We start from the raw sequence: 72,089 nt of genomic DNA, 5'->3' as shown, positions 1-72,089 counted from the left end.
CGTATGTAGAAAAATAAAAAAGATTTCGATGTCTCAATTTTGTCTTTCGTTGTTGCCGTGACTGTGAAAGCAGTTACACATAGGTGGCTAACTTATTTTTTGTGTGTTCTTTTCTGCGGAATTTGTTGCTCACTGCGCAAAAAAACAGGCGAAAAAAGTATTAGGCCTGGGGAAAAATAAACAAAAAACAATGTTTGAACTGTGGACAAAAAGTTCATCCGATTGGAGTATTTGAGTCGATCAACCGTTCGTCTGGCAAGGTGCAACTGTAAGGACTGATGGTTGCCCGGTATAGTGCAATTGTGGGGATTAACAGTCGCTCTATAAGGTGCAAATGTCAGGACTAAAAGTTAGTCCTTTCAGTTGAATTGTGGGACTAACAGTTACTCACTAAGGTGTAATTGTGGGGGTTAAATGTTAGTCGCTAGAGCTCTTCTGTGGGGACTAACGGATAGACCTGGTGCCGTTAGTCCTTAAAGAGATTAATGGTTGGGGCAGCCCCATTAGTCTCCAAAAGGACGAACCACACACCCTTTTAACACCCTTTTGCCTTAGAGTGTAGCGGCATGTCTTGCAGCAGTTTCCGTGTTATGAAGACGCAAACTTTAATTAAAAAATTAATGGCATGTGAAATCAAGCTGCAACGCGCGAAGCGCAATGACGTGTTTCCTTTTTACCAGTATTTTTACAGCGCGCAACGAACATGGTGTAACTAGCCGTAGTCATATACTCACCTGATCACGGGTAGTTGGTGAGTTCGAATTCCGCTTGGTTAAGTTTTTTTTATTTTTCGTTAGCCATATTTTTTTTACTAATGTGAATTCTCGACTTTATTCTAGGCGCAATTTATTTGTGGTGTGAACTAGTTTTTGAAGACGCGTTATCAGTTGCCGCAGTTCTTTGCTTGGACCGTGTTTCTTTTGGTGCTTCACGAACGAACCATTCATGATCACAAAGCATCATGTTATCTCTTAAAGCCATATTATTTTTTGACGCATGCAACACACATCTGCGGTGTGTACGTTTCGAAGCGCATGGTTACGAGACAGTTATACTGCCTCGCGGCGTCGGTGGATAAATGCTTGATTGATTGATTGATTGATTGATTGATTCTTGAAGATGACGACTCAAAACCACAATATGATTATAAGAGACGCCGTAATCGAGAGCGCCGGAAATTTCGACCACCTGGGGTTCTTTAATGTGAACCCAATTCTGAGCACACGGGCCTACAACATTTCCGCCTCCACCGGAAATTGGTTAATATAAGCGTGTGCTAGATTGTACTCTTTCAGCAAGGACGGAGTGCCAGACCCCATCGACGCCTCATCGGCATGGAAATTGCATAGATAGGGAACTCTGCCTGAGTAGCAGACCCTTCGCAGTCTCTTTTACTCTGCCTTCAAGGAATGAGTAAGCTCAGCGGCTAACTCTGCCCAACTCCTCACGGAGGCAAAGAAATCAGGGCAGAGTAAAACAGTTCTGCTCTTTCAGTACTCCCTCGAATTCTGTGAGTGCGCTACGCATTGCCAAAAAATATGCAAAATATCAAGAAAAAAAGCGTAGTTGAGAGCGAACGCATACATTCGCAGCGAAAGCAAACGCTATTTAACAAAAACGTAAAGCAAGCTGGGGTCTCGATAATTTTTAGCAATAACGAGAATCGGACACACGCCCTCCCGTTGGCAAAATCAGACAAGTCTTGTTTGAAAGTCATCGTGCTGATGAGGCTTGCGCACACACCCAGCGGTTTCATTTTGTGTACACGGGGCACTGTTTTCTGCTCTCTTCCCTTCGACGAACAGTGCAATTTGCGAATGAGCCTCCTGGGTGCCATAGCTTGTTACAAAATAAAAGAACTTTCAGGTTTCATCGAAGAGTAAACGCGCGTCAGAGTCTTGCAGTGGCTGCAAATCTGCAATGTCATATTTAATGTTTGAGTTCATTCCCTGCAGTGGTGCTACAATATTGACTTTGGTAATGAGATCCATTGTACTTAAACTGACATTTTTTTGAAATTCTGCGGCAGTGTGGCCATTGAAGCTTGTTTTGAACAACAAAGCTTATAGTGAAAAAGAAGCTACTTACAAAGAAAGCGTCATTCAAAGGAGTATCTTAAGCAAAGAAAGCGTCATTCAAAGGGGTAACCTAAGCCGAAGTACATGAAGTGTGGATCAGGAACTCTACTTCTGGAGCACTTTGATGAAGTCTCACACAGTTCCTAAATGACCACATATCTCACGCTACCCATCAAAGCGGCACAAGCGGCGTTACCCTGCTTTAGTGTCTCTTTGTGAAACTCCTCCCGAGCACTCCCCCCTGCTTCCGGTACACTGCACAAGGAGATATAAATCTTGTGTAGATGAATGTGTATTATCATATTATGTGTGTAGCATCGCACATTAAGAAAAACATGGAGGACGCCAGAGCCCTAACACGAAGAGTTAAACGTGATAGCGTAACTAGACAGTATTCGCAATGCCTCGCCTTCTCAATCGCTAGCCTAGCCTTGCTCCTCAGGGGGCCTCCTAAATATTTTGTAACAAATGGAAAGCGCGAGGTGACAGGGGCGACATGGTTACCCAAACGATCACTATATTTCTTCCTTTGTTTTATATCCAGTTAATCTTGCTGCAGAGAAAGTAACATTCGTGCGCCTTTAAAGCGGCCATTTCAAGCAATCGTAGAATGCCTACGACAATAAAGTTCCAAAGGGATAACTACGGCATACTTTTTCCTTTTGCGAGTTGGTGGGGCAACCACTATTCGTCCTTTAAGAAACACGCACTCTCGAGAAGCTGCATGCATCGCTCATAATGTTGTCGATAATGGCAGTTATTACGAGTGGTGTACCAAAAGAAATGTACCCAATGGGCTGGAGCCTAGACGAAAGATGCTAGTCAGAGAAGCTGTAAATCTGCTAACAGTGCCGTGCGCAGTGGCTCCTTCTTTCTCGATACCACCTGTCAGCGATTCATTACGTCGCACAGTGGTCGCTAGGCAGCCGTCAGAGATGGAAGTGTTGATTGCCGCTACTGCCATGTGCGGGGTTCGAACAGTGATCCGTTTGCTCAACGTAACCCCCCATGGTTATTTATCGGCAACTCACTGGGGTTTATGTTGAGGAGTGCATGTCCATTAGACCCATTCTCAAGTGTTGCAGGGCTTCTTTGTTGCAGAAAGGCAAGCACTTCTTATTTCAGAGAGGCGACAACCAGAAATGTGGGTGGTTCATTACACCCCGAAACAAAACAAAAATTTTGTCAGTGGTGTCACTCTGGTTCACCGCTACTGCTCTTCGACAGCAATGATGAAGTCTAAGCAGAGCTTCCACGCTATATGAATAGGTTGGCGGGAGGATACTTCGACTTAGGAAAAAAAGCTGGAGAACCATGCTCAAAAGTTTGATAAAAAATGGAGGCTATGTTGAAATAAAGGTAAAAGGGTAAGCTCTTTGACGTTCTATAAATAATAACAGCGAGCAATGTTTTCAATTCGTAAATATTATAGGAATCCTACTTTTAGTACAACTCTCGTATGTCTCTATGCTGTGCAAATGACGGCCTTATAAATGAGCCACGCGTCGAGTCACCAAATTCACATGTTGTCATGCCTGGTGTTATTATAGGCCTATAGCACGAAATGATGCACGTAATAATACAACACCCCTTGCACTACACAACGCTCAAAGAGTGTTTTTTTAAAGTACTTTCAAGTGCGCTGTTGGCTCTGCGGAAGAACAACTACTTGCCACGGGTAAGTTTGAATAACTTCTTAATTCACAGAAATATAGCTGGCAACATAGAGGAATACTATAGCATTAATTGAAGGGTGGTAGGTATTGGAATTAAACTGAATAAAAGATACAAGATGAAGGTAGTACAGGCTTACGCGCCTACATCCAGCCATGATGACGCTTCAGTTGAAAGCTTCTATGAAGACGTGGAATCGGCAATGAGTAAGATAAAAACACAGTGTACTATAGTGATGGGCGACTTTAATGCAAAGGTAGGGAAGAAGCAGGCTGGAGACCAGGCAGTAGGAGATTATGGCATCGGCACTAGAAACGCCAGAGGAGAGCTACTAGTAGAATTCGCAGAACGCAATAATTTGCGGATTTTGAATACCTTTTACCGAAAACGAGAAAACCGCAAGTGGACATGGAGGAGCCCTAATGGCGAAAATAAGAACGAAATAGACTTTATAATGACTGCACACCCAGGAATCGTGAAGGATGTGGAAGTGGTTGGCAAGGTACGATGCAGTGACCATAGAATGGTACGGTCCCGAATTCGCCTAGACTTGAAGAAGGAACGACAAAAACTGATACGCAAGAAGCCAATCAATGAGCTAGCACTGAGAGGGAAAGTACAGGTATTCAGAGATTCGCTGCAAAACAGGTACTCGGCTCTTAGTGAGGAAACCAACCTTAGCGTGGATACAATGAATGATAATCTGACGAGTATCATTACGGATTGTGCAGTGGAAGTTGGAGGCAGGGTAAATAGACAGGGCACTGTCAAGCTTTCCCAGGAAACGAAGAACCTAATTAAGAAGCGTCAAATCATGAAAGTCTCAAGTACAACAGACAAAATAGAACTGGCAGAGCTTTCGAAGTTGATTAATAGGCGTAAGATATGCGATGTAAGAAGGTATGACATGGAGCGAATTGAACACGCTCTGAAAAACGGATTAAGCGTCAAAGCAGTGAAGAGGAAACTTGGGATAGGCAAAAGTCGGATGTATGCACTAAGGGACAAAGAAGGCAAAATAACTACCAATATGGATAGGATAGTTAAAATAGCGGAGGAGTTTTGCAGAGATGTGTACAGTAGCCGAGTCAACCATGACCTTAATACTATAAGAACTAGCAGTAACCCAGATGACACCCACCAGTAATGATAGAAGAAGTCAGAAAAGCTTTGGAGAGCATGCAAAGAGGCAAAGCTGCTGGTGAGGATCAGGTAACATCAGACCTGCTGAAAGATGGAGGACAGATTGTGTAAGAAAAACTAGCCAGCCTGTTTACGAGGTGTCTCCTGACGGGAAGGGTACCAGAGTCTTGAAAGAACGCTAACATCATCTTAATACATAAGAAAGGAGATGACAAGGACTTGAAGAATTACAGGCCGATCAGCTTGCTCTCTGTAGTATTCAAGCTATTTACAAAGGTATTTGCTAACAGAGTAAAGAAAACGTTAGAATTCAATCAACCAAAGGAACAAGCAGGAATTAGAACAGGCTACTCAACAATTGACCACATTCATACTATCAATCAGGTAATAGAGAAATGCTCAGAGTATAACCAACCACTATACATAGCCTTCATAGATTGCGAGAAGGCGTTTGATTGAATAGAAATATCAGCCGTCATGCAGACACTGCGGAATCAGGGTGTAGATGAAATATATATAAACATTCTGGAAGAAATCTACAGGGAATCAACTGCTACGATAGTGCTTCATAAAGAAAGCAACAGAAGACCAATCAAGAAGGGTGTAAAGCAGGGGGACACAATCTCCCCAATGCTATTTACCGCGTGCTTACAGGAGGTTTTCAGAAACCTAGAATAAGAACAGTTAGGGATAAGAGTTAATGGAGAATACCTAAGTAACTTGCGCTTCGCCGATGACATTGCATTGCTGAGTAACTCAGGGGACGAATTGCAATTCATGATTACGGAGTTAGACAAGGAGAGCAGAAAGGTGGGTCTTAAAATTAATCTGCAGAAAACGAAAGTAATGTACAACAACCTCGGAAAGGAGCAGCGCTTCGAGATAGGTAATAGTGCACTTGAAGTTGTAAAAGACTATGTCTACTTAGGGCAGGTAATAACCGCAGAGCCTAACCACGAGATTAAAGTAACTAGAAGAATAAGAATGGGGTGGAGCACATTCGGCAAGCACTCTCAAATTATGACAGGTAGATTGCCACTATCCCTCAAGAGGAAGGTATATAACAGCTGTATCTTGCCGGTACTTAGGTACAGAGCAGAAACTTGGAGACTTACAATGAGGGTTCAGCTTAAATTGAGGACGACGCAGCGAGCAATGGAAAGAAAAATGGTAGGTGTAACCTTAAGAGACAAGAAGAGAGCAGAGTGGATTAGGGGACAAACGGGGGTTAAGGATATCATAGTTGAAATAAAGAAGAGGAAATGGACATGGGCCGGGCATGTAGCGCGTAGACAGGATAACCGCTGGTCATTAAGGGTAACTAACTGGATTCCCAGAGAAGGGAAGCGGGTTAGGGGGAGACAGAAGGTTAGGTGGGCAGATGAGTTTAAGAAGTTTGCGGGTATAAATTGGCAGCAGCAAGCACAGGACCGGGTTAACTGGCGGAACATGGGAGAGGCCTTTGTCCTGCAGTGGACGTAGTCAGGCTGATGATTATGACGGGTAAGTTCTGGGTTTGAATGCCAACTGACCTAAAAACTTTTGTTATTTATTTATTTGGATCTGTCTCAATTTTTTAGTCATACAAACGCTATTTTTTCTCCAACAATTACTAACACCGAAGCCGACATTGCGATTTCAACAAAATATGCTGTTTATCACTTCAGGCCGTGAGAACGTCCTCATTAACAGTAAATAATTGTATTGTGAATATACAGCTAGGTGGCAGCACAGCCTTTCTATGATGAAATAAAAAATTATGATTGAGAAAAGGAATTAACAATTGCCTGCCTTTGAGTTTAGTTGCTTGGTGTGTCATTTCATTTCAATTTATTTCCTTAAAGACCCGCGAGGGGGTATTACACAAGGGGTTGGTAATTATAAAGACAAATTATAGAAGCCAAATATTTAACATAGAAAGTGCTTATTGATATTTTCTATGAACGATCATTGGCAGGAAATGGTTGCAATTTCACTGGAAAGGCTGTTCCAGTCTGGTGCGGTACGTGGGAAAAACGAGGCAGAAAAAGTAGAAGTCCGGGAACTTGGCCGAGCAACTTGAAGCAACGTGACAGAGCAACTTGTCCGTTTAGCTCCGGTTCCGGCCGCAATGGCAATTTACTTAGGCTAGTAGTCCATATTTGACAAAACTTCTTACTTATTTGTTATTGTAATAAGACTTAAGCTTTACTTCACATCATAAGTCCTTGGATATAAGCTGCACTCTAAGGCAAAATTACCCGAAAAAAGAGTAACGTAGTTCATTCGGCACGCGTAATGAACGGATAGACCATTGAGGAGCAACCACAGAGGGATGCGTGCCGCATGCGAACCACTTATTCTCCAAAGGAACGAACCGCCCGGAAGATGCGGGTCGTGTGGTATGCGTTGTCAAGGGCACTAGTCGTCCTCCTCTCGCCTGGCTCAGTCTTCCTGCCTATTTTGCTATTGACGGTAGAGTTTCATCACACTCGGAGACCTCGACGATCAAGGAGTTAGGCTGCGTGCTTTGTGTTTACGCTCAGATGAGCGTGCGCTGCTGTTTTTACGTTTCGCCGCACGCATGAAGTCTGGAGCCTGCCTCGACACGTCGCCACGATGCGCTGTACATCTCTGGCTTAGTTAAGATGGTCCCGAGCAACTCACGACACTACCTGTTGGGAATGAAGGCCAACATGGCGGCCAAAAAGACAGCAGGTCTATCGGATACAATATTGAAGTCTGACGCAGGGCACAAATTAGCGCTGGATTCTTTCACAACAAGGTGAATACTGTTTATTCTGCCGTACTTGTCGTGTGTGCGATACGGATCGCGCTTGCCGGCAACGGGCTCAGTCGCACCGTATATCGCATGCACGAAATGCACCACGAAGCTAAACTTAGGCGTCTGCAGTTCACCTGTGCATTTGGACCGCCTAGAGCTCAGCCGCCATTGCCGTCAGCCATCCGGACGCTCGCTCATCGAGTGCTCGCTTGTGTTCACCACAATGATGAGCTCCTGGATCACGATATTGGGTCGTTTTGTAGCGTGTCCTCCAAAACCTGTTGCGGTTGCTCATAACGAGCATGGTTGTATAACGTCGCGCACTGTAAGTGCATTGGTACGGGCTGGCGGGGCTTTCGATAGATTTAGAACTCGGTGTAAATAGGTCACCGATACAATTGGCTTCCCCTTCAATCGGTCGCAAGCAGCTCGGCGCCAGCTGCTGGCGGCGGCCGCGCTGGCAGACTCGCGTTTTCTCGCTGCACTCAAGCTTGCTCGAGTTTATGGTGAAGGGGCGCATTACCGTCGATTGCTTGCGCGCTGTTTATGGCGGCGGCCCAGCGTAAGCTGGCTCTTCTGTTGGAGATCCGCTGGCGGCAGACGCTCTGCGTTCGCTTGCTCGAGATGAACGACGTCACTCGGTTAGGAATCTCGCCGACTTGTTAGGGGCATGGTGGCTCGCGGTGCCTCGGAGTTACGGCTGCGGCTACCGCACTTATGCTATTACGCTACAGGGATCGAAATGTGTCTTTGACGATGTGTGGTATCACGGCGAAATTATATGCATGTCATATTTCACACGTAAGTTTTTATTTTACCTTGCTCGTGTTTGCATACTTGTTCATCATCTGTCACGTGTCTCAACTATTTTTACAATCTTACTGTGCAGCTGTGGGCACAGACCATGCAGAAGGCTGTGGCTGTGTGCGATGGCGTCTGCTATTCCTGTCATTTATCGCTTTCGTTGGAACAGCTTCGGAAGGACTGTACAGGATGTGAATATAAAGGTATTGGCGTGTCATAATTTTCACCTATGTGTTTTAACCCACTTGCACGTACTTGTCATATGCGTGCATATTCATCCTCTGTCACGTGTGACTATTTTTTACAATCTTATTGTGCAGCTGTGGGCACATAGAATGCTGAAGTCTGTGTGCCCTTGCGTCGGCGATGCCTGTCGTCTATTGCTTCCACCGGAGGAGCTTCACAAGGACTGTACAAGACGTGAAAACGAGGCTGAACTTATACATTTCATTACGAACTCACCCAATTATTAGAGAAGCTTCATGCGTATATAAAAAAAATAAAAGATTTGAATGGCTCACATTTCTCTTTCGTTGTTGCAGTGACTGCGAAAGCAGTGACACACAGATTGCTAAATTATTTTTTGCCTGTTCCTTTCCGCGCCGTTTGTTGCTCACGGCGCAGAAAAACAGGCGAAGTAAGTGTTAGACCTGGCGGAGAGCAAATTGAAAAATAATAATTGAACTGGATATAGAAAGGCCATCCTATTGGAGTATTTCAGTGGACCAACCGTTTGTCCGGCAAGGTGCAACAGTGAAGACTAACGGTTTCTCGGTAAGGTGCACACTCGGGGAGTAATAATTGCCCTATAATGTGCAAATGCGTGGGCTAACTAAATTATGTTTGTTCACTGAGGCGATTTGTGGGAGTTATTGTTACCCGTGAAAGTGTAAATATGAGAACTAAGTGTTAGTCCCTTGAGCTAGTCTTTGGGACTAGCTGTTAGACCCAATGCCGTTAGTCTGGTTGAATATTGGTTAGATTAGGGGTTGTGGCAGCCCCATTAGTCCTCAAAAGGACGATTGACACATCTTTTTAACGCCATTTCGCCTTAGAGTGTGCTGAGAGCTTCAGTACCACACATGAACTTTTATATATCATACAATAGTGCAACAGACAATACTGGGTATGGAAATGCGGTCACTCAATCTAAAGTTATGTTAGAAGATCATTACCGCTGTCCTTTGTGTAGCTACCACTTTTCAAATAAAATGGTTTTAAGCAGCCTTACTGAACAAAGATGTTTCTTTTCAGGTGACCCTGTAGTCACGGCCTCACCAATAACTACTTCTTTACAGATACAATCAGATATTTTTCATAACTATTTATTATAGAGAAATAATTATGCCCATTCCATGTTTTCTACATGAATGTTGATCGGGCGAAGTGGCCTTAGAATAGAATAAGCCTACGAGGCTGAAAAAAATCCCAGCATATTCACACTGAATGATGATGAGGCGGCGAAGCTTCGTAGGGCTTCATCGGCAAACCATGAATCATGTGCTGTCCGCATCTGTCTGTCTGTCTGTCTGTCCGTCTGTCTGTCCGTCTGTGTGTCTGTCTGTGTGTCTGTCTGTCTGTCTGTCTGTCTGTCTGTCTGTCTGTCTGTCTGTCTGTCTGTCTGTCTGTCTGTCAGCCCGTCTGTACGTCCGCTGCCCACCTGTCTGCCTCTCCGTCAGCACTTCCACCTGTCTGTTTATCTGTTCATCCATTCATCCGTCCGTACGTTCGTCCACCTAGTTAACACTCTAAGTACGGCATCTTTTCATCTTATATTCATCATATACAAGTACTGCCATCCAGCGGACATTCCAAGGACTAATGAAACAAGAGGTGGCTACTACATACAGAAGATGCACAACCCACGCCTTAAGAAGCTTTGCCCCTAAAAAGGTATCACCTATTCCTCCAAACTTGTCACATCCTTACTGATGGATGAGCCGATGATTGAGCGCACACGAAATGATGTGCGTAAGGTAGTCACCATTGCATGCAAGAACCATGTTGGCTTGTTTAAAAATTATGTTAAACAAGTTGTCTAAAATTGGAGAAAGCACCCAATACCTATTTCGAAATTCAGAGCGCTTACAACTATTGAATAACACGGACATTCACTCATATACACTCTGTCTCATAGCGTTGTTACTGCCAGAAAGCACTTAGCCCATTAAAAGCCCCTAGGCACATTTGTAGCATGCTGAAAGATGCGTGTAGTAACGAAGTGAGGTAAAGTTACTTTAGGACATTTAAAAATTCGGCAGATCCCACGTACCTGGAAACTGACTTTATACGAAGCACGCAGAGAGAAGGTGACCATCTTGCAATTTTTTTAATGAGTGGCACGTCATAAAATTACACTGAATATATGTACAAATGTTGAACGCCGAGACATATGCTGAAGAGTTGCAAATGTTTATGTACCCAGTTTTCAACTTGGACAACGAGGTCAGCTGGAAATGTGTTTTAGCAACACCAGAAGCTGATATGAAGCGCCGATGCTCGTGTTGATGCTGGTCCTTGACACTGATACCTAAATCATTTTGAGCACATGGCACCTCACCACAATTGACGTTAACCCAACGTGACGGCTGTATAAAAGGAGTACATATGTAACGTTTATCAAATTTGGTAGGCAGCAATGGGACCACTATTGCCGTTTCATGAAGATTAGCGTCTATTTGGAAAGTAGTTCCGAGACCTGGCGTATAGCTCTGTGGTAGAATGCTTGACTGCCACGCAGATTGCTTGGGTTCGATTCCTTCTGGGACCTGTAATTTATTATTTGCATTCGTTGGGTGGCCATCGCTGCCTATGTCAGTTTTTTCTTAACACTGACATTTACTCTATGCCTTTGTTGGATCGACGCTACCGATGTCGGGTGTTGCTTAACGCTCAGGCGTTAAATTGTCCATGTGTGTTCTCGCCTTTCCTGGGTAGATACTAATGAGCAATCACCTGTGGCACATACCCACTTACCAGCGGCACGTACCTGCCTGTGAGTATGTGCCGCTGTCTGACGGGAAGTGTTTGATGACGTACGCGAAGAGATTGTGACAATATCCATGTCTTGATCGGCGCGTCATATTTGTCAAACCATCTTATCTCTTCATGCTAATTTTGGTTCACGCCAAGTTTAGGGAGTGACCACGAGAGCACCCAAACGTAAGTTTCTAGATATATATATATATATATATATATATATATATATATATATATATACGCTCAAAGTCACAGAAGTTTGCTGAAAAATGCTTCGCATTCAATTTTATTGAGCACGCAAAAGAAAGGTTTTAACGTAATTGGTAGTTTCTCTTACCGAACCATAAATTAGTAACAGACAGATCATTTGAAAGTGCAGTTACAATAAAATAAGATGTTTTCACCAAAATTTCACACAAAGCCAAACAATTTATTGCTGGCTACTACCTTGTGCTGGACAGAGCCAAAAGGAAACGGTTGGTTCAATATATCAGGTAACAATGGCATAATGCATGATGTGTTGATGCTTCATGTGTACTCCTAAATAGTACAATGCCTGAGCCACTCAGCAGAAGAGGTCAAAGTTTCATTCATCACCGGCTTAAGGATGATGATGAACAAGCTTTATTTATTAGCAGAAAGATCCTCCTCTCCTTTCAGGTTCAGAGGAGAAGGGAGCACCAAACCTAGACCACGAAGCAATACTTTTTTCAGACTAGTTGGTTCATACTTGAAAGAATTGAATTGCTGCACAAATTTGAAGGAAAACAATGGAGACAGGAAAGAGCGCAGTGCTCCACTATTTCACTCTTTTCTGCACTCTTTCCTGTCTCCATTGTTTTCCTTCAAGTTTGTGCAGCAATTTAATCTTCCTAGACCACGGCCATGATTCCATGAGCCCTGGTGGCGTCTTCGGCCTGCTGTAATAAGCGGGCTTGTTTTGAGAGTCAGAGCTGAGCAGCGTGGTATCCCAGCCACTCCTGTCTGGAAATTCGCCTCTCATGGGAGCCTGCGGGCATGCCCATAAAATGTGGCTCAAGTCTACCCTATTGAGGCAAAATTTACAATGTTCCGAATGAAGTTCTCGCACGCAGCGGTTCATTGTTACCAGACTAGGAAACGTGTGGGTCTGGAGTGCGCGCCTCGCCACAGCCTTTCCTTTGTTCAATGACGAGTGTGCGGGAGGATAAAGTTTTCTGCTCAGCCTGTAATAATGCGTAATATCTCTGTAAGTGTTCATCCGCTCAAATCTCTCATCGTCCTCCCCATTTCACCAGGGCAGTCCAGAGGCTCTGTCTGTAAGTCCTCGAGCTGTCTGGTGGGCAGCCTCATTGCCGGGTAAGGAGGAGTGAGCGGGTGCCCAGACTATATCTACTGTTCATTGGTCTTTGCATCCAGCGTTTATTCTCAAAGCTATTTGGGATATTCGCCCTCGAGCAAAGTTTCTCACAACTGTCTGCGAGTCGCTAACAATTAGTGAAGTCGAGGTGGATGCTATGGCCATTGCAATAGCTGCTTCCTCTGCCTCTTCTGCAAAGCTCGTTGTCACCGAGCCGCTGACCTTATGATTTCCCTTGTAGTCCACTACTGCTATAGTCATGTTGTCATTTCCTTTGTATTTGGTCGCGTCTACGTATGTTGTTTTCAGCAAATATTTTACGTTGTTATGTAAATTTTTTGCTCTTTCAGCACTCCTTGCTTTGTGATGGTCGGGGTGCATGTTTTTTCGAATCGGTAAGATTACTAAACATTCCCTGATCTCATACGGGATATCCTTTTTGGCGCCTAATTGATTTGCGTAGTTTATACCCAGTTCCTCTAGTATGGCTCTGCCTGTTTCACTTTGCTTTAGTCTTTCATATTTTGCGATTCTTTGAGCTTCTATAAGCTCTTCTGATGTGTTGTGAATCCGTAATTGAAGTAATTTCTTATTAGGGATAGTTGTTGGAAGTCCGATTGCCTGTTTCAAAACTCGTCTCATGATTCTGCCAATCCTTTCTCTCTCGGCCAAGTTTAGTCAGAGGTACGTAATCACATATGCAATACGGCTGATGACAAAAGCCTGACTTATCATTATATTTTCCTTCATACCATAGTGCCGGTTTGCAATTCGTTTAAGTAGACGCATAATTTGCTGTGCACTGGGTTCAAGTAATGTAATCGCTCTCCGTTATGCCCGTTTGAGCTGATTCGGTGCCCCAGAGTTCTTATGTTTTCTACCGTAGATATTTGCGTTTTTTCAACAAAGACTTTAATGTTATGTTTTTCCTGGATAGTTTTCCGACTCCTACATATCGGGTTATAGAAAAGAAGTTCTGATTTGTCCGGTGAACATTGTAATCCTGTATGGGTGGCATAATCTTCTACAACAATCACTGCGGTTTGTAAAGTTTCCTCTAGGTATCCGCCACTACCCTCTGCTACCCATAAGGTAATGTCATCTGCATAGAGGCTATGGTGGATTCTTGAAATTTCCTTCAGTCTGGTAGGGAGACCTATCATGGCCACGTTAAAAAGAAAGGGGGATAGGACTAAGCCTTGCGGCGTACCTCTGCTGCCCAGACTAAACTCTTGGCATTTTGCTTCACCCAGTGTTATTATTGCAGCCTGTTCAGTTAAAAAGTATTTTATATAACCGTATACTCTTTTTTCTACCCCTAACGCTTGAAGATTGGCAAGTATAGCTTTATGTGATGCATTATCGAATGCTTTTTTAAGATATATTCCAACTATCATCTTTGTATCTTGTGTATTGAGACCCGACTTAAGTATTTCACGTTTAATCTTAAGCATAATGTCCTGTTGAAACAGTTTTGACCTGAAGCCTACCATCGTATGAGGAAAGAGCTCATTGTATTCCATATAATTTGACAAGCAAGTGAGGATGACATGCTCTAATAACTTTCCTATGCAGGATGTCAGGGAAACAGGCCTAAGGTTATTAAGATCAAATTTTTTGCGTGGCTTGGAAATCATTATGATTGTTGCCGTTTTCCATAGCTTGGGTATTTAACCTTTCTTCCCAGCAGTTGTTCATATATTCAGTGAGGGCTGTGATAGATTCGTAGTCTAAATTTCTGAGCGTTTTGTTCGTGATCCCATCGGGGCCCGGGGCGGATGTTGTGCTCAATTTCATTAGTTTTAATCGTACCTCGGCGTCTGATATGGGTCGGTCTAGGGAATCATTTTCTTTACCTGTGTACGAGCTTAATTGCTCTTTGGTTGCATCCCCAATGTATCTCTGTCTAAATTCTCCAATCAGGTCTTCCTCCGTGCCTGTGTATTTATGTACAAGTCTAATAAAGCTTTGTTGATGTGCTGTCTTGCTCGCTTCCGAGTCTGTCAGGCATCTAAGCAGGTTCCATGTTTTAGAGAAACTTATTTGTTTTTCCATCACATCACATTTTTCTCCCATTCTTTTCTGTATAGTTGCTCCGCGCACTTCTCAATATTTTTACTTAGGGTGTACATTCTTTTTTTATAAGGCATTTGTAGTGTTTTTGCGTTTTTCACCGTTCTTCTAGGCTATTTTTTGCCTCCCACATATGTAGTAACTTACTGCCTGTGCGTTCTAGTCCTCCTGTTTTTGGTATGTTCATAGTTGCCATTTGAATATTTTGCTTGAGGTTTCCTAGCCATTCATCTAAGTCTTTGATGACATCACATACTTCCTTCTCTCTGATTTTCCGAAAATTATCCCATTCAACCATTCCTAATTCCTTGCCTCCTCTTTTACGTGAACCTGCTTTACACGTGGTCTCAATTATATAGTGCCCACTGCCCATATTTTCTTGTGTGTTAAGCCAATAAGGTTTGATGATATTCCTAGTAAACGTGAGGTCAGGATATGTGTCTGTGGATGCGCTGTTTCCAATCCTAGTTGGGAAAAGGGGGTCGGTTATTAACGTAAGGCCTTCCTGTTGGGCGTCGATCCAGATATTTCTACCTTTGATGTTTTCTTTGTCATAACCCCATGCCGAATTCGACGCGTTGAAATCTCCTACTATAACCGGTGCTTGCTTTGTAGTAATGCTGATCGTTTTTCTAAAAAGTGGCTAAATTTGGTTTTTGTCTAGGGCTGCTATAGACATTTAATATGAATAGACTTTCACCACTCTTCTGCGATGGAACTAACTCAACAAGAACATGATCGACATCGGAGATTTCTGTATCATGTTCTATCACTGTGAGATTTCTTCGCACGAGGGTTGGTATGGACGTTTTTTCATCAGGGGTACCATAGGATTTGTAATTCAACAATTTAGCCATTCCTCCAGTTTTCTGTAAGGCGATGACGTCTGGAGCCTCCTTTCTGTTGAGGAATTGTTGTAAGTTACCCCGTTTCCGGCGATACCAAAGACAGTTCTACTGCCAAATTTTATACTGATTACGTCGTGTCATGTCTAGGAACGGTCCCTTCTTCTGCGATTTTGGTTACTTGGGCCGTAGTCAGCTGGTTGTAGGGTTTAGTAGTAGTTTTAACCGGGCCTGCTCCTATAGACCTCAAATCTGTTTGCGTGTTCTCCACCAGCTTTAGTCCATTTTTTGTGCTATCTATTCTTTGTTTTATTTCTACGAGCTGCAGCGGCAATCCGGCGAATAGTTGTTGCATTACCTTAGTAAGTTCTCCAAGCATATTCTCGACTTTCTTTTCCAGCGGTTTTGAGAGGTCTTCATTTTCTACAGGAGATATTTCCTCTGCTCTTCGTTTCGCTGCAAGCACTCCTGACTCCTGTGCAGGCGCAAAGGATAAAATTTGACTACACAATGCTATGAAGCTAGTGGACTCGCGCAGCTGATTTTGCCTGAGTTTGGCGTTCTCTTCCTTTAGTTGTTTTATTTCATCCCTCTGTTTCGCGTTCTCGTGGGTGAGTTTCGCTAGCATTTTCTTAATATGGTTTAGCTCTTGACCTAGGGTGGACCCTTCTGCCACAACCTCAGGCAAGCTCCCAGACCGGAGAGACTCTCCTGATACCTCGCCATCCCAGCTCACCATTTGTCGACTGCCCCGACCACCGTCAGGACCTTCGCGGGACTGTCTTTGAGGTGATGTCGTTGCCCTTGTCTTGGATTGGGCCCGTGACCTAGATCTTTGTTGACGAGTGGACCTTGATCTAGATGTGGATCTGGGTTCGTGTGGAGTTCCTTTTGTTTCCCTTTGGGCGAGTCGCGGGAAGGAGCTGGAACGATCTCTGCGTCGTCCTCCTGTGTCCTGGGTGGCGTTGCCATTCTCCCCCGTTGGATTTTCTGGTGTATACTCTTCCCTCCATGCCTGTGTTGCTCTAGTGTTCGACTAAATCTTCATTTCTCTTTGGTCATCGCCTTGTTGTTGTTCCTTTTTCCACCATCTTTTTCTGAAAAGGTACAGGGTCCTAAACCGTTTTTTGCATTTTTGTCTCCTGTAAGATGACCTTTCCCGCAAAGGCTGCACCTAGGCTCGCACTGGAGGTTTTCGGTTGGATCGAGCACCCCTCAATCACGACATTTCTTGCTCTCACGCATTGGGCTGACATCCGCCCTATGTCCAATTCGTCTACAAGTAGTGCATGTTTCATATTGGTTCTTGTAAAGGAAGCACCTATATTCGGCACCATGGTAGTATACGAAATACGGCACAAAAACCCTTAGAAACAATGACCACTCAGTCCGTAAGTCTCATACGTCATGCATGTAGAATCGTCGGGTTCCTGTGATTGACCAAGCATTTTTCTATGTCTTCTTGATTATCGTACTTCGGTATTCCGTGGATAACCCCTTTGGATCTGTTTACTGGTGCTGTTACATAGGCGGCTGTAGCGTAGCTCTTGTCATGGATCTTAATTTCGTTATGTTGCTGTATTTCTTCGCATTGGCCAGACTAGGTGTGCTCATGATCATGGTATTTTGTCACATGTAGATTCTGAGAGTATCTTGCACAGCATTGTCAGGCTCGTAGAACACCGTCTGTTATGAGCGCTAGACTCTGTCGCGTCAAGTCCAGACCACCTCCTAGGCGTATTACTACCTTTTAATCCTCTTCTGGTAGTTGCGGTTCTTTTGGCACTGGCCGGCGATGCAAAAAATCCTTCAGTCTCCAAGATGCCTCCTTGGACACACTTACCGCGTTCGTGGCTGGTACCGCGTTTCTCTTGTCTTTTGCCTTCTTGCGTCGTTCATGGGCCACAACCCATCCTTGAATGTCGTTGTACACTTCGGAAAACAGCGTCTCCCCCTCAATTTCCACAACATCCAGTTCGCAGGCTTCGAACAAGCCGGGGGCGTGTTTTGTCACCTAGTTACCAGCGCGTCGATGGCACTGCGTTGACACTGCGATTGCGTAGCTAGGGCGACGCCGTTGTGAGAACTTGAAAGAAGTGTCACGGCTCAAAAAGTAGGCCCACCTGGTATATCCTGGCATCGAACGAATCGGGTGATCGTCTGGCGACAGCTGTGGTGGTCTTGACTCCCGTGTGGTGGTCCTTATTCAGCCGCGAAAATGAAAAACTGACAGAGCCTATTCGAGAAGCGTCTGAGTGGCTCGGCCCCCTAGCGGCAGCTTCTCCTCACCGGTTTAAGACAACAATAATTTTATGCGTTCTGCTCTGCTCTTTACCAACAAATGTGGTTAAAATAAATGACACTACGCCTAATTAACAAGAAGCGAAAGATGCAAGGAAACATGTAGGCACCTGAGGCAGTATAGTCGCCATTATTCTCTTCTCTTGTGATTGAAAACCTGCAGTCAAGTGAGTAGATAACGAAGCATCTACGTACTTAATTTAGTAGGGCAAGATTCTGTAAACATGAGCGTTATATAGTGCTCATATTCATGTAAAGAAGAATTCGACTCTCAAAGAGAAAAACTGACTGTGAGCTATGCACATACAGCAAGTGAGATATACGAGCTATATCAGATTTAGAAAAGCGGAATTACCTTAAATCTCTTTCTGATATATATCTCGTACATCTATAATTACCGGGAGGCAGCCGCCAGCGTTTTTTTCTTGTTTTTTTTTGTGGGAAACTAGCAATGGCTATGATCTATAAGAAAATAACGGGTCTGATGTTTGGACAAAAGCCCAACAGCCGCTTTGTGTGGTCGCGCTGCAGTTGGAGGCCGCGCGCCATCCGCACTCTACTGTCGACGTATCCGCTGAGAGATTGCGCCTGTCTAGAGTCCCAGCGACGATAGAAGCTCGCATCTAATCGTTGTGTGGATGCAAAACGTAGAAATTTATGGTTGCATCTTGGTCTTTTCTGACTCTTCGGGAGATTATGTCGAAAATACGAGTTTTCACAGTGCTACCAAATGCCATAGCATTCACCATAATGACAGGCATCAGTGTAAGTGATCCAGCTTTCCACTTAAAAGAACTTGAAAAAACGATGTTTGCTATTTAACAAGTCGATAACAGTTCTGTAATACAAGAATATGTTGCGCAAAATATTGCGGTGGGAGATGAAGCTGCCGTCGTGAGAGTTCTGCAATGGACGTGCGTATTATCATGAATCAGTGATTGCCGATCCGCGAAACTGGAAACAATCTTTTATTGTACTGCTCAGAAAAACATACCGTGTTTCTGCAGGCTGCGTGCTCTCATGGTGCAATGAATCATTCGTAAACAGGCGTTGTGTGCTGCTGCCAACGTTTCGACAAGTGGACTTTCATTCCTCAACAGCTGATTTTCTTGGCGTTTTTGCGTAAGTGCTTTGTACCTTCTGCAATTCAAGCAAAGGAGGAGATTGAGGACAAATCCGAAAAAAGGGGAGAAGAAAAAGACAATGAGACCAATTGGGTGAGTTCAAAGGAAAGAGGTGAATCCTAAATAATAGAAGAGGCTCCACGGGGGGGGGGGGGGGGGCAGAGGTTTCACTGCATTATGGAATCATTCGGAAGTATTGAAGGACCGGGGCAGGACTAACAGTAGCGGTAATTCGTAGATACATTTGAATAGAAATGGGCCGACCTAAGGGTACCAAAATACTATTCCTGTGTTTCTGGTCTTTCAGAACAACAATAGCGACACAAACATTGACCAAATGGGATGCTCATTCAATGTGGACAGCATGGCTTTGAAACAGTAAAAAAGCCCACGTACTTTTACTGCAAACCATGCAACACTGCTTGCAAATGGGATAAGTTAGAAATAGACAACCCCCTCGTGATCAGAAAGCACAAGAACTGCGCCACAGACTTGCAATCGACCTGCACGGTCACATCCATGGCTTCAATGAATGAGCAAAGTGAACAGGGTAGCCGTTGGGTGGAATTCAGACGCCAGAACTCATGCCAAGTGCAGCCAAAGTAGCCGTGTAATGTACATTTATCACCTAACTTGTAACCAAGTAGAACAGGAGCGGTATTATGAACAGTTTTTATTATTTATGAATAAATGAAACCAATTTGAAAAAGTAAAACAGGATATTTGAAAGCAGTCAATAAACAGCCATTACGCTAACGGGAAATTTTGCTCGGCAAGCGGGTTGAAAAGCAGCCAATTTTGCAGCAAAAAAGCCACCAACGGTAACTTTGAAAGTGAACTTGCAAGTCTGTCGGCCACCGCAGCAACCGGCAACACCTGTATGCCCTTCATGGGCAATACTACCCAGGATATGTAGAACGAAGACATTTAGAGGTTGTAGATATTCTCTTTCATTCTTTCCTAAAAAAATCAGATTAAAAAAATTGGCCCGAATCTACATGTTACACTGTAAATGTCGTCGAAAGACGAAAGTCTTGTGTCTGGAGAGAGTGAACAAAACGTTTATTTGATGTTCTGCGCAAGAAAAGCGGTGAATGATATTCTGCAGGCGCTGCATTAGAGGGCCTCGAGCATGTGGCGGAGGTGAACGAGCGCATCTAGGCACGTTATACACAAGTGCCATCTGGCAGTTATCTTCAAAAACGAAGGCGTTGAGCCCGCGGAGAAAGATGCGCGCCAGTCTCGGAGGTGATAAGGCGTAGAACGCAAAGTGACGGGCAGCTGCCACCACCGTGACGTCGTAGCGAAGCGTTGGAAACACCTTTTTGAGCATCGCGTTGCACTGTCGGTGCAGCGCGATTAAGCGCTACATTCTTCATAGTTACTTGTTTGTGCCTCTTCTAGTATAAAGGCTGACATTGAAAACATCGAAGCGTTGTTGTGGCACCTGAGATATGCGCAATAAATGCTTTTTAATTGACAATCGCACAACTATGAACGCTAAACCTTGAGCAATACTGGTGGGAGCTGCGGATGGGCTTGGCCATTTGGTACCGTTTGAGGTATCGTTAGGACGGACAGACAAATGTACAGACAAACAGACAGACAGACTAAAACTTTTCCGTCGAAGGTCCCCAAGAAATACTATCGTTTTTAATAGCTAACATATAGCGGACCATCATTAAGACGTGTGACACGTGGATACCGAAATAACGAAACGAAATAATGAAACTATAGGTTTTTTTTGTAGTGTTGGGCACGTTAGACCTTCAACATGGTGTTAAAACGCCACATCAGTCTGAGAGTACCTAATCGATGTTACCTAGCTAATATGACTGGCGAGGATTTGGCTATCGGCGCGAGCACCTCTCCCTCGAGGTTTTTCAGTATTGCAAAGCCGGCAAAGCTCACTGGCAGCATGGTAACAACACAAGAAGAGCTCTTCTCGGGAGCCTCGGCAAGATTTCAACGCTAGTTGTTCGGCAAAGATTTTGGGTACCAGAGTGACGTGGGTGATCTCCAGTGGTTTCCCTTACACATATTTCTACTGTTTCTAGGGAACGTGAACAGCATCAGCCTGACTGTGCGGAGGCGACTACAGCAGTCTGGGTCATCGGGCTGCTCGGACAAGACGATTATGTGGGACTTGTTTAGATAGGGTGATATCTTGGTCAGTGGTGCCTCAGTTCCCTAGCGTACCTCCACGCACTTTTCAGTTTCGCAGTGACTCCCCGAAAGTGAATGCGGTAGAGCAGGGTCCGCCTCACTCGCAAGGCCGCCAGCCTCCCATGGCGGCCCGCCCATAACTGTCTTCGACAAAATTTTTTATTGTTTTTATAATTAAGTAAGTGAGCAACGAAGGCATGACTGGCATTGTTTGCGGAAGGTTTTGGCTACCGAAAACTGTAGAACATATCTTGTTTGAGTGCCGAGCGTTTGCCAATGAGCGTGCGCTCTTTGAACACTGTATGCATCTGTTAACCCAATGAACTTTATCAGTTCGTTGTGTCTTGAGCCCTTTCCTCAACTGCACGCAACAGAGGCATGCGATGACGCTTTTATTCAGGTATTTAGACAATATAGGTCAGTGTGACAAACTGTAGTGGTACCTTGAAAACTCGTAATAAGTCACTCTGTCTGCACACGTCCCCGTTCATGAGACAAAAAAAAATGTCTGTATATTTACGTTTTCTCTTTCCATTTATATTTGTAATATTTTTTCTCTCTCTCTTCTTGTCTTTCAGTCTCCAGTACCCTTCTCCAGGCAGAGTAGCAATGAGCGATATACACACGCCGGCTAACTTTCCTGCTTTTAAATACAGAACTCTCTCTCTTTCTAACTCATGTGCTCACCATGCGCTGGAACATCAGCGTTCAATAGGAACGATATTTAAATATCCGCATGCAAAGTTTAGTCATTTTGGAGATCGGTATCAAGATCTCGTTAGAAATCGTAGTACCGAAATTCCGCTTCAGAAATAACTTCTGTATGAGATATGGAACGATTTTCTGTTGTGAATGGAGCCCGCTGGCTGATGTGAGTTTGAGACCTCTATCACAGAAGACACGCTGGTATCGCCACAATTTCCGTTCATCTGCGTAGGGCACTTGACTCATGGCATTGGCCTATTTGATATAGAGGGCAACTGTTGACGTTGATACGAAACTGGTTATGTAAAGAGACGGAAACATCAGTCTAAATAAACAACATAATTAGCTCGCCGGCAATCTTCAGATAGAAGAAGGGTTGATAACACTAACTCACTTTTCTTTTGTTGTTGTTTTGTGAAGGAGAGCTAGGCTGATGCGCGATAACATTTTTTGGCGATTGATAACGACCACTTGACCAAAACTATGCTTACGAGATAAATGGCCGGAAATGAAAACATTTTTGACAGGAAGCCCTTTTAGAAATGTATCCTATTGACGGTGTAATTTTTTTCATGACTACAAGTTGTACAGGTAGCTCATGAAACTTCTTCCTTAAACTGGTGTCCAAGGAAAATTGCCGAAACTGACACATATTTTAAGCTCCTAAATGATTTCAGCTTTATTTAGCCTGTGATTAGGATGCAAAAAATCAAGCCAAACAAGTTTTTCTGGTGCTCCAACAGCCAGCCTCCTCAGCAGACAACTTTTACTTTGAAGTGGCGGTGCCCTCGCAGGTGAATGACGTCACGGAACGCTGCTTGAGCCAAGGTACGTCGTAGATGACTGCTGTGCAAACATCCTTCACCGTCTGCGAAATAATGAAACAGAAAGTGAGATTGAAATACAATCTAAATCACAAAAGCAAGAACTATACGGAATGCACAATTAACAACAATATTTAATAATAAGTCAAGTATATTTGTTTTGGAAGTGCAAAATATTGCTTGAAAACTTACAGCGCAGTGTCGACTGTGCCAATAAATATATTTTGCCATTCCTTCCCCACAGATAAACAAACTAATGGCAAGTATATTTCACCGTATTATGAAGATTGCCGCGTGAAACACACTGGACGAATTTGTTCTTGGCTTTATAGCCCTGTCAAGTGGCCCCTGGCTTGCTTTAGTCTAATCGGCACCACCACGAAAACTTTCCTTATGAGGCCTAGTTTATAGCGCTAACGACAACGAAAGACACAGTGGCTGTCAGTCTAGCAGGGAAAAAAAAACGTTTCTATAATTTTGTGTTTACATTCGAGGACGCAAATCTTTAAATGTTAGCAGTATGACTTGCTATTATAGACGTGCTTACAGCTACTGATACGTTGGTGATATTTGGTTCCAACACGAGATTTACTATGCGTGTTCAGCGGGTGTCTACTGCGCATAGACGGCTATCAGGTCAATCAAGCTGTCACCAATACAAACGAGTAGTCTCGTAATGTTAGGTTTGTGTGAGGGTTGGGTAGTTGCTGTACTTTAAACAGTATCGAAAGCACATCATGGACGCCTTGCCATGACTTGTCCATCCAAAACATTCAGCTTGAGCATTACCGCAATCTTCCAGAAATGAGTTGATCACATAACCTGAAGTGACACCAGAAAATAGCATTTTTTATTCTCCTGCGGTAGATTTCAATGAGCATAAGCACATTTCAATGAGCATATAGCACAGATTTTTTATTTATTGATTTACTTGTTTATTCACTGCTTCTTCAGAGCCTGGAGGCCTCACTCGGGGAAGTTAAATACAAAAGGAATACAGAAACCTCGGTATAAAGCTAAAAAACATCAAATAAATAAAGTGGTTGATAAAAACTAACAACAAAAGAAAAAAAATTGAAATAGCAGCGGTAGTAGAGGAAAGCACGGGCCCGGGCAATCTCAAAGCCAAGGCTCAGCCCAAAACGCGGTCTGGGCAAGGCATTGTTGAACCGGTCTCGGGCGCATGAGCTTAGGGCTCGGGTTAGGCCTGAGTCAGGCCCGTGTTAGGCCCTGGTACAGGGTGTTTCGAGAAATCTATTCAATAATATTTAAAAATTACAGGATGAAGCATCTGCGTGTTACCTGCGGCGTACTGTTCACTTTGGCAGAAGGCATTGTCAGATGTGTACAAACATTATTTACAATTTTAAATATAATAAACAATCAGCTTTTTGCACGATTTCTTAATACTTTTCATTGACGAAGTTTTTGAAGTGAATGATAGCTGCACTGCTTGTTACGTTGATTTCACTTTCATCAGCTAAATTATCAAGAGTTTATTGCTGAGCAATGATTAGTAATGGCCGCTTTTGCAAAATTTCCAAGTTGCTATTGACTTCTCCCAGGATGAACATTAATTCACCTATCTGACTCGACTGGCTTATTTTCAGTGGTTTAAACGCTATTTATTTTACTTATTATAATTACTGCTGTAACTAAGGTTTTTACACATCGGAATATGCCTTCTGCCAAAGTAAAAGGAGCGCCGTAGGTAAAAGACGCAGATGCATATTTCGTTTTTTTTAATATTTAAATAATACTGGGCACATTTCTTGAAGCACTCAGTATATTACAATCAGAATCCACTTTGTTTCCCACTGATTGGTTAGTGGTCCCCCTGGCGAAAAGCTTTGAAAACAGCTTGATAGAACCTGGAGGCTTACAGAAGGCAGCAAATGCAGCGAATTCTAGACAGTTGTAAAACTGTCAACAAAAAGAAACAGCATAATACGAAGAAAATCTAAAAGTCACATACGAAGAACATTGGAGCACTGGTGCAACATTGCGTACACAACATGAAAAAATTATAGCTTCATCGAGTAATCAAGCACATCTGATTTTAAGTAATTGGAAGAGGCACTGAAATTTTTATGGGTTTTCAAGGAGTTGAAAAGAATTTGTATGCAATACTCTAGTCTAGCTTTACCATAGTTAGCGCGTGTATGGGTTACTAAAGTTTGCCTGTTACGTGTATGCTGTAGTCATGACGAATGTGTGGGATAACATAACTTGAATGTTTCCGCACTTAAGATTCTACAACTGCCTCTGAATCGGGGCACACACACAGTTTTCTTACTTATTTCGGGTGAGAGTGTTCTTATCGCTGGCGCCCGTGTTTGGAGGCATTGCCGTGACACGCAGGAGCAGAAGTGGCGCCGACCCGTTTTGCCCCCCCCCCCCCGCACGTAGGAGCCGTCAGGGTTAAAGAGGTTTGGGGACCCGCACCTGGCGTCCAAGGCGGATGGTTTAGGGTGCGAGCTTAGGCGTTGTGGGCTGTTGTCGGTGAATTACGGGAGGCGTGCGGGGGTTGCTAGGCTCCTGGGAAAGGATAAATGATGGCTTTCGGCGGTCGATGGAAACTCGTACATCCTTTCCACTGATTTGCTTGGTAAATGTTTTGTTGTTGCGACAGATAACATTGTAAGGTCCGGAGTAAGCGGCTGGAAAGGTGCGCGTACGATGTCGTCGCGGAGGAAGGCATGCGAGCATGTTGCCAGGTCCTTAAACACGAACGGGGTCGGCTTGGTGTGGCGAGCCGCTGGTGAGGGCCGCAGCGCACCCATTGTGCGACGGAGTCGAGCTACGAAGACTGCAGGGTCCGAGATGGTTACATCAGAGGTCGAAGCGTAGATGAGTTCTCCAGGTAGGCGAAGCGGCTCCCCGTAGACGAGTTCCGCGGGCATGGCTTGAATGTCTGGCTTGAAAGTTGCGCGCAGACCGAGAACGATGGCGGGGAGAGCTTCGAGCCAGGTTGAGTGAGGTTGGCACATTATGGCTGCCTTGAACTGCCGTGAAACCGTTCAATCATCCCGTTGGCGCAAGGGTGGTAGCTAGTTGTCCGTGAACGCTCGAACCCGGTTGAGAGCCCGAGGAGCCTGAAGAGTTGAGATTCGAATTGCCTTCCTTTATCGGTGGTGACTCGACGAGGAGTGCCGAAGCGTGAAACCCAGCTGGAGAAGAAAGCTGATGCGACTTCTTCTGCGCTAATCCTTTCGGGCGGCCACACCTCGGGCCAACGAGTGTAACGATCGATGGCGGTGAGGCAATAGCGGTAAGGGCCGGCTGGTGGGAGGGGGCCAATGATGTCGATGTGCACGTGCTGGAACCGTTCCGTCGGGAGGGGGAATTCTCCGAGTGGCAACGTGACGTGCCGGGTGATTTTGGCGCGCTGGCATTGAATGCTTGTGCGTGCCGAGGTGCGGCAGTCCCGTTGCTTTGAGGGCCACGCGTACCGGTAAGTCACGAGGCGTGTAGAAGCTCGGATGCCGGGATGACTAAGGTTGTGTAACTGGTTGAAGAGGCTTTGGCGATGCAAAGAAGGGACTTATGGTCTCACTCGTCCTGTTGATATGTCACAGTAAAGAGCGCCCGTTGACCCAGGAATGGTAACTTTTTGAAGTTGAAAGGAAGAGCCATTCTCAAGGAGCCGCTGGAGCTCGGTGTCCGTTTTCTGAGCTTCGGCGAGGGCGTCGGTTGTAACGGTTAGTAGCTCGACAGTCGAGACGCGAGAGAGTGCGTCGGCGACCAAGTTTTCCTTTCTGCTGATGTGGCGGATATCTGTGGTGAATTGATGAAGGACAGCTGGTTCTGCTGGACCGGTGGAAGTTTTTCGCGGCGTTGGGAGAAGGCGTAAGTGATAGGTTTATGGTCGGTGTATGTTGTGCAGTGCTGTGCCTCGAGGATGTGGCGAAAGTGTTGGACTGCTTCGTAGATGGCAAGGAGTTCTCTGTAGTAGGCTGGCCAGGTTTTCTCCGCAGGGGGCGAGGTTGCATTGCCGATGCTGCCGGAAGGTGGGCGTGGCTTCGGGGAAGAGAGTTTCTTCGAGAAGAACGCCAAGGGGCGCCAGTTGTTTCCCACTCGCTGCATGACAGAGGCTCCGACGGCGGTACTAGAGGTGTCTGTGAAAAGACCCAGGGATGCCTCTGGCTTGGGATGGGAGAGCAGCGTAGCGTTGCATAGGGCAGTTTTGCAGTCTTCGAACGCTTGCGTTAAGGCTGGGGTCCAAGTGACAGGATGGTTGCCGCGTTGGCCGGACAACGCATTATAGAAAGGGAGGGGCATATGTGGCCGCTTTAGGCACGAAGTGCCTGTAAAAGTTGAACATGCCCTGGAAACGGCGGAGGTCCTTCGCTGTGGCAGGCAGCGCGTAATTTTTCAGGGCCAGGATGTGTTCAGGCAAGGGTCTAGTTCCTTCTGAAAAGATTTCATGGCCAAGAAACGTGACGACGGGGGCACCGAGCGTGCTCTTCTGAACGTTTATGAGTAAGCCGTGTTCGTCGAGATGCTGGAACAGTTCACGAAGGTGTTGGCGATGTTTTGGTTCGTTGCGGCAGAAGATCAAGATGTCGTCTAGGTAGACGAAACAGACGTCCAAGCTGCGGACGACGTCGTCGATGAAGCGTTGAAAGGTTTGCCCCGCGTTGCGGAGACCAAAACTCATGCAAGGGGCTTCGAATAGACCGAAAGGCGTGATAATTGCGGTCTTTCGGAGGTCATCCAGGTTTACAGGAATTTGTGTGTAGGTCTTTACGTGGTCCACCACTGAGAAGATAGTGCTGCCATTTAAGCGGTGTGCAAAGTCCTGTATATGACGAACGGGGTACCTGTCGGGGACGGTGCGGGTGTTGAGGGTGCGATAATCTCCGTAGGGGCGCCAGCCATTTGTCTTCTTTGGTACCAGATGAAGTGGTGAGGCGTAAGGTCCATCCGAGCGGCGGGCAGTACCTTCGAGGAGCATGGCTTCGAATTCCGCCTGTGCGATTCGTAGGCGGTCCGGGGCTAGCCGACGGGCGCGGCTTGAGACCAGGGGGCTGGGAGTAGTACGAATGTAGTGCACGATTGAGGGGCGCACATTTCGTGGACGCCCGCTTGGTCGAGTCAGGTCGGGAAATTCTGCGAGGATGTCATGGTATGGCGACTGGTTCCTTATGGTGAGTGCCTTGACGTTAGTTTGTTGGGTGGTCGCACGTTGGCCCGGCGTGAAGAGGCCTGTTTTAGCGTCAATAAGTCGGTCATATCGGCAGTCAGGTAGAAGATTCTAGTACGCCAAGAAGTCGGACCCGATGATCGGCTCTGCGACGTCGGCAATGACGAAATTCCTTGGAAAACTCGACACAGGTTTTTGAAATTGATGTTAAGGCGGGGCGAGCCGTAGGTCTTGATGGTTGAATGGTTCGCCGCGCTGAGCTCAAAGGACGTGCAAGGACGCTTGTCACGCAGGAAGGTTCGGGGAAAGCAACAGATGTCGGAGCCACAGTCGACAAGGAACCGCCGCTTTGCGACTTTGTCGGTGACGAATATGCGACAACCTCTAAGTTGGCAGCTCGTGGCCATCTCTACGGGCTGCCGTTGAAGTTTTCCTGACGTCCAGCTGAGCAAGGTGGTTGACATTTCCGGGCTTTGTCCCCGAATCGGCGATGGTAGTAGCAGGGGCCGTTATCATTTCCGTGCGATGAAGCGGCGTTGTTGTCTTGGCTTTGGGAGCGTTTTTGTGGACGCAGCTTCAGGCTTTGATACAGGCGCCTTTCAATTCAGTCCAGCTGACGGGTCATTTCGTGGACACGGCGCGCGAGCTCGCTGCTGGACTGTCTGGTGTCAACGGGGTTGACGGTGAGAGGTGATGCTGGCAACGAAATCTCGACGACTTGATCGGCGATGTGAGAGAGCTGGTCCAGCGGCAGATTCGGCTGCACCTGGAGGATGGCCTGGGCATGTGAGGGTAGACGCTGAAGCCAGATGATACGGAGGAGCGAGTCGTCGACCGGGGTGCTGCCCAAGAGGTCACGCATGTAACGCAGGAGCTGCGATGGCTTGCGGTCACCGAGTTCGTGCTGGTGGAGGTGGCGCACCTTCTCGTCTTGTGAAGGCGAAAGCCGGCGGATCAGTTTCCTCTTCAGGTGTAGGTAAGAGACATCAGCCGGGGGATTCGCAAGCATATCGCGAACCTCAGCCGCATAGCGAGAGTCTAGATGGGCGACGACGTAGTAATAGCGCGTCCGGTCCTGGGTGATGCGTGCGATGGAAACCTGCGCCTTGACTTGAGCGAACCACACGTCAGGCACCTCTGCCCGAAACGGCGGAAGTTTGACGGCGACGCGACAAACGTCCGTGTTGGTGGCGGCCACAGCAATGGAGGTGCCCGAGGTGGCAAGGACCGCTGGAGGGAAGTTTTGGGGGGCGTGACCCAAGTGGGGTGGTGCACGGTCGTCGTACGAGAGTGCTTCATTTTCATTGCGCTGCTGCTGTTCCCGGAGCTGTTGCTCTTGGTTCTGGATCACTTGCTGCTGGGCCTGCAGTTGTTGCTGCAGTTGTTGTACTTGTTGTTGAAGGGCAGCAAGGGTTTTCTCGTCGGCCATGGCGGTGCGGTACGTGCGTTTTCCAGGTCACCAGTTGTGCGATAACATAACTTTATTGTTTCCACACTGAAGGTTCTACAACGACTGCCCCTGATTTGGGGCACACACACAGTTTTCTTGCTTATTTCGGGCGAGAGTGTTCTTAACGCTGGCGCCCGTGTTTGGAGGCACCGCCGCGACGCGCAGGCGCAGAAGCGGCGCCGACCCGTTTCGCCACAAATGTGTTATTCGTGTTTTGGAAGCTTGTTTTTACATATAAAGGGAGATGTTATAATCGTGTAACTTGGAAATTTTTTGCATTTTATGTTCAATAAATAGGGGGTAAAAGTTTTCAAAAAGTTTTAACACCTTGTTTTTTGCAGTTCTAGTTCATTAAAGTTGGTGGTTGCTGTTGTACCCCAGACTAGGGTACAGTATGTAAGTTGTGAATAAGTATTTGCATACTATATCGTAACTCTTAGACATGGTGGAAATAGGTCTTTAAGTTTGCAGAGTCATCCAACTGTTTTGCCTAATTCAATTGTCAGCTTGATAACAAGCGTGCTCAACGACATGGTGTCGTTGAACAAAACACCTAGAAACTTTTCTTATGAAACGCGCTGAAGGACCGCTCCTTGAAAATTGAAAGTGAGTTCACAGTCATATTCATTCTTGAATGGTTTAAATATATTACATTTACTTATCTTAATACTTAAACATAATCTGTTGGCGTACAGCGATTGTTCAAGTTTAAATAGAGAATGTTTAATTATTTTTTTAAGTTACCTAAATTAGGTGCGAAAAAAATATGTTGGTGCTGTCAGAAGACATGACCAGTTTGAGAGATTCGGGCACTTCACATAAATCACTAAGGTAAAGTATTAAATCTTAGGTTCCAGAATTAAGCCCCGTTGCACCCCGTATAATGCCATAGTGGTTGGAGATACCTGTTCGCAGACCTTCACACACTGCTTCTTGTTACAGAGATAAATTTTTTAAAGTTCGAGGTTAACGCCGCGAACACCATAGTTATGCAGTTTGGACAGTAGAAAATCATTATTCACACAGTCGATCGCTTTCTTTAAACAGATAATTGAGCCAGCAGTAGAAAGTTTGTTTTATATGTTGTTCAGTATTACACTTTCAACTCGCATAAACGCTACTTCTATGGATTTTCTTTTCTGGAAGCCGTAGTGTCGATCAGTTACTACGTGGTATTTAGTTAAAAAGTTTATCACATTCCGTGCATTTATGACATTCTCGAATACTTTGGAAAAATGTGCAGTACGGAAATCGGCCGGTAGTTTGTTATTTCGCTAAAAGTTCCATTTTAGTATATCGGGATTACATGTGCCACTTTTACAGTGCGAAATATACCTGTTTCTAGCTTTTGATTGATCATATATATTAACGGAAGGGCTATGATTGAATGAACGTGTTAATTAGGGGCGGCACTGAAGCCACCTAGGCCAGCCGCGACATCATTTCTAATTCAACGAATAATATTCCTGACTTCTTCTTCACTAACTGGAGAGAGAGTAATTGAATTGTTTAGTGCTGAGAAAGTCAACGCTAGCGTGTTTGTGTAACCACTATGGCGGGACGGAGGCACCTATTCACTGACTTTGCAAATAAACTTGTTCATTTTTGTTAGGGTTTCTACATCCGTCTTGTTTTGAGCAAAATCTGCAAAGTTAGTTGGGCAGTTTGCTTTGCAGTTGTTTGATAAATTGTTTATTTCCTGCCATAGCTTTCTCGAATTATTCTATATTCTACCAAACAGAGATTGATAGTATGAAAGTTTTGCTTTCTTTTTTTTCAGCGTTTAGTTTATTGTTGTACACTTTGAACTATGCAAACAATACAGCATCAAGTGATACTACGAAGAAATGGTACATTCTTATTGTTTTTATTTTTTGTGCAGGCTGTTCATAATCAAAGGCTTACGTAACATTTTGCTTTGTCTCGTACTGCACACCAGGGGAAATGGTTTGCGTAGCGAGCTACCATTTTCTTTAGAAAAAGACGATATGCCCGGTAGAGATTGCTTTCGGCGCGCACGCTTTCCCATGTTATCGCTTACACGTTAGAATAAAAATTCTTCAGTGTAACAGGGTTGATGTCCTGATAACTCGTGTTTGCAATGTTTGCCTGATTGGAGGAGGGGGGGGGGCTACTCTTATAAACACGAAAATTGGAAGATGGTTCCTAATATCGAGGGCGAAAACACCTGATGAACATGTTTGGAAGGTGTGCTAGTGAAACAGATATTATGAAGCGTTGTGTAATACGAGTAGCCATCGTAATTAAATTTGTGCAGACAAAAGTACGAAGGACGGATTCAAAATGATCACTGGATGCGCCATCGCTAGGCATATTTATGTTCACATCGCCCATTACCAAAAGGCTGCATGCATTGAGTAAAGACTTGCCAGCATAGTTTCCATTAACTCCAAAAATTCGGACTTATGGCCTATTTGAGATCTAAACACTGCTGCAGAACGACATCATTAAGTTTACAACGAAACGCTCAACACTTGGCGTAATACACTCAAGTTCAATAACAATGTTACATACAATAGAACGGTTGATGAACAGCGCTATGTCTTCGATGAAAAGCGCTACATCAATATAATGGCACCTCTACGCTGTTTGTGTTATTGTTTAGACTTAACAACCCCAAGAGGCCCATATTACGTAATATGCAGTAAGTGAGGGCTTCCGCTAAGTTAAACTACCTGAAGTGCATTGGGATGCACTGAAAACGTAAAGTATAAGGCGTCTAGCATTTCTTCCTGTCGGTATAAGCTGCACGTAATTCGAAGAAACTAGTAATATAAGTCCCCTCAATTATAGCGAGTGAAAGACGCTCATGCATATGGTACGGAATGGTTTGCCAGATGGTACTGCTGCAACAGCAACGGTACTCACTATAACGTTATTTATTATGAACAAGATGTGCACTCTTGTATGTAGGAAAAAAATTTAAGTATACGCTCACATGCCCGCCACACCCTTTACCACCTGCGTGCTCCGTAGACGCGATTCGGGAGTGATGAATATCTCCGGAGCTGTTGTTGGTGCAGTTTAAGTGCAAGATGTAGAAAGATTCTTATCACAAGGGCGCCAATCGATGCAAATGTTGCTGATTTTTCGTGCTAGCAAAGGAGCTGAATATATTTAGCACTTGGCACTTATCCAAAAATTTTTAATATGTAACTGGATTTCCCGTGATACAGAACACATTTTTGCTCATATTTACGACAACCTTCGTGTTTTTTGTATTTCAACTGTATGTCATAGGCGTCCCCATTTTTTGAGGCGCTAGTGTTCTCATTACAATTAAGAACGAGAAAGCCCTCCCGCGGACAAAGTGCGCTGCATAAGGAAAGTTATGGAAATGATTACTTCCTGTTGTACCCTTTCAAAGAAGGCGAGAAGGCTGTCGAGGCATGGATGTATTGGCACATTTTACTGCATAAATGTCCCATGGCTGCTTAGGCACCCGGAGTTTAGGATTTTTTTTCCATTCAGACTTTTCGCCTCAATTTCTGCTGTCTTGGAATATAACGAATAAATAGCACATATCCAAACTAAATACATGAGCCCCTACTCCTGTAAATTTTTTACTTACACAGACTGCACGCGCTTAGCTTACCTTTCCTTAGTCTCTGCAGAATACCAACGTGCTGGCGTGGCAAAGTTTCGCAAGCTGCATAGTGGCTCCAACAGGCACTCGAGAGGGCTACATGCACTGCGCACTACAAGTTTGTTAAATATTTTAAGAATACCTGTCACTTGACTCGTCGAAGTAGCTCTGGCACACCAGCTACTTCTTTCTAAATATATCCGTCTCTTTTCTTGCCCACTATAGTCGCCGCTTTTTTCCTTTCTGCCATAGATCTCCGCCTGCATTGCCGCAGCCGCGAACTGAAAGGCTGCAACCAGAGCCACACTTTGCTTCCCTGCTAGCACCGAGGCCTTCGGCCATTGGCGAATGGGTTCTTCTACTTCCGGTCCCTACAGGGGTACGTGCTCTGGACTCGATTCGCCGTGTTTGACTGTGAGCACTCTAAAGAAGCGGGTGGCTGCTTCACTTATGTCTTTGATTGACAGTTATTTTGCATACCCTGAGTATGACCTTGCTTTAAGACTGCAGAAAATCCGCGTGACACTCACTGAAGAGACGAATAAGAGTAGTGAAGCAGAGGCTTGATTCTTTCTTGGCTGTGCAAGTGTGCGCCATGTTGTAGATGTGACTGCGCTGGGTGCCAATAAAAGCTTCAAAGATTTTTTTACAACGATATAAAACTTTCAAATATCGCACGCCGTAAAAGAAAACGTCGAGATAAGAATCTTCAGGGAACAACGAGAACACTGGCTCACTTGCTAATGGGTGATGCTCGTTTTGACAGATCTATAGGAATGCGATGCAGCTAATTGGTGAAGAAAGGTGGCGAAAATTACTTTCTTGGTTTGAGAGGGAAAAGTGCACGTTGGAGACAGCCGACTATTTGACCCTATAAGTTTATTTATGTAACGCTGCTCCGCTGATTATGTTCTTCCCAGAAGTAACTAGAGCATGTTTTGTTATTGCATAGCGTAATAAACGAGTTTGAAAGAGACGTAGTGCTTTTACAGCAGCCTCGGCTCGCGTGCAATTTATGTAGACTCAAACTGTAACGTTCTGCTATATTTTTCACTTCATTAGGCTAGTACAATTTGCAGTCATTATATTAAACTTCAAATTAACATTATGCTGTTAGGACTACCTACATGGGACACTCAGCTATGACTAAAGTTACATTTTCTATGAGCCTTCAATCATTTCGGAAAAGTGCTATAAGCGTAAATAACCAAAAGTATTCAAATTATACTACTGAGATCCGTGACCCTGAAAGAAGTGCAAAACACTCAGCAGAATACATCTCGTGTGAGGCACATATGTTCACAATATCCGAAGAAAGGACAGTCTATCGTTTATAGGAAAGACATAACTGGCTGAAATGGGCCTGGCTCGGGCCGGCAAAGTTTGCCCGTTGAGTGTTCTAAGCGGTAGCGCATGAGAATAACCCTGAAAAATAGCGGAGTAATTATACAAACAATGACAGGGACCATCAAAATTTTCCAAAGAGCAACTGTTTTAAAGAATATGTTAATGTCTCTCATGACAGCGATGTCATGTGGAAAGTGGCTTTTAGATTTCGGGTGTGGTTTTTTTCTATTGTCTGAAAGTACCATCCAAAGTGAGGGTTAGCTGGAGGCAATCGATAGAAAAATGGGTCTTGGGATTGCAAATCAGTCTTTCATAATAGCAGATTGAAGAAGCTCGCCACGAGAAAGCGCTTGGTAATCAAGTAAACACGCAAAACAATAATGTAGGTGGTGATGCCACCTTGAACTTCCTTCACCGAACACCATGACTTCAAAGAATCTGATGACGTCTCCTGGATCGCGCGTAAATCCCAATAAGTAAAGACGAAAAACATTGTCATCTGAGGGCGACATGCAACAAAAATTCCAAGTATCAGAAAGTTTTGTTCATGGCATGCAGCCAAAACATCAGTAATATGCTTTGAAATCCGCGGCGTCACGTGGAGGCATAACGGCGTGCACTTTAAACATGAAACCAAGACCAGTTATTCTCTCTACTCTAAATAAACCTGTGGTGGTAAAATTAACGACCTAAAAGTGCTCACGGAACTATTTCTTAGTATAAAACAGTTCAATGTTTCATTTTAGTGTCCCTTTGCGTAATGGATGACTCAAAGTAAATGTATACTGATGACGTGTTGTTTGCGCTGGATAGACCGGCATAGAAGTGTATACTGTAGGGCATCACGCACAACAACTGGTGTCTTTATAGAATGTGTGTTGCCAGACTGTTGTCAGTAGTTGTAGATCATGCCCTAATATTCCGAATAATTATAGATAACAGCTCTCGAGTCTCGCTCTGGTCAAAAACCGTCATTGTTGCGATAATGCACCCGTAGCGGCATCTAACGAGTTGGGCTGTAAGGACAGTGGTTTACATTCTTTTTACATTTTTGGTCGCTCAGACGGCTGCGTGAGAACGCCAACGTACGCTTGCCAGTGAAGAACGTATGCGTACAGAGAATGGCACAACAGTGTTATATAGCGGTAAAGCCGCAATACTAAAGCCGTGAGATTTGCGTGACCTATACACGCAGCCCAGTTTCTCATCGTATACTAAAAAGATATTTTACTTCTTTAATAAAGCAGTTAGAACTTTGCCCACAGTCCTCTTCTAAGTGCTTATCGGGGGCGTTGGCCTCATGACGTTTGATTTCGTACAGCTAGTTGCCCTGCGTTAAACGGCTGTTGTGCATGAACAGGAGCCTCATAGTGAATAATCGCTGCTGGCCGAGCTCTCTATTCAGGGATAGCTTGCTCTCTGCGCATACGATGAGTGACCGCGTGCCACGCTCTGTTTTTTGGAGTAGCAGCTTGTTGTCGGCGTTGTCGCTTTCCCGCTGCTTCCCATGTCTCTCCTCCGGGCTAGCTTATATTCTGCGTCAGCATTGCCTTTCGTGGGTTAGAACACGTGCAGGTTCGTTTTCATTAATGACAGAAAGAAGATGGGCCGTCTCGAACGCGCTTATTCATGAGCCACAGCCAAAGCGCACATGATGCCTCACTGATGTGTAGCGAGTACCCCATTCATGAGCACAATGACGAATGGCATAGAGGCGCGAGTAGTCAGAGCCTCTTCGCCTGCTTTTATTCGTGGAGGTGCCGGCCCTTGTCCCCTAGGCATGCGTGCCGAGGACGGGGAGTAGGGGACCTCCTTATCTGGCGGAACAATAAAAGTGTCATTCGTCCATCCATAAGGGGTGATTTTCTTCTTTATGGAAATTGCTGTGGGTGTATAGCGGGCACCTCCCATATAATGCGCCGGTCATCGCACAGCGGACAACGGACAAGCTTAGTCCCTAAAGTGCTTTGCCACTAAAACAGTTATTTAGGCTGCCGATGCCAGATATACCCCTTACGCCCGTCAGAATGGCCGACAGTCTTAGTCCGGGACATCATTAGTCGAAGGCCCACCCCGAGCCCACCGGACTCCAGTTTGATCGTTTTGAGAGAATGAACATGGTCACCTTCTAGTAATATTTGGTGGTGTTAAGAACTGTTGTTGATTTTGGATTCACTTGGCAGGCCCAAACCATAGAAGGAGTGTCAGCCACTCTACCGCAGTACTGGTACTGCCCACTTATATGTTGGTCTTCATGTTTGATTATGCCCTGCTGTGTACCGAGTCTACACCATGCAGTAGACTTATCGGTTCTTTTTTTTTTTTGTAAAAGAAGACATATACACAAAAATTGTGACTTGAGTGTTTCTCGCTTGTAATGTTCATAGACTATTAAAAGAACAAGATTCAAAAACTTATTCAATCAGTGTTTTGGCCAACAAGCATTTATTGTTTTGGCCAACAAGCATCACTTACCTCTCGGGACTTTGGAAGGCAGGCCTCACGTCTGTAGGACTCGGTCACTCGGCAAGTGGACTCAGCTGTCTTGAACTTGAGCCGGTAGTTTCTGCCGGCGACGACCTGTGAATTACTATATTGGAGTACTTTGTATGACATCAAAAAGGGCTTGTACTGTTCACTTCAGTCATGCTCGAGATTTTTATGTTAATTCATAAGCACCGTAAAAATAATTTAAACATGATGCTACTGAGGTTCATGCCGACATACTTATGTATCACTATACCATCCTCTCACCACTTGCATTTGCGAAACTGGCAACATATGCCTGAAAGCGTAGTTCAAGATTTTACAAGGAATTGCAAAGCGCTTAACGTCTTAAGACCTTTTAAAATAAAAAAAAAACTGATTTGATATATATAGTAACACAACAGAAGATGGTCGGCACTCTATGACACTCTTAGGCTTTAGAAAAGAAGAGGCCTTCGAGATACCTTTCTGTGTTCTGATTGCGTTTTGTTTGTATCAGGCTCACTAAAGCCAACCTTGTGTTAGCGTGATAGCGTTAAACAGCTCAGTTGGCAGAAATTCTGGTGTCTGCGTCGGAGTCGTGGGTTACGAGGGAAAAATCATCATCTTTGCGTGACCAAAAAATAGAGCGTTTTGGTGTGTCAGAAAATTTAAAATAAGCAAATAAAATAATTTATAATTTCTTCTAAGTGGGTAATAAACCTGTTTTTTTTGCGTGGCACGCAGGTGTTCCACAACAAAACCAGGTCTCTACTTTTGAATACAATTAAAAGAACATTATCTGCTTCAAACAGCAGTGAAAGTAACTTTCATGCTTCACAAACACATGCATCCTGTTCAGATACTTCACAATACAACAGGAAATATTGCCGTAATAATGCGTGGTACATGCGCACATCGCCATCTAACGTCAGAAAATGGGATTATCATAACGACTTCATAGCTTAAAGCCAGTCGCCCACTACAAAAGGCACACACGCTACGGCAGCCTCAAGGCCACGTAGTGGGTGCATAGCAAGTTCGAAAAGATCCCATACACTTAGCGTTTGAAGACGCACATGTAGCAGAATATCGCTATGATGTTCAACTCTTAAACGCAAAGCTTAAGGGTCCCTAATTTTTCACTACGAACGAAAGTGTTCGGCTTACAGTTTTCAGTTACAGTTGATCGTGAAATGCAAGCAAACACTTGTATATTTTGTGCTATGACAAAAAATAACATGCTGATATTTAAAGCGCGTAAACAGTCAGAAACAAAAAAAACTCAGTTGTACAGATGAGTGCTTTTTCCGTTCTTGTCAATTTACGCACTCTAAATTTCAGTATGTACAATTAGAGGCTCGCTAAACTTCAGTGCTTTTCGACGAAAATTAAACTTGAAAGCGATACTGCCTTCCCGTTAACGCTCGGCGCTCTCTGATGTTGTTAGTCGTACAAAGCAAAGTAATCCGCTTTACACTGCATTGCAGAGCTTGTAGACTTCACGCGCCAGTGAAAAGTGAACTTTGTAGCTTCTCGTAGCAATTTTACGAAAATATTAGATGAAGCTCATGTGCTTTCACAAAAATGAAGCCGTATAAATTGGGGACTGCCAATATGAACTAGCAGATAGTTATCAATAAAATGAATTCGGGTGATAACTTGGCGTCTGACCAAAATGTAGGTTGATGGTTTAAGAGAATAAGCGAACAGATAATGTCAGTAAACGAAATTAAAGAAAAACTTCGTGTCAATGTGTAGAAAAATAGATAAGAGAGTCAGATATCTCCAAAGAATTGGTTTAAAAGTAAACACTGGTTTCAACCGGCGTGCGCCCAGATAAAAAAATACTGCGCGCGACGACGGCGACGCGCACCTACATTTATCTAAAGCCTGACCTGTGGGTGAATTGCTTCGGCCATTTATATGCGACTGTAGTTCGTCAGAGTGATACTTTGTTATTGCTCGTGTGGATTTCGGGAAGCACCCGGTTGTTAAATTTCATCGCGAATTTGAGGGTACAACAAATATTTTCTTACGGCACAAGTGAAACCGTTTTAGCTTACGCAGGTGGTTTCATGCAAATTTATGACTTCATGAAACTCTGAGCTGGTGGCGTACAGCTGTGGCCACGTCTGTGTAGAGCATGCGAACAGCCGCTTTTTGCTTTGCGGGGTGAAACCCTGGGGCAGTATCAGGTTCTGACGTGGTCAGCCTGACAACTAGACCGTGCATGCTTCTGATACACCACTTCAGAGCCCAAAACTGCTTCAAGGTTTCGGCCCGCAGAGCAAAAACCAGCTGCTCGAGTGCTCTACACAGACGTGGCCACGGCTGTACAATTACTCGAAAGAAGTGCGAACCAGAAAAGCGTCCGACTAAATACACATCTATAGCAGAAAACGAATAATATATGCGCACATGATCCTCAAAAAATTATATATATATATATATATATATATATATATATATATATATATATATATATATATATATATATATACGGCTGCATTTCCGATGGAGGCGGAAATGCTGTAGGCCCGTGTACTCAGATTTGGGTGCACGGTAAAGAACCCCAGGAGGTCAAAATTTCCGGAGCCCTCCACTACGACGTCTCTCATAATCAAATGGTGGTTTTGGGACGTTAAACCCCACAAATCAATCAATCAATCAATCAATATATATATATATTGATATATATATATATATATATATTTAATGTCTTCGGTAAAATAACCAAACATTGCTGCGGCCATCAAACATGCTATCCAGGCTACGCAGAAGCCTGGGGGCTTACAAAGAGGATTTACCTTAAAATGAGGATGACGCAGTGAGTGATGGAAAGGAAATCAACGGTGTAACCTTAAGAGAAAAAAAACAGCACAGTTGGTCGGGAAACAAACTGTCGTAAACTCCTGTTTGTTCCGTGAAGGATGCCATAGTTGAAATTTATTTATTTAGTCATACACCATAAAAGCCCGTTTGGGAATTACTGAGGGGGCGGGGGGTAGTTACAATACAGGAGGGTTATGCACAAAACAGAAATATTTACACAGGACCTGAAAAAAATAAAAGGTTAACGCGAAATAAATAGACAAGGGCCAGGCACGTTGTGCAAATGCAGGATAATTGCTCGTCTGACTGGATTACAAGATATGGGAAGCGCGAGATGGAGCAATATAACAACAGCGGAGCAGATGAGGTTAAGAAATTTTCGGGGACAATGTTGCAGCTGAAAGCACTGAACCGGGTTGAGTGGGGAGTGGCTCTTGTCCTTTTGTGGGTGTAGTCAGGCTTATGATGACGATAAGTTACATTGCTCCAAAGCTGAATAACCACTTGCAGCTGGTCGTTTATATTTCGCAATGAAACACTATGTGACACGCTGCCGATATGAAAAAGCTACCGGACTAATGGTCATTAAATACGAGAATCAATTAGAGCGTTGGAAAACAAGAGTGCCGTTTATGTAAATTTCACGATGCTTGCATTGCCCTGCGTCGAATCACTTTGCTTGGTTAGGTACATTTTTTTCGCAAGGTCACTTTCGTCAAAGTAACACTACTTGTTTCTCATGCATATTGTCGCCTATGGTATTGAAACAAACTGGGCATTTTCTGGTACATCGTAATACGCTGTTGTTTTCGCGGCACTTATGCCATCAACTTCGTGCGTTACACTTTATTGCATATGTGGAATGCCTGCACAGTCGCATATAACTTTACGAGTTTTAGCAGACCTAGATCATGAACTGTCGGACATGACAGGGTGTCTTTAATGTACACAATTCCTTAAAAAATAGGTCTCGAAATTCTCCGCATTGGCCTGCAAATAATTAAATAGATGAATGCCTCAGTTTGTAGACGAGGGTAAACATAGAAAGAGGTAGTCACACCAGCGCAATCACTGCTTCGTACCTGTGTTTCAACGTCCACGAGCTCGAGCACGGTATCGAAGAATTCTCGGCCGTCGACTTGTTGTGAGACGGCGTAATGGGCCAGCTCCTCGAATATGGCTTCATCGCCAACGTTATGCTTCTGCCACCCACCCACGAGCCCCACGGGATTGGCTGCGGAGCAAGCAAAAGCAGTGACCAGGGCCACTGCTATTCCACTCGCTGTCACACTCAAGGAAGACATGGTTGCCTGCGTGTGGTTCAGAGACATTTGTATACCAAGACACTCTGCTTTCATTGTTATACTATATCTGCAACCAACTTAAGGAAATGAGGATTGATATAAAACCTCTTTACCACACAACCTTACATCATTACGACTAGGTCACGAAAAACGTTCTAGATATGAATAGCAGAGTCTCCAACGAACGACCAGGTTAAAGACAATGATTAAAAGCAACATTGAATTTTCTTGTCGATTGTTTTATGTTCCCTGTTTGCCTATGTTGTATTTCATGCTTTTTATTGGTGTGAATGGTAGGCCATGTGAGTATTTCATAGAGTGTGTTTGTGTTTTTCCCTAACCATCTTTGTGTTATTTTTTCGTTTCTTTGCTTTAAATGTGGCTTAAGGCACTCGTAACTAAAATTTTACTTCTGTGTCAAACAAAACAATTATTGTGTATATATTCTAGCTATCTGTTATGCACTTCATGTCCATCTGTGCAGCATTCGATCATCATCATCTGTTTGGGTATTATTCATATTAATTTGGCGTGTGTGTTTCAACACTGGACCCGTTTTTTTGCGCAGTTCAACTGAAGTTGTGAGTGAACCACTTACTCAAACGTTACTCCCAGTAATTGTTGCATGCATCTTAATACCAAGTATAGGTAATTTTCTCGCTCTTTCATGCTCCTCGTCCAGTTACAGCGACTTTCCTTTACAATATTTCCCACCTAGGCTGCTGCCGTCGCCATTTCGTCTTGGGGGAATGGTGTAATGATGGTCGGTGGCATAAAGCACAAATCGACGTATGTGCTACTTTTAGGACTTTCCAGTAGCTTACCGCCGCTTATTCTTGTGGTTATTCAAGATGAAAAGAAAAGAGCAGAATATCAGCTCTTCGTGCGGTGGTAGTCAAAAATCGATTGAGCGGAACATAAAAAAAGACTCCTTAATAAGGCATCTGCTGTGTTTACTTTAACTATCGGTGGAGCAAAATATTATCCAGTAATTATTTGCTACGCAGTAATCAAATTGAACATTAGGCCAGATGACAACAAAATGTTACCAACATCCTTATTGCATAAGAAACACACATTTTACATGAATGTAATGTCCTCGGGATGGCACAACTAGTAGAATATTATTACCAACCTTACACTCACGCACAAATCTGTCTGATTGACATTTCGAGAAGGAAAGCGTTATCTTTAATAATGAAGGTAAAATTATTCTCAGGGTGTACCAAAACAAAAAACGAATAGGCCCATCGTCTAGTCGAAGTTTTTTTACACGGAGGTCTAAGGGTTTATTTATTTTTATTTGGTATAAGCCTCGCTTCGAAGCGTGGCAGTGTTAGTTGCTTTGTACTACTTTATCGAAGGTTACTTCGTGAAATGACATGTAGAAAATCTTTTGCAGAGCATCCTGTCCTTTTTTTCTAGTTACATACCCCTGTGGTAAGTGCTCACCTGCCGCTTAATTATCACACACACAAACATTCACTCCTGGATATTTTTTTCCGGTTGCGCGTTAGATGTAGTCACGTAATAGAGGCGTCACGTAATAGAGGCAGTTTGGAAACGCGTACGTCGGAGAGCGTAGAGCTCTTCTGAAGTACGGCAATCAGCAACTGCAGGAAAGTATCAGAGAATACTTCGAAGCGTGGGGCACGAATTTATTGTTTGGTACGTTGGCCCGCTTCTGCATAGTTGCTCGGTAATTGAAATCAGGTAGATTTTACCACGGCATGGTAGCTTGATTCAAAGTATTGAGTGCTGCAAGCAAGCCAACGGTAATATTCAAGTCTTGTATGCGATAAAGATTGTGATGAACACTGAATGGTACATAATTATTTCATTATAGAAAAAAAACAGGCTGTTCTCATGGTGTGATGGGTTATAAAAAATGTGCAGCAGGTACAGCCTTGCTATAAATCTTCAGTTTGTTGTTGTTATTGTTGCTTATTCTTGGGACGAGTATGTTGCGCCGTCTGGTGTTTGTACCATGACACATTTGTATTTTCATCTTACTCATTCATCTCCATCGTGCTTCTGAACATATTTGGTGCCCTCGTACAGAACAGCGCAACGCCGTATATGCCAAAGCGTAGCAGAGTTAAAGGAAAGAAAGTATTTCATGACTTTTCTTTCATCGTGCTGCTGTTCACAGTTGAAGGGAATACTTTTGCGTGCACCATGTCTGAATTGCGCTCTCTGGCAAAAGCATAGAGGCCTAAATTTGCTCAAGACTGCTGCTGGTTGACTGCTCTGACTTCTTTTGATAGAGTAGTGCTGGACACGAACAGTGATTCTACATCCACTCACAGCTATGAGGCGCGATATACAACAGGTGCTCATCAGTGTGTTCCGTCTAACAGTGAATGGTGCTTTAAATGCAAGCGTGTTTACTCCGTCGAGGCTCATTTCGATGCCGTTTCGAGAGCCAAAGAGTTGCTGTTAAAGACACTCGGAAGTTTTGTGTATATACAAAGCACTCGCTCCGTGCATATAAGCAAAAGACAACTCACCGAGAATACTTGAGAGTGCAAATACACGGCTATTCGCTTGCGTCTTGGTCGACCAACGTGCGAGCCGTACCGGCGGGGAAGTTTCTTGGACGTCGAAGAGAACGGCGTGAAGGTAAACAGGGAAGGGTGAGAAAGCCGTCGGATACGCCTACTGCGAACTACGCAAGTTTCTTGAGTGGCGGCGGATGTGCACCCGACGGCCTCCCGCTAGTTTTTATCCTGGCACCGACGCTTGGGTAAAACTTACATCACTGGCTGAGAGAGGCACAGGAAAGGAGATTGCCGTCAAACCGGATAGTCTGGGCCGCGACGTTTTGAAAGGATGCATGGTTTTCAGTGTCAGTGTATTGCGTGCGGAACAGATAGATTGATGTTTATGCACACATAGACGAACACACAAATACACACAATATATATATACATATATATATATATATATATATATATATATATATATATATATATATATATATATATATATATATATATATATATATCTTCGCTTGTAACACAACACGAATAGGCAAATTGCATTCACTAAAAGTGCCTATTGAACAATGTTTTGATTCCAGACCGACCTCCAACAAAAAATTTGTCTCCGATTGGAACAGTGAAAATGTTTCTACTAACTTATACCATTTTCGCAGACAAAGGCAGACACACACCTCATATATATATATATAATGTTTTAATTACTCTAGAAAAGAGGATAATATTCAAGTATAAAACTTACCAATGAAACACTGAATATTCGCGCGCATGTTTTTATGTGTGTGTGTGTGGGCGTCCGGGTTATCCGACCAAAGCAAAAGGGCCTCTTTTGGTTAGGCAAACACTCAGGCTCTGTAGTGTAGCGTCAGTATTTATTATTTCTTATTTTTAGCAAACTTATCTTTCTGTTTTATTTTCAAACACGCCTCGTCTTGACAATTAGCCCCTCACAAGTAACGAAGAGCTTCATTAGTAAATGAATTAGCATGAATCATATTTGTTAGCAGAAAAGTGCAGAGATAAAATTCTAATAACCCGGTTATGACCATAGCTCGGCGTGCAAGCACAAAATTACGCCCCTGTCCTAACAGCGTACCCTACAGTGAACTTAGACTTCACGATCGCATTCTGTAGCGATTCTTAGTATGCTTCAACAGAAAAACATTTCACGAGTTAAGTTGAAGGGTGCTCTTCGCCATTGAAGCTATACGCAGGCGAAAACTGATGATTTTTTCTAGTTGTCATGAATTCTTGCCTAATTGCAATATAAGCAATCTACACCAGCGTATCGCAAAACGAGTATAATAAAATACCGAAACGTTTCTCCGAGGCAATATTGATGGCATAAGGAGGGCGCATGTAAGAATTGTCTAGCTTTAAAATAATTCTTAATGTACCTCATGTAATGCTGACCTTCTTTTCTTTTGTGATAGTCCTGGAAATAGTTATCATAACTCTTTTGTAATGCTGGTCCCTGGAAGGGTACAGGGAGGACTCCGTGAATTCACCTTACGCAGGATATCCCAACACGTTTTTAAAACCTGTAGGGAACGCTGTCAGGAAGATTTTATCAAAAAACCTGTTAAACATCCTAGAATAATCTGACAGCATAGCCCGTATAGTAACATTTGAATTGCTGGAAATAAAACGCTGTGCGCAAGCTTGCGCGGAGTTAGCATAACGTGCCCGAAACAGCCAACTGCAGGTAACGATTTCACTGTCCAAAGTATAAAAATTGGCAGATCGCAAGTACAGTGGGAATTGATGATATGCGAAGCACGAATGAGCAATGTCAATACGTCACTTTAAAATCAGCACAACGTTACGAGGCGGAGGTAAATGATGCCGTACATCATATCCGTGTCATGACTATCATGTCTATCATGTTTGGATGTGTCCTTTACCTTCATCGTCTATTCGAGTCACGTGATACATAATTTAGCATATGTAGAGCGAGCGAAACGGCTACGAGCACAATATGAGCGTGGTATGTTGTCAGGTTCTTACATGACACGCGTGTCAATATTATCATGTTTGCAGCAGTGATATACCTCCGTCATTCATTTACGTCACGTAACACCAAATAATGCATATGTGAAGCTGGCGAAACAGCCCCGCGTGCATCATTAAGGACCCAATATACACTAACGTGACGTTGAGGCACACGCACGCTGGGCACAGCGAGGCTATACATTAGCAAAACGCGCAAAATCTATAGTCTTACGCCAGGCGTCACCGATACGACCAGCGTCCATCGGCGCGTCCCGTTGGCAACCAGCGCGAAATGCGACATGCTGCATTTCATGCCGATGCGTTACCTAGATAGCACTGCGTCTGCCTCGTTTCGTGACGGAGGAACGCTGAACGCGCCGACACGCACATGCGTCAAAGCAACGCAGTGCGGCGCGCGCCTGCGAGTATACGGAAGGAGTGGCGCCTGGAGTGGCAACGCCGGCGTTACGTGACGAAACGAACACCGGCGCACACACATGCCGTGTCACGTCGAAGTGTGTTGGCGCCTTGACTGTGGCATGTAGTCATGTTGCCAAACGACACGCACCTCATGATTATCATGTTCACACCAGTCTCATACCTTCATCATCCATTCACGTCCCGTAATACGAAATTAGGTAAAGGGGAAATTAGCGAAACGACCGCCAGCGCATCATGAGCGTGGCATGTAGTCATGTTGTTACATGACACGCATCTCATGATTATCATATTTGCATCAGTCACATACGTTTGTCATACATTCTCGCACCATAATACCAAATTTTGTATATGTGACGCTAGCGAAATGGCCGCGAGCACATCATGAGGGTGGCATGTAGTCATGTTGTTACATGACCCGCATGTCATGACTTTCATCTTAGGGTCTGTAGCTTGTGTTGGCCAAGCAATCATGTCATACTATGCCAGTTTCGTTACATGTCATGTGAACGAGATCACCACAAGAGCAGCAACACCATAAAATTTAAACCATGACATTCATAACATACATATCATGATTTTATCTAGAAAGCCTGCCCACAGTATCAAGCCTTCTGTAAAGCCTCTTTTCGTTGAATCGGCCTCACCACCACCGCTGGAAAGAAAGCACGAGTGCACTGAGAACGCTGCCCCTGATAAGGAGGCTCTGGATGAAGCATGGCCATCACTTCCAAGAATAACCCCTGCAGAAAAACTGGAATGTGCACCAGTAGCACCACTATCTGGATCTCGCCAAGATGAGTGACAGAGCATGACTGTGAAATTTCGACGATGATCAAGTCTATCATCAATGCCATTCGCACGCTTATAGACAACACGAACACGCCTACAGCACGATGCGCAGTGCAAGTATTGGATGCCCTGAGTCCAGTGCTTGCCAACTTTGCATAGACAAAATGTCTCGTTCACTGCCTTCATTCTGAGGCGAAGTACGTAGTTCGACAGTTTTACAGTGAAATGCCAGAGGACTTAATTCACAGATCTCATGTTTTCGACAGTACATTTTACGCAACAGATTTCCTATATTAGTAATATGTGAACCCGATTTGTCAAAAGCGATAAAGCTTTCTGCCTACGAAGCCTTCACTTCATCGACTTGTGGTGAGCCCAGCAAAGTATTTATATATATACGCACAGATTTAATCTACATTCTACATTTGGTGCAACCCCGTAACGGAAATCAATGCGTATGCCTCCGCGTTGCAAAGAAGAAGGTAGCTTCACGTTTATCGGCGCATACATCTCCCCATCTGGTCAGTTCGATGGTGAAAGACTACTTGACATCTTGACCGGTACAGCTGGACCCTGGATTGTTATTGGCGATTTCAATGCTCATCACTTGTTTTGGGGAAGCACAAAGATTGATTCCAGAGGCCGGAAACTTGCTGAATTCGCCACACGCCACGAACTTACCGTTATGAGTGATGGCAGTCCAACGTATTTGCGTGGTTCGAGATATAGCAGTTGCTTAGATCTCGCATTGGTGCCACGGCGATTCGCCCAACTAGTGCGATGGTTCACTGATATTGAGACTCACGGCAGTAGTCATATTCCAACGTATCTGAAGGTCACAGGTTTCGCAACTTCGTCCTCATCAACTAATAGAAGTGGTAATTGGACAATGTACAAGAAAAAGGTGGAAGAGGCATGCGATGATAACGCGTGTGGCCTCGAGTAGGTAATGAAAAATGGGATGGAAGAGGTTACAGGCACCATTAAATACACACCAACGCGTACAGAATTTGATATAGAACTTGAACGACTACGAACGATTCGTAGGCGGGCTGAGAGGAGGTACACGCGCAATAACTCGATTCATGACCTCAGAGACGCTCGACGTCTACAGAACAAAATTCAACGTTGAATGGACAAGCTGGAGGACCAACGGTGGAAGAAATTTTGTGATTCACTCGATCCTCGCAAGCCTATGTCGCATATATGGAGGACGGTGCGTGGCCTTGGCTCGAGTCCACAACATCCATTCAGCACATTGGCTCTCCATCAAGGCCGCCTGCAGGTTGACGTTGCTGAAGATTTCTGCGTGAGGATTGCGGGAAATGTGGTTACCCTGAGTGACGAAGTTCTTGGGGATTTTCCTGTAGCACAAGTTTCTGAACTGATTATGCTTTTTTCACTCTAGGAACTGAATGCAGCTCTAGCCACCTGCGGACGTTCATCGTCACCAGGGCCGGACGGTATTATATACGCTGCTTTATGCCATCTTGGAACGCCGGCCGAAACCAGCTACTAAAATGCTACAACTAGTCATGGAACAATGGCGTCGTTTCAGAAAGGTGGAAATCCAGCCGCATGGTACCAATCCTTAAACCTGGGAAGTCGTCGCTTGATCTGACATCATATAGACCCATTGCGCTATCCAGCTGCATGGGGAAAATAATGAAAAGAATGGTTCTGACATGCTTCGAGTGGTACCTTGAACGCTATAATATATACCCAGAGGCCATGGCTGGTTTTCGAAGAGGCCGCTCTTTTGTTGATAATGTCATCGACCTCGTAACCTCTGCGCAACAGCAGAAATACCTCAAGCGCATCTTGGTTGCAATGTTCCTAGATGTGAAAGGTGCATAGGACAACGTAACGCACGATGCCATCCTAGATGCCTTGACGAACATTGGAATCGGTGGAGAAATGTTTCGATAGATTCAGAGCTACATACAGAGGAGATCCTTCTTCGTGCTTACTGCGGAAGGCCGCACCGTTGATCATTACACCGCTTGTGGCGTTCCACAAGGCGGGATTCTCAGCCTCACTCTTTTTAACCTCACGATCATCGGCCTTGTACAAAGTCTACCTCGATCAGTGAATCTCTCTACATACGCTGATGATATGTGTATCTGGGCTTCAGCAGTGACACGACCCCAGATACGCGCACGGCTTCAAAAAGCATCGAGAATAACGTCGACGTACCTCCATGATGCTCGAGGCCTCACAATTTCCACCTGGAAGTGCGCCTTAGTTCCTTTTACCCGCAAGCCCTTGATCTGTTATCCTGTTTCTATCGACAACGTGAACCTTTCGTATACGAGACGTCACCGATTCATGAACGTCATTATCGACAGAGATCTCTCGTGGAGTGCTCACATCTGGCACTTGAAGAACAGGCTCAGCTCTATCACACACGTGATGAGATTTCTCGCTTGTAACACGTGGGGCACATAAGTGTCATCTATGCTTCAGCTGTACCGAGCGCTCTTCTTGGGATATTTGCGGTATAGCACGCCCGTGATTTCCAATGCCGGAAAAACTAACATCAGGGTCCTGCAAAGCATTCAAAGCCAAATCCTCCGCACATGCTTGGGGCTACATTGGTGCGCTAATACGTTATCAACAATTGGTATTGCTAAAGACCATCCAATCACGACATATATAACTGTCGACACACTCCGCACAAATATCCGTCACATATCCAGAGTGCCTAACCTCCACCTTGCTAGCTTGCCAATAGAAAGACCAAAGGCAGCGTTTTCCAAAGTTGTTGCGGCTAACCAGAATTCCATCTCGTGGAGATTCTCACCCGCAACCATACCACTATCTCCAGAGTGGTGCATGAAAAGACCCACTGTGCACCTTGAAGTGTCGGGGATATCTAAATAAAAACAAGCCTTTCATCTGCAGCTCTCAAGCAGATATCGCTGTACTTTTTACGTTTGTCGTATGCTAAGCGAATTCATGTTTACACGGACGGTTTGGTCTCGAGAAGTTCGACAGGTGCCTTTGTCAAACAATCTCGATCAATCACTGTCAACTTCAAGACATCACACGTCATGACATCTTTGAAATCTGAGCTCGCCGCTCTTCCAGCCGCTGTGGAGTTTGTTACACAAGAATCCCGTAGTAGATGGGCCATATTCTGCGACTCCAAGGCAGCCCTTCGATGCGTTCAAAGTCTACGACGTAGAAACTACCACCAGATGGTGTATCGTATTAATGAAATTTGTCATCGCGCCGCTGATCAAGGACATGACATTGTTTTACAATGGTTGCCGGGCCACTGTGGCATCAGTGGTAACCACCTCTCCGACGACGCTGCCCGATGTGCCCACGATGGAGCGCCCACACTGTTAATACCCTTGTCAAGAGTGGACGCAGCTAGAGAACTTTGTCACATCGCGCATAATGCCACACTTGCGCACTCGAATTCTCCACTTAACTCCAATCATCGTCCTAAGAACCTTAAGTCATTACTCTAGAAACAACTGCCATCCAAGATTTTTCGACGTGACGCTACAAAGCTGTGCCGGCTGTGGACTGAGGTAGCGTTTACTAAGTCAGTCAGCCATCGCATTGACATGGCAGATTCATCCATGTGTGAAAGCTGCAACTGTATAGAGACTATTGCACATCTCTTGTGCCACTGTGCTTAATTCGATGAAGATGGCCGGACTCTCCAGAGCGCCTTGAATAGACTCGATGAAGGGCCATTTAATAAAGCAAAGATCTTAGGAGCCTGGCCGCGCAGCACATCAGCACAGAAAGCCACACGAGCCCTCTTGAGATACTTGGCAGCAACTTCATCGAGAAACCACCTGTGAAACTCAGCATTGTGTGTGTGTGATGTGACATGTGCCTATTCTTCTCTCTCTTTTTTATTTTTTTCCTCCCCTCTCCCCCCTGTGCAGGGTAGCAAACTCGATGCATAATCCAGTTAAACACCCTACCTTTCCTACATTTCTACTTTCTCTCTCTCTCTTATGTTACCACTAGTCAAATATGCTCGTCATACAGTCATGTCATGCCATACCACGTTTGGTATCGATACCATTATCTAAACGGCCAGGAGAGTTACACGTTGTAGGCGGCAAGATAGATAGATAGATAGATAGATAGATAGATAGATAGATAGATAGATAGATAGATAGATAGATAGATAGATAGATAGATAGATAGATAGATAGATACGCTCAAAGTCGCCGAAGATCGCTAAGAAAGGCTTCGCATTTAACAGGTGGTGAGTCGGTAATAATGTATGGCTGCAACATTCCTCTATTCTGGGAAGTGCCAAGCAGAATAAAAAATAACTTTCCGACGCGATATCAGACTGCACGCGATAGCACTGTATTAGCGTAGTGTCAGTTTGAATAGCTGGTAGGTGTCGCATATGCAAATGTGCGCAGATGCCTTCTCTGTGTTGGCTTGAGCTCAACGTTGGCTAATAAAGCACGTTCACTGCAGCGTCATGGTAATATACCAAACGTTTTATATTGCAGCAATACCGAACGAAGCCCACTTAGCATTTATATTACACGTGAGCGAAGAAGAATTTGCCAACGCCCGGACAAACGGCCGGCGATGATGGTCAGTGTTTTTGCAATGCAGTACTGGTTTGGAAAAGAAAAGTCTGTTTACTGGCATGTCACGCTCTCTGCTGTGGTGCCCCCTTCCCCCCATAAAAAAAAAGAACGGGACGTGCTCAAACAGAAATCCACCCCACTCACAGCTGGTGCACAAAAAAAATAAAATGGCGAAGCTCGCATTAAGTCGTGCATGCCTTGCGACATCCAAGCTGAGCGATTTCGAAGGCTTATCTGGCTATTTTCCCATTCTTTCTTGACTATGGCTACGTGATGCTAGGCTGTTTGTACGTTTGTTCTGGACATAGAGAGCTTCAGGAAAACAACCCATTTTCAGGCACAACACAAGCACATCATTTTTCGCGTAACCCTTCCACTCCTTCGTAGCCGCTGTGTCCATTACCATTCCTCAGTATCCTGTCACTGTACGTATTTTCGAATCTTTGACTGGCCTCCACCGCTTCGTAGTCATTTTCATGGCAATTCACACTTTTCTCCTTTTTTTGGTGCAAGCCGTGTAGAGTGGCAGTTACCAGATTTATTGCAAATTTGCAATACTTGTGTCCATGTGCTTCGAGTTGTCGATGAATTCGCCCTCACGCTGTCAATTGCTAGGTTCCTGGTTACCTCAATTGGCGGAACGACGACTTCGGAAAGGTGTTCGTCCCGAGTTGAAACCACGGACAGGACAAATGTTTCAGAAACTAAGAGCCTTTATTTATGTCACATTTGTACGAATTTTCTTATGGCATCGTGCTGCAAACGGGTCGTTGTCTTTTTACCCAATTTATATACCACAAAGCCGTTTATGATCAAACTTCGCTTTTAAACCACGCAAACGCAAATTTTTGCGGATAAACCTGTACATTGGGCTCACTGTTTACTTCTTGTTGACCGAAATTTAGCAATGGAAATTCCTCACTTGAAATGGTGCAGACCTATTTACGACGTTAACGGTTATTGTACGGTACGGTGGTGCAGCGTAAATGCTTTTCTGAATTTGCCTTGCTGCTAAGAAATAAAAAACTGCATAAGCTTTCATTCATTTATAGTCAGCTTAAATCGAGGCCGAAAAGTGACCAAAGGAAAAGAAAATTAAAAGTGTAACCTTGCAGAGACGAGAGGAGAAAAGAGGGGGTCAGGGAACAAATCTGGGATAAGGATATCGTTGTTGAAACCAAGAAGAAACGGACTTGGGTCGGGAACGTAGCGCGTCGCAGCTAACCGCTGTTCCTTAATGGTAACTGACTGGATTCCAAGAGAAGGCAGTCGAGTGAAAGGAAGGCAGAAAGTTATGACATTGAAAAGTTCGCAGCGTATAACGTGGCAGCAGAAAGCACAATTCCGGGTTGATTGGCGCCTCCTGGGAAAGACCTTTCCTCTGCAGTGGGCGTGTTGAGGCTCATGATGATGATGAGAAATTTAGACGTTCACGGCGTTTTTGTTTTCCTCAAAGGCGAATTTACACAAGCCCAGAAGATGGACGTGGCCCCTGATGGCTGTCATGATGAGGACGAAACAGGACCTCGCCATCGGAGAACATTTTGCAGTTCATAAATGGCACCATTTTTTAGTCGCAGAGGTAACCGGATGCCGCGTTTCAGCTTTCTGGTTGCGGCATCTCTAGAGTTACTAATTCGTATGCCACTGTATTTTTTATTGTGAAATGTGAACAAAGCGGAGCTAATAACGTAAATTCGAGACCACAGCATATGGAATGAGCGCAAATGCCTTTGGTGCCTCGTGTAAAGTCAAATCTGACTCCCGGTATCTGTTTCCCGATATGTCCAGGACTAGTGATGCAATAAACATTGCATGCACCTAGAGCTGTGCACCGCCGCACCGCACCTCCACCGCCGCCTTGTTTTCTCGCGCCGCTTGGCACCACCACCCAAATATTTTAGACAGGCACGCCGCCGCCACCGCGCTACGAATCGTCGATTATTTTATTACATATCACGACGCCGCTGTGAATGCACTAACCCCGCGCCGTGAAATCACACAATGCCGCCGTAGAATACTGAAGGCTCTGGCCACACTGGTCGCCCTCGCTTTTACCAAAATGGGAAAAGTTAGGAAGTGTTTTCACATCACAGTGTCGTCAATGATCGTCAAGCGCATTGCTGATGTCGACTGAGAAGGCCACATTCAGCGCAAAATTTCACAACATATAGCCTAAAGTGGAGTCTGGAGTGAGTGTCTATACGAGTTGAAGAACCTGCTGTTGGGCTTGTTGATTGATAAAAATTAATTTAAGCGGAAACACACGACACATTCAAGCACACGCAGCGCTGTGCGTGTTTGATGCCTGGGTTTGTGTGAGTGTGTGCGTGAATGTCTCGTGTGTTCGCGCTCAAATTAATTTTTTTAATGTGTACGTGGGGCACGCGAGGCTGATTGAGCGGCGCTTTGACCACTATGGCTTGAAATTGAGAAACGCAGCCTCCAAATTATCATGATGACCCAAAGCCCCAGCCTGGGTGGTTGTCTTATTTGTCTTCTTGGGAATGTGTTTTATGAACGCTGGGTTCCTAGAATCCAATCTATGTACCAACAGGCTAAACAAAAGACTTTCAAACCACAATGGAACTGATGGAAAGTAGAAGCTTCGTATTTGTTTTGGGTGAATTATGTTCTTGGATTTCGCGGCGCTCATTCACCGAGAATAAAACAAAGCGACACGAAGTAATTCTCAATGAAACCATGCTTTATTTTTCCAAATATAAAGCTGATTGCAGCAACCCTGCGGGACCTCAACATTGACCCTAAACCAGACACATTCAACCGAACTGGGTATTAAATATTGCCAGGAATTCTTCTCGAAATTTGATGCTAGCAAATAATAAAGAAATTTTTTGAAAAGGTCAAAATAAACATGCGTTTGGAACTCGGAATATGCATAATCCATTTATGAAAAAATTACTGTATAGAACAGTAAATAATAAACACATTCTTTTAAATTAACGGCAGTTGCATGTGGTCATGCGCAGGAAGATCGTGAAAGCAGTGGTTCGTATACAGAAGAGATCTTTTTACACTAGGAGGTTCAGCGGATCATTGAGGGGCGTTCACGTAGCTTCGTCGTCATTTCTCAGCTACGTTGAGTGCATCTAGGGAAGACGTAATTATACCGACAATAAAGTGAAATTTGTGTAGTTACCTTGATAAATTTGAGATTATATATAGTAGAATCAGTACATGCACGACACTTTGCCAAACTATCAAATACCAAGAGTAACTACGCAACCTTGCTTCAGCCATGAAAGCTAGCATGCTCCCGCAACTTTCAAGAAGATATCGTTCTTTGCGCCACTGCCGACATACACATATACGCACGCCTGTGAACACTGTAGGCCGGGTGAAGCTGCTGCGTGCAGAACCGAATCGGTGCAATTGTTTTATAATGACACTAAGCACTAATAAATGCAAGTCCCTCTCGTTTCACCGCCGGCGCAGCCCCCTCACCTATTATTATCGAATCAGTAAAGTTGCATAGGAAAATGTGATCACATACATGTACTTGGGAGTCACATTGAGTAACGATTTATCATGGCGCGTTCACATTACCAATATCATAACATCAGCTAACAGATCTCTTTGATTCTTAAAGCGGCACTTACACCATGCTCCCACTCCTGTAAAACTGCAAGCTTATAAATTTCTAATTCACACCCAACTTGAATACGTGTCGCCTATCTGGAGCCCTCATCAAGCGTACTTAACCGACACACTAGAATCACTCCAGAATCGAGCAGCTAGATTCTTTCATTCCTCGTATTCGTATAACGTGAGTGTTTCATCTCTTAAACAAGAATCTAATCTTTCAAACCTTAACATTCGTCGCCGACATTCCAGCCACATTTTGTTCAACAAGCTCTACCACAGTCAACTCGACCACCCGCCCTATATCTTGCCTCCTGCCCGCACATCTCACCGCACCACTCATTCTTTTCATGTCGGCCGGTCACGTGCCCGTACCACGACATTTTCCGCCTCCTTTTTTTTTTTTCATGCAGCTTTCGACTGGAATGGCCTTCCCACTGATCTCGCCACCATAATGTGTCACTCAACATTTACAAAAAATGTCACTCCTTTCTTTTCAATTTGAATACATTACATTGTTCCTTTTTGTGCCACTGGTTCTCACTTTGTCTTCTTTTTTTTGGCAAGGTGTTACGCCTGTTAATTTGTATACTGATCCTGCGCGTGTAATATTTTATTTTTGTATTGGTTACCCATGTTCATACTTATACCCATCCTGCACATGTATTACATTTGTTGTATGCTTCCCACCCCATATGTTATACCCCATATCTATAGAGGGTCTTTAAGGTAATAAAGTGAACTGAAGAAACAGAGAACACCCGTAGGCAGTGCAATGACTGACGTAATTTGAACCTAAATGTGCCCTTCCCATCATTCCCATCATAGTTGAATGACCACGCTGCCCGATTTTCCTCAAGGTTGCAGTAAAAATCTGTATGAGCTTCAGCAAGTGACAGAAGAAAGAAAAAATTCCCGCCCAAGCAATCCGTACAAATGATTACTTAGGCAATGCTGAAAGAAGTGGTCGCGGCGTTCAGCAGTGGGTTGAACCCCACTCTGCACTGAAGCTTTTTGCAATCATTCGTTACATGTTCGCGCTTCTTGATGAGCTTAGACACACGTTTTGCTTGGTCTACCACAGTGTTTATTCCCCGTGCTTCCCATTATGTCTCACATGATGACAGTCATGGAAGAGTATTTACCTGTTAAATGCTTTCGGATTCCATTTAGCAGCTAATTACACCAAGTGCCGTTTCGTCTGATTCTTTGAACAAACGAAATGTTCATGTAGGTGTTGCGATGCAGCTCTCTTCCCCCACCACTTGCCCCCCCCCCTCAAAAAAAAACAGATGTGTTCTTGTAGTCAAATAAGCAAAGTATGCAGTTTGTACAACACACCTTTGTAATATGATAGCATATATATATATATATATATATATATATATGTGTGTGTTTGTGTGTGTAGCGAGAGAGGAAGACAGGACGGCTGCCAACGTGGTCGTGTCGTTTTCCCGCCACTTTATTACACACCTGAAGCGGAGCCGCGGCGGCTGCCACGTTCGAACCACCAAGTGGGCTAGCTTGTTCTAATCCTCGCGCCACTCGAGCTAGCCTCAGCTGCGCGAGAGACGTGGCGCGGCGATTGAGAAATGATGATGGTGATGATGGCACTACAGGGCTCCCCCCCTAGTGCTTTGCGCGATTTGAAGGCATATGAAAAAAAAGAGCGACAATTGCTATATACATGAACGACAATCCATAAAGTGTTCATTTGGCAAGTCCAGGTTGTCAACGTTTATGGGCCATCGGTAAGCAGTGTGTCTCCGGTGGGCGACTGTGGGAGAAGCGCAAAGGACGAAGAAGAAAGTGCCGGGTCGCTGTGGTTGCCGACAAGCGGGTCTCACGATGACCTAGTCAGACAGGCCGAGAGTGGACCGCGTGTCGCGAGGTCATGCTGCTGACGTCCGCAGAGGGTCGGCAGTGCGGGTTTTGACGTTGGGGTCGACGCAACACAGACCTCAAATTTGAGAGGTGTCTGATGTGCCGGTATAGATAGACGTGCCGACGCACGCAGCAACTTATTCTAACAATGCCGCCAAGTGTACGGTGGTTAGTCGGGTACACGATTAGTGGTGGGACATTGCGTTGGATAGGCCGAGTAGGCGCTTTCGCCGTCTTCACGGCTGTGACTGCAACTCGTGGCTGCGTAGCAGGGCGGCTCAAAAGTTGCCGCAATGTGGGACGCCAAGCATGTTGTCGTCACCGACGTGGGGTAATGGGTGGTAGACACGTATGAGGTATGAGCGTCGTCGAGGTTGTGACACACGAGCTGGTGTTGTGGACACACGTCTGGTTGTTGCCGTCCGGAGGCAAAGGCTCCGGGGAATGGTGGTGGTGCAACCCAGTTAGCGTGGGCTCGCCCGGAGTATTCGACGGGACACCTGTGCTCTTGTAATGACCTCCGGTAGTCCGCGCACAAGGGTTGGCGTGCAGGTCCTCATAATTGGCTGCCTCTAGCCAACACCCCCTAGATTGCTCCACCGCAGGCGTGGTATGCCTGGTGATCCCTGTCTGAAGCGGACCGGGCACGTCGTCCTCAAGCGCGTCAGTCATAGTCGCAGCGTCTTGGAAGCTTGGCCATGGTTGATGGCTGGAGGCTTTAACTTCAGCTGCGGGAAACTGCGAGGACGATGGTGGTCGTTGCTGGCAGGACGTGCAGAGCATTGAGGTTGGTAGAGAGTCGCCTTTGAACATCGACGAGGGTGAAGGTTCCGCAACCGGGAGGTGAATAGCGGGCGTGACAATGTCCATAGTCGTGGTAGCCACCAGGGCGTTTGGTGATGTTGCCGTTGTAGAACCTGACGTGTCAGCCGTGTTGTGAGCCGTGGAGGTCGGCCGAGACGAGCCGGTTGTAAGCATGCCTGCAGCGTCGTCGGGCGAGGGCGATGAAAACACAAACCTCGTGGTTGACTGGTTGCATTCAGCCCAAATGTCGAGAACCTTGGTGGATGGGCAGTCGGGCGCAGGACCCGCGTCGCTAGTGGCCAGACGAGAGGTTAAGTCTCGTTTATCGGACGTTGTTGAAGGCGAAATTTTCGAGGTCGGGAAATCAATAACGGGAGAAAGGTCACCTGTGCCAGGCTCCGAGGCGGGCGGCAAGGTGGTCGTCATGGAGTCTGGTGGGGCCACGGTTGGTAGCACACGTTGCGACGCAGTGACAGCCTCAAAGTCGCGGGTCCCTGGAAGCGGTCGGTACGTGAGGCCGTTGCGGGCGAGCACAGCAGTGCAGAGGGCATCGTAAGGCTGCGGGCTGGTGATTGAAGTGACAGCGAGATGACGGAACTCTACCGGAAGGGCGTCATGAAGAATGACGTGCATCAGCGGCTGGTCCGTGACGCCATTCAACGCAAGAACAGCATCGAGCTGCATGAACCATACCTTGGGGTAGGTCGATAGGAACGGCGGCACTGGCGGGCAGAGTTGCGGGAACATGGTAGCGGGCAGCTCGGCGAAGGGCGTGTTCTCCGGGTCACCAAGGTAGCGAGAGAGGAAGATGGGATGGCGGCCAACGTGGTCGTGTCGTTCTCTCGCCACTTTATTATCCAGGTTGATTTGCTGAGCGGAGCGGCGGCGGCTGCCACGTCCAAACAGCCAGGCCAGAAGCTCGTTTTCTACACCTCGCGCCTCGAGCTGTCACATAAGCTGCACGAGAGGCGCAGCGCGGTGGCTAGAAAAATGACGATGGTGATGATGGCACTACACACACACACACACACACACACACACACACACACACACACACACACACACATATATATATATATATATATATATATATATATATATATATATATATATATATATATATATATATATATATATATGACGCTACGATGAATGGGCGACGTGGCCTGGCGCATACCCCATGTTTATTCCATTCTGCACTTCTTCCTCCTCTACTTCTACCAACCATCACTTCACACGTCACACGATTCCCCCTCCCCCCGAAAGAAAGCGTGGATTACGAACAATAAAAAGTAAACAAGGAGAGGTTAAAAAGTCACAAACGTCATAGTTCACAATTGGTTCTGTGCTCCAGGGAAGTTCCGTAAACTTTCAGACTTCAGGGGAGAGTGCAATAGTCCGGTTAACGCAGGAGTTCGGGTGGGCGAGGCTGGTGGTTGCGTCCTGGATAACACAAAAATGCTTTGGACGTGGAGATAAGGGTAATCACAGCTGGCATTCTTGTGAAGAACGAACGAGGTTCGAACATCTTGCAGAATCGACAGTTCCGATATTCTAGGCATCGAATTCCTCGTCGTGGCTGATACACAGGCCGTGCAAGCAGCTTGCGTGAGCGTTGATCGAGGTTGATTGGCCGCTGCCTGTGTTCCTGCCGGGTACAAAGGGTGCTTTTGTGGCTTTTGGAGATTTTTCTATAGCGATGTCGCAGATGTTTTAATCGAAGGCGCATTTTCAATGTCTGGTGGAGAATGTATTCACAACGATGGGCCTTTTCGCAATGTTCTTTGAGCCTTACGAGTGGTTTCGATGAAGTTTTCTTTCGTCGCTGACAATGTTGAAGTATACGTTGACGTTATAGTTTCTTGGTTTCGTCGACTTGCGTGTGGTGTGACATTGATCGTGGTGTGCCAGCATTCTTAGCAAGTCCTCCGCAGGCTTCTACAACGCCAACCAATGCAGTTGTCTCGGGCGCAAGGCAATGTGGGAGGTTTCATGCACTTGAATCTTCTGTATTTATAAACCGCTCATTGTTGGTGGTTGCCTGAATAGCACTTGTGTCATCAGAAGTCGCACCTGCGCTTTTGTTTTCAGTGTTGGCAGTGAGGTTGTATGCTAGATTGCCGTCGCGTCGATCTTGTGATTGATGAACACTAAACGCTTCTGCAAAATACTTTTCTTCACAAGATGCTGATTGTGAATGTTTCTGTCTTTGTGGAACTGCTGAGCTGAATACCAAGTCAGTTTGCAAAGTACGCATGTGCCACGAAGTATTGAATTCATCTGGGTCATAAACAGTGGATTGTATTCTTTTATGCAGCGGAGAGTTGAGCACTGGCGATATTTGCTCGGGTGAGGAGCCAGGTGGAAGGTTGGGAAAACGACTGCGTGGTCTTTCCGTGAGCATGTGGCTAACTTCAGCTGACGGGAATGGTAAATTCATGCTGTGTGCTCGAATGCTTGAAGGCTGCTTATGACTGCGATGACTGAGTTCGAATGCACTGAGAGTGTGTGTTCTAATCGAATCTTTCTTATAGTCTTGAAACCAGATGATCATTTCTTCTTTTATCTTTTGCCAAGACTCGTCGTTGTCGAATATGTGGGTGAGGTAAAATTTAAAAGCCTCACCAGTGACGTATTCGGTAAAGTTGGCGACCATCTCCCGTTCCGACCATGATGCAGCGGTAGCGTGGAGCTCGAACAGGTCAAACCAGTCCTGTACAGGTCCATCGTCCGCTGCTCCGGTGTACTTGGGGATGGGAAGGTCGGTCGATGATTCCGTCATGATGCTCGTCGATGTGTACTGCTAGATGCTGGTTTGGTAGTTCACTTATGGTCAGGGTGTCTTGCGGACAACCTTGTCGATGATGTGCGACTGATGAAGGGGCTGCCAGGTCTTCATCCTGTCGACTTGTGTGACGCTACGATGAATGGGTGACGTGGCCTGGCGCATACCCCATGTTTATTCCATTCTGCACTTCTTCCTCCTCTACTTCTACCAACCATCACTTCATACGTCACATATATATATATGCGGTAGAAAAAGAGGTCAACAAACATGTGAAAACACAAGTTTTACTAACGTTTCGGCAGGTGGGCCTGCCTTCATCGGAGTGAATGGTTACAGATGGCACACAGGGCACATATATAAGCCGCTTCTTTGCGTATCACACAGCTAAGTCATTATCAGTATATTTTGAAAAAAAGATTATATATCATCAAAGGCACGTGGCTATAGTGCATATACAACTGCAAACGCGTATCATTGTACAATAGTGAATTGGCACGTAATAAATACCCTACAACTTGTGTGCAATGAAACAGGTCTGCAAAACAACAAACTGCGCACGCAGTAGCACACTTGGTCATACGTTCTGCGGGATAATCACAGCCTAAGGGCATTCAGTAACCCTTTAAAAAACAGAAGTTCAGAGAGATAAAAACATAATCGAAAAGCAGGCAGAGCCAAATGAATGCGATTGAAATGGTGAAGCGACAAAGGCCACCTATATCATGTAGGTAATAATAGACAATAGGCCAACATCGTGCAAAGAATATACACTTGTCAGTAAAGCAAAACGGCGATTTACTAAGGCAATATCGGGCCATGCTACGCGAATATATTTATGAGATTCCTTGAGGACAAATTCTTGTCGGGTCGTTCGCTAAAACCTTTTTAATATAAAAGATTTATTCATGACATATTCATGATTTGGCCAAATTGAGAGGAGAAACTTTTGTATTCTATTTCAGACTTCAATAATTCTCACCCTTCCATACCCTTTTCGCACACATATTCACCAGAGACCATTAACTTTCTCGGTGTCACAGTATGTCTCGATAATTCAAAATTAAGCACTAAATTGTACCGCAAGCTGACTGACAGACAGAGTATTTACACTTTCAAAGCAGCCACTAAAGGCATTGCAAATCCAGCATACCTTACACCCAGGCATTACGCTTTCAGTAAAATTGCTCTGAGCAATCTGACTTTGATAATAACTGTAAGCAGCTACGCACCGCACTTCTTAAACACAAATATCCGCCCAAGTTAGTCGATGACGCAATGAAGCGTTCCGACGCACAAGACCGTACAGCACTCTGCATTATCAAGGAAAATTCTAAAAGTCATTCACAGGTTAACCTGGTTTTAACGCATAACGCATCGGCACCTTACGTCGCATCTATTTTCCTTAAACACCACAACATACCTATGCAGAGCGAACGCCTTGCAAAAGCGCTTCTGGAATAACTACGTGTTGTATACAGACAAGGTAAAAATTATCGAGATTCATTAACTTCCTCTAAAACCAGACAGAGAAATAACGTCCAGACGCTTGGTTGCCATCCTTGTAAAAAGTCCCACTGTAAAGTGTGTGAGCACATTTATTTATTTATTTATTTATTTATTTATTTATTTACAGTACCTCAAAGGCCCCAATGAAGGGCTCTTACATGAGGGGTGGGTTATTACAATCGGTTAAAGGAGTAGATGCTCGATCGCTGCTTTGAAGTTGATGATACTGGAGTGGTGCGCAACGTGAGGAGGAAGGCCATTCCAATCTTGTGTGGTCTTGACAAAGAAGGATGAAAGGTGCGCAGTGGTGTGAGCTCTTGGTGGGTAAACAGCTTTCCTGTGATTGATGCGGTCTGAATGACGATGGGCTGGCTTGATGGTGGGAGTACGAGGCGATCCACGATAAAACTTGAAAAACAGGCACAGACGAGCTATACAGCGGCGTGACGAAAGGGTAGCGAGGTTAGCACGAGATTTAAGTTCGGTTACGCTTGACTGATATGAATAATCTGAAAAGATGAATGTTGCTGCCCGGCTTTGCACTGCTTCAAGTGTTTTAGTATTGTTACTTTGATGAGGGTCTCAAACAGCGCATGCGTATTCAAGTTTTGGTCTGATTAGTGTCTGATAAGCGAGTAGTTTGACAGGGGTAGGAGCTAGATGAAGGTTTCGGCGCAGACAGCCAAGAGCACGGTTTGTTTCGTTAGTAATGTGCGTTATGTGAAGGGACCATGTTAAATCAGAAGAAAAATGGACACCTAGATACTTTATGTAGTTACGCATGAAATGACCACAACAACACTGGCAGCCAGTACTGCGACAAACTACAAGTTCAAAATAAGGGCAATTTCACTTGTTATACTGGAAATGTCGTATATTTGTTAGACTGCTCAATCTGTCATGTACAATACATAGGTCAAACTAAAACTGCTTTTCAATACCGTTTCAAAAATAATAAAGCTCATCTGCATGCCTTTCCTAATTTACCAATTTCAAGGCATGTCACCGAGGCAGGTCATTCTTTCAGTAACATGATAGCTACAATACTGAAATCGGGTTTTAGATCACACCTTGAACGCAAACTAAAAGAGTCATTTCTAATTCATAAATTCAAAACACTATCTGCTGGCATGAACGAGAACCCGGGTACGCTTACTTGCAAATTGCCTTAGTAAATCGGCGTTTTGCTTTACTGACAAGTGTATATACTTTGCACGATGTTGGCCTATTGTCTGTTATTACCTACATAATGTAGATGGCCTTTGTCGCTTCACAATTTCAATCGCATTCATTTGGCTCAGCCGGCTTTTTGATTTTGTTTTTATCTTTCTAAACTTCTGTTTTTTAAAGGCATACTGAATGTCGTTAGGCTGTGATTATCCCGCAAAACGTATGACCAAGTGAGCTACTGCGTGCGCAGCTTGTTGTTTTGCAGACCTGTTTCATTGCACACAAGTTGTAGGGTATATAATACGTGCCAATTCACTATTGTTCAATGATACGCGCTTGCAGTTGTATATGCACTATAGCCACGTGCCTTTGGTGATATATAATTTTCTTTCTTAATTGACTAAGCCGTGTGATACGCAAAGAAGCGGCTTATATAAGTGCCCTGTGTACCATCTGTAACCATTCACTCCGACGAAGGCAGGCCCACCTGCCGAAACGTTAGTAAAACTTGTGTTTTCGCACGTTTGTCGACCTCTTTTTTGTTTTACCGCATTTTCCACCGGATCCATTGAATTTCACCCCACCATATATATATATATATATATATATATATATATATATATATATATATATATATATATATATATATATATATGTATATATATATATATATATATATGTGTGCACAGACGAGAGGCTTCACCTCCGCAGTGTTATAAATCTACTGGACAACGTAAGTAATTCCACCGTAGGGAAGGTATTAATACTATGGGGCTCCCTTTACCATTTCCAAAAGGTGACGAAAGCGCTGCTGCATTGTCTCAAAGACACTGGTCTGTCTCTTTGTTCGTGATGTGAAACGTCAAACTGTCAAGCGTTGGCCCAGTGAGTCACTTTTGTCTCCTCCTCTCCAACTGTCCTTCCCCATGTTCCTTCCCCAGTGCAGGGTAGCATAGTGGGCTCAATTCTTCTTAACCCCCTCGCTTTTCTTCAGATTATTTTTTCTCTTTATTGGCACGTTCACAATCCACGCATCTTAACTAATATTTTTCACAAAAGTGAATTGACGAGCATAAATTGGAAAACATTCGACACAGGTGCTTAGAAATGAAGATCTTAACAGCCCTTTTTGGAGCACTGTTGAGCAAAAATCCTAAATAAAACTGACGCATAAACGTACGCTTTCATGAGCTTACATGAGCAAGGGGAAACTGTGGTTTCGAAATGAACCGGCAAACAACCCTCTTTTTAAAGGTTTTCGAAGCGGGGTGTAGTAAAAGCATCCTGTTTTCAAATTGCGTTTCAAACCAACTCGATGGAACATGTGCATTGTGAAGGTCACCACCTGTATCGACGCATTTAATTAGGTGACTGAAAGAAAGAAAAATAAAAATAGTTTACATTCAACTGGCAAGGCACTTTGAAGAGACAGCGAAGCGGATCTAGGCGTGCCTTTTACATGTTTGCCATGCTTTATGAGTTATATTTTTTCTTTCTTTATATTTCTAGCTCGACACATGCACAACCTTCAACCTCTCCCCCAATATATATATATATATATATATATATATATATATATATATATATATATATATATATATATATATGGTGGGGTGATATTCAATGGATCCGGTGGAAAATGCAGTATAAAAAGAGGTCGACAAACGTGCGAAAAAACACTAGTTTTTACTAACGTTTCGGCAGGTGGGCCTGCCTTCGTCGGAGTGAATGGTTACACATGGCACACAGGGCACATATATAAGCCGCTTCTTTGCGTATCACACGGCTAAGTCATTATCAGTAGTATAGGAAACAAGATCATATATCACCAAAGATACGTGGCTATAGTGTATATACAGCTGAAAACGCGTATCATTATACAATAGTGAATTGGCACGTATTAGATACCCTACAACTTGTGTGGAATGAAACAGGTCAGCAAAATAACAAACTGCGCACGCAGTAGCTCACTTGGTCATACGTTCTGTGGGATAAACAAAGCCTAAAAACATTCAGTAAGCCTTTAAAAAAGAAAAAGAAGTTTAGAGAGATAAACAAAATCACAAAGCAGGCAGAGCAAAATGAATGCGAGTAAATGATGAAGTGACAAAGGCCACCTACATTATGTAGGTAATATTTGACAATAGGCCAACATCGTGCGAAGAATATAGACTTGTCAGTAAAACAAAAAAAAAAATCTTGTTTCCTATACTACTGATAATGACTTAGCCGTGTGATACGCAAAGAAGCGGCTTATATATGTGCCCTGTGTGCCATGTGTAACCATTCACTCCGACGAAGGCAGGCCCACCTGCCGAAACGTTAGTAAAAACTAGTTTTTCGCACGTTTGTCGACCTCTTTTTATACTATATATATATATATATATATATATATATATATATATGGAAAATAATAGTATACCTAACAGCTCGTTTTTTCATGTTTTGACACAATAATAATGAGATCTAAGGGACAATAATGCCAAGAAAAGTATAGGGGAAGTTATTAGAACCAATATAATGTAAATAGGAAGAAAGAAAAGTGGGTGAAAAAAGTTGCTGTGAGAAGGAATTGAACCTACGATCTCCGAATAACGCGTTAGATGCTCTAGCCGCTGAGCTATCACGGCGGCTATACCTCCAGCCACTTTATTGGGTTTATGTGCGAGTTTAAACGTGGGAGTGTCAGTCAGCGCCATCTGTACCCACCGCGGCGAGCATAGAACACCCTTTTATGAGCCTGTGTGGCGTTACGTAGCGCGTGAACTTATTACGAGTGAGCTGCTGACCATTAGTCCCTCGTATACAACGTAACGGCACCACGTCTGCCACTACGAGACCCTCGTTAATGAATTAGGGAAAAAAGTGTATACTTAGAACTCGTTTTTCCGTGTTTTGACTCTGCCTGCAGAATAGGGTTTCCACTGAAGAACGGAACAGCATTATAGCCTGAGTGTGGAACTGGTGTCTATCGTAATCAGCTTTATTTATAACTTCATCCCTCTCTTCTTTCCTGCCCCGGCTCTCGTGAGCCTTGGGACAGAAGAAGAAGCACGAGAGCCGGGGCAGGAAAGAAGATAAGGATGAAGTTATAAATAAAGAAAATTACGATAGACGCCAGTTCCATACTCAGGGTATAATACTGCTTCGTTCTTCAGGAGAAACCCCTATTCTGCAGGCAAGCCGTGAGTTGGGACCCTTGGAAAACATCAAGATCGTCAAAAAGAGGCAAGAAAAATCACAGGAGTAGAGATACCAAAAGCGAATAAAGAATTTCGGCAAGAGATATCGAGCAGACATGCCAGACATTCAAGTCACCGACCTCGTACTAGTGAAGAAAGCAATAAGAGATGACTTTGCCAAATTTTACAGTCCCTACTCCGTGACCGAGACAGCCACCCAAAACGGAACTTGGAAGACTGTATGGTACACTGGTGAACGTGGATCAGTTGAATGTGCTTCAATTGGAAGTGTCTTCAAATATTACCCCAGGAGGGGTAATTAAAAGAAACAGGGAAAGGTGAAGCGGTATGAGCCTTGGGACAGGAGAAGAAGAAGCACGAAAGCCGGGGCAGGAAAGAAGAGAAGGATGAAGTTATAAATAAAGAAGATTAAGGTGGACGCCAGTTCCATACTCAGGCTATAATGCTGTTCCATTCTTTTAAGTAGGAACAATATATATATATATATATATATATATATATATATATATATATATATATATATATATATATATATATATATATATTGCCACCATTGATGAACGAGCCGCTCTGGCTCATACTCGTTTTAGGCTGTGAAGAAGAAGAGAACGTTTTCGTTGCTCTGGTTCAGGTGAACTCCTGGCTGCAGGTCTTGTTTTGCTCGTGATATTACTGGTGGAGACGCTGAATACGTGCACTTCGGCTGTGTCGGTCATCGTGAAAACAGCTACATCTCTCATAGCAAGAAGCAGCCGCCGCCTGCGTGGGTTATATCCTGAATTTGGTTCCTTGGCATCGGCACCCAGAAAGATGGCAACTCCGATTACAAGTCAGGCGGTCCAAAGCAGCGATTCCCGTGGTTCCCTTCTTGGCCATGTTTTTCACGTGCCACAGACACCAATGCCGTTCCATGGAGACATATTCGAGGATGTTGATGACTGGCTTGACCGCTTTGATCAGGTTGCCAGTATCAACGAATGGGACGATGTTCGCAAGCTGCGCCGAGTTTATTTCTACTTGGAGGATTCTGCGAAGACGTGGTACGAGAACCAAGAGGGCTCCTTGGCAACCTGGCAAGAGTTTAGCCGTAAGATCCGTGATGCCTATCGCAACACCGAGAGGAAGGAAAGGCTGAACAAGCCATATCCTGCAGAAACCAGTGGCCGAACGAATGAGTATCCATGTTTGTCGAGGACATGCTTCGGCTCTTCAAGCGCGCTGACCCTGCCATGCCCGAGGAAAAGAAGGTGCGGCATTTGATGCGCGGAGTAAAAGCACAGCTTTTCGCTGGGCTCGTGCACAATCCACCGACGACAGTCGCCCAGTTCATCAGTAATGCGACCACTATAGAACGTACGCTGCAGCAGCGTTCGTCACAATACGAACGCCAGATCGCGGCCACCGCATGCTCTATCGGCTCTGACAGCGAGAGACAGGCCCTCGCAGACTTCATTCGAAGTATTGTTCGGGACGAATTGCGTCCGCTTCAGGCAGTGGGCTCCCATCAACCTGTGTCAGCCCTCGCGGATGTAATCAGACAAGAAGTCCGGCAGGCCGTCACACCCCTGGCCAAAACGGCACCAGCGATTCCCGAGGCCCCAGTCCTGACATGCGCAGCTGCATTGCAATCTCCTGCGCCATCGGCTACAGATCCTCCTACGCGGCCAAGGTACCAGGCTATGCAGTCATTCCACGACACTGCTCCTAGCCCGCCTCTCGGCTCAAGGTTTCCGAGCACACACACCTATCTGCCGTCTACCTCAAGACAACGTGGCAGCAAGGCAAGCACGTGGCGCACCACGGATAACCGTCCGCTCTGCTATCACTGCGGTGAAGGGGGTCACGTTACAGGAACTGTCAATAACGGCAACTAGGTCTCCGCGGCTTCCATCATGACGATCGATGCCCGCGCTATGGTGAGCGCTCCCGCGAAATCGAAGCCTATCTCATGGGCCAGCGAGCACCTTTGTCTGTTCGGAACCACCAGTCGAGAGGGCCGTCGCCTCACCGGTCTACATCACCCAGTTTGCCCTCATCGTCTTCCGCTCCTTACAGGAGCCGGTCACCAAGTCCTTGCAGGGGCAACTAGGAGCGGTGACTTCTAGGGTGTAGTCGCGGCCCGGCGAACTGTAAAAGACCCTCCTTCGACGCAACGACCAGATGAGGACCATTCCGGTTTCGCAGTGTTCTCCGACAGCAGAAAGATCGTTTCTGCCGAAATCGCCGTCTTCGTCGACAATGATGCTGTAAACGCCCTCGTCGACACCAGTACGGCTATTCCGTAATAAGTTCCACACTAGCATCTGAACTGAGGAAGGTTACCACACTATGGCAAGGACCCCAGTTTCGCACGGCAGGTGGCCATCTGGTGATGTCTGCCGGTATGTGCACGACACGTATTCGTATACGTACGTCGACTTTTGCGGGCTCTTTCCTCGTATTGCGCGTGTGCTCTCGGCCAGCCATTCTAGGAATGGACTTCCTTCGTGACTACTTCGCCGTCATCGACTTCCGTAAATTACTTGTGTGGTTCGAGGATCCTTTTTGCGCTGCAAGTGAAAGTATACAATTGCGGAAAAGAGCGCTCCGTGTTACCGACGATTCTCTGACTCTCCCACCTAGAAGCAGAGTCTTTGTCGAAGTAGAACTGAAACAGGACGTGTCTGATGCGGTAATCGCAGGGGCCACTTTGTCTCTCCTTATTTCACGACAAATCTGTGTTGCCAGAGGAATCATTCGGCCTAGCAATAGGCATGTTCACCTGCTGGTCACAAACTTCAGCGACGAATATCGCCACCTAACGAGACACAGTGCAATTACACATTGTGAAGAACTTGCCGATGCCGATGGTTCGCCCACGTTAGCTTCATTGTCATCGAACGGCCACCCTGACGAGGCTTTCGCGAGCACTTTCGACGTAAACGAGAGACTACCTTCTGCTCAACGAGAAAGCCTTTTGCGTATACTCAGCTCATTTCAAGACTGCTTTGCCACTACGTCAAAGGTTAAACAGACACCACTTGCTAAGCATCGTATCATCACGGAACACACCGAGAGACCCATTCGACAACACGCCTATAGGGTGTCGCAAAAAGAGCAAGACGCTATACGTGACCACGTCCAGCAGATGCTTCAGGACGACGTCATCAGGGCCATCGACCAGCCCCTGGGCTTCGCCAGTTGTGCTATAAAGAAGAAGAACGGTACGTTGCGTTTTTGCGTTGATTACCGTGAACTGAAGAATGTCACCAAAAAGGACGTTTATCCTCTACCCCGGATAGATGACTCGTTGGACCGTATACGCAACGCTAAATATTTTTTCTCCGTGGATTTGCGTAGCGGCTACTGGATAATCGCAGTGGATGAGTGCGACCGCGAAAAGACGGCGTTTATTACTCGTGATGGTCTGTACGAGTTTAAAGTGTTGCCTTTTGGTCTATGCTCAGCGCCAGCTACATTCCAAAGAATGGTGGATACGGTTCTCACGAGGCTCAAATGGCAATCATGTCTTGTTTACCTTGATAACGTCGTGGTTTTTGCAGACACGTTTGTCCAACACGTCCAACGCCTCCAGGCAGTTCTTCAGGCAATCAGAACAGCGGAGCTTTCTCTCAAGTCCCAGAAATGTCATTTTGAATATAAAGAACTTAAGTTTCTTGGTCACGTTGTGAGCAATGCCGGCATCCGCTCAGATTCGAAGAAAACCCGCGCCGTTGCCGCCTTTCCCGTGCCCACAAATAAGCGCGATCTACGCCAATTTCTGGGGCTCAGTGCGTATTACAGGCGCTTTGTCAAAAACTTTTCGAAGATTGCTGAACCCCTCAACAACCTTACAAAAGATGGTGTCTCGTTTGTTTGGGGTCTCGATCAGTGCCATGCGTTCGACACCCTCCGAAACCTCCTCCAGGCTCCGGTTGTACTGGGTCATTTTCACGAAAGCGCCAACGCGGAATTACACACTGACGCCAGCAACGTTGGACTAGGAGCGGTATTAGTTCAGTGACATAATGGCGTAGAGCGCGTGATCGCGTATGTGAGCAGAACGTTATCCCCAGCGGAGAAGAACTATTCTGCAACCGAAAAGGAATGCCTCGCTGTTGTCTGGGCCATAACAAAGTTCCGTCCACGCTTGTATGGCCACCCCATCAGTGTAGTTAGCGACCACAATTACCTTTGTTGGCTCGCAAATTTCAAAAATTCCTCAAGTCATCTAGCACGATGGAGCCTTCGCCTACAAGATTTCGATGTCACCATCGTCCACTTGGCGGAAACACACTGATGCTGACTGTCTCTCACGTGCACCAGTCGAAAATGCGAAAACTGACCTTGATGACGACGACACTTTTCTTTCTGCGTATCAGCAACCTGCTTCGCTGAGCAACAGCGTCATGACTCGGAGCTCATTCCGCTCATTGACTACCTGGAAGAACGCAAATTCCACCCTCCTCGAAGCTTTGCACGCTCGCTATCCTCCTTTTGCTTCCGCGATAGAGTGCTTTATAAAAAGAATTTCATTCTACACAAGCTATGAATCTGCTTGTTGCGCCAACGACGCTTCGTGGTGACACTTTACGTGCGTGTAATGATGAGCCATCATCCGGACACCTCGGCTATACGCGCACGCTGCAACAAATTCAACGCTACTACTACTGGCCACGTCTCGCAAAGACTGTCAAGCACTACGTTCACACATGTCGTGACTGTCGGCGACATAAGATTCCACCTTTACGACCAGTGGGACTACTGCAACCAATAGGCCCACCAAAGGCGCCCTTTCATCAGTTTGGCATGGACTTGCTGGGGTCGTTCCACAAGTCTTCGTATGAAAACCGGTGGATTGTGGTTGCTACTGACTACTTAACATGCTACTGTGAAACCAAGGCACTTCCGAAAGCCGCCGCAGCAGAAGTTGCCCAATTTTTGTTACCAGCACCGTCTTACGTCACGGTGCTCCGGTTGTTGTCATAACTGATCGTGGGACAGCTTTCACCGCATAGATGCTGCAGGAAGTCTTGCGATTAAGTGGCTCGGAACATCGTAAAACAACGGCTTACCACCTGCAAGGAAACGTGCTGACTGAACGACTCAATAAGACAATTTGCAGACATGCTGTCAATGTAAGTGGGCATCAATCACAAGAACTGGGACGCCATACTTCCCTACATAACTTTTGCGTATAACACTGCTTCTCAAGAAAGTACCGGTTTCCCACCTTTTTGCTTAGTCCACGGTCGCGAGGTCACGACGATGCTCGACGCCATGTTCCTGCCCCACAACTTAGGAATATACCACACGGATGTCGCCAAATTCGCGCAGTGTGCAGAAGAGGCCCGTCAACTTGCTCGTCATCGTATTCAACATTACCAAACCGCACACGCGTGCCGCTAAAATCTTCGTCACCGTGAAGTTATTTTCAAGCTCGGTGATGAAGTCTGGGTGTAGACCCCTATCCGACAACATGGCCGTTCAGAAAAGCTTCTTCGCCACTACTTCGGCTCTTACAAGATCGTACAACGTCTCAGCGACGTCACTTACGAGGCTCTCCCAGAAGGCACTTCGAGACGTTCCCGTTTCACCCCGCAAACTGAAGTTGTTCACGTTTCACGGCTCAAACCATACTTTTCGCGCTGTGAATCGGCAGTGAGTGACTGATTTTATTGGTAAATTTGCGTCTTTCTTTTTGTTTCGTCTTTTCCTTACATTCTTTCCTAATTTTCTTATTTCTCATTTAACTCTTGGCTCTACAACCAACTACGTTATTCCGCCTTACGCCACTCATTTTTTTCATTTTGCTTGCATGGTAATTATCATCTCATTTTCTTTTTTTGCCTTCGTGTACAGCATCGAGACAATG

At 45.0% G+C, this 72,089-nt stretch overlaps 1 protein-coding gene across 1 annotated transcript; it reads right to left on the bottom strand.

Moving 5' to 3' along the window:
• Positions 1-22,648: 22,648 nt before the first annotated feature.
• Positions 22,649-43,675, bottom strand: LOC119167644 (cystatin-2). Its single transcript, XM_037419155.2, has 4 exons — positions 43,485-43,675; positions 40,753-40,980; positions 36,845-36,949; positions 22,649-22,863 (listed from the first exon to the last, which is right to left on the bottom strand). Exons 2-4 carry the CDS (start codon positions 40,972-40,974, stop codon positions 22,762-22,764), a joined length of 429 nt encoding a protein of 142 aa, XP_037275052.2. The 5' UTR covers positions 40,975-40,980; positions 43,485-43,675; the 3' UTR covers positions 22,649-22,761.
• Positions 43,676-72,089: the final 28,414 nt, after the last annotated feature.

This window comes from Rhipicephalus microplus, chromosome 6, assembly GCF_043290135.1.
Source record: "Rhipicephalus microplus isolate Deutch F79 chromosome 6, USDA_Rmic, whole genome shotgun sequence".
NCBI lineage: Eukaryota > Metazoa > Arthropoda > Arachnida > Ixodida > Ixodidae > Rhipicephalus > Rhipicephalus microplus.
The sequence above is the reverse complement of the archived record's forward strand: the minus strand, read 5'-3'. Positions and strand labels throughout refer to the sequence as shown.

What these genes read in the sequence shown, in the direction of transcription:
- LOC119167644 (XM_037419155.2), bottom strand. Translation starts at nt 40,974, where the DNA reads ATGTCTTCCTTGAGTGTGACAGCGAGTGGAATAGCAGTGGCCCTGGTC. An exon ending in TCGTGGACGTTGAAACACAG is followed by an intron (nt 36,950 to 40,752) that starts GTACGAAGCAGT and finishes AGTAATTCACAG; the next exon opens with GTCGTCGCCGGCAGAAACTA. An exon ending in GCCTTCCAAAGTCCCGAGAG is followed by an intron (nt 22,864 to 36,844) that starts GTAAGTGATGCT and finishes ATTATTTCGCAG; the next exon opens with ACGGTGAAGGATGTTTGCAC.